Source organism: Anopheles nili, chromosome 2 (assembly GCF_943737925.1).
Source record: "Anopheles nili chromosome 2, idAnoNiliSN_F5_01, whole genome shotgun sequence".
Lineage (NCBI taxonomy): Eukaryota > Metazoa > Arthropoda > Insecta > Diptera > Culicidae > Anopheles > Anopheles nili.
In genome coordinates this window covers 39,947,937-40,019,162 of record NC_071291.1, presented here as the reverse complement: position 1 = coordinate 40,019,162, position 71,226 = coordinate 39,947,937, and the positions used below count along the sequence as shown (strand labels likewise).

At 46.3% G+C, this 71,226-nt stretch overlaps 4 protein-coding genes across 4 annotated transcripts; all 4 read right to left on the bottom strand.

Moving 5' to 3' along the window:
- Positions 1-3,039: 3,039 nt before the first annotated feature.
- Positions 3,040-9,258, bottom strand: LOC128731015 (probable G-protein coupled receptor No18). Its single transcript, XM_053824109.1, has 5 exons — positions 8,874-9,258; positions 7,365-7,467; positions 7,135-7,260; positions 4,828-5,005; positions 3,040-3,738 (listed from the first exon to the last, which is right to left on the bottom strand). The coding sequence occupies exons 1-5, from the start codon at positions 9,256-9,258 to the stop codon at positions 3,040-3,042; spliced, it is 1,491 nt and encodes a 496-aa protein (XP_053680084.1).
- A 16,711-nt stretch (positions 9,259-25,969) lies between these two features.
- On the bottom strand, positions 25,970-46,627 carry LOC128730940 (mucin-5AC). The gene is made up of 15 exons (XM_053824031.1): positions 46,571-46,627; positions 43,614-43,704; positions 41,418-41,480; positions 38,009-38,157; positions 35,354-35,503; positions 33,992-34,271; positions 31,833-31,908; positions 31,465-31,642; positions 31,270-31,385; positions 30,802-31,193; positions 30,447-30,674; positions 28,133-28,564; positions 26,671-26,895; positions 26,490-26,603; positions 25,970-26,406 (listed from the first exon to the last, which is right to left on the bottom strand). The coding sequence occupies exons 1-15, from the start codon at positions 46,625-46,627 to the stop codon at positions 25,970-25,972; spliced, it is 2,988 nt and encodes a 995-aa protein (XP_053680006.1).
- Positions 46,628-50,623: 3,996 nt separating this feature from the next.
- On the bottom strand, positions 50,624-53,463 carry LOC128731366 (retinol dehydrogenase 5). Its single transcript, XM_053824481.1, has 4 exons — positions 53,440-53,463; positions 51,955-52,158; positions 51,292-51,859; positions 50,624-51,216 (listed from the first exon to the last, which is right to left on the bottom strand). Exons 2-4 carry the CDS (start codon positions 52,126-52,128, stop codon positions 50,999-51,001), a joined length of 960 nt encoding a protein of 319 aa, XP_053680456.1. The 5' UTR covers positions 52,129-52,158; positions 53,440-53,463; the 3' UTR covers positions 50,624-50,998.
- A 3,071-nt stretch (positions 53,464-56,534) lies between these two features.
- Positions 56,535-57,911, bottom strand: LOC128731091 (probable galactose-1-phosphate uridylyltransferase). The gene is made up of 3 exons (XM_053824187.1): positions 57,683-57,911; positions 57,162-57,596; positions 56,535-57,077 (listed from the first exon to the last, which is right to left on the bottom strand). Exons 1-3 carry the CDS (start codon positions 57,866-57,868, stop codon positions 56,643-56,645), a joined length of 1,056 nt encoding a protein of 351 aa, XP_053680162.1. The 5' UTR covers positions 57,869-57,911; the 3' UTR covers positions 56,535-56,642.
- Positions 57,912-71,226: the final 13,315 nt, after the last annotated feature.

The following is a 71,226-nucleotide window of genomic DNA, read 5'->3' as shown; positions in this document are numbered from 1 at the left end:
TCATGAGTGAGTTTTTGCAGTTAACGTGTTTCGTACTTCTTGCGTTGTACATCCGCTAAGGTGTCCTTCTCGGATAAGGCCGTTCGGTAACTGAATGAAATGGAGCGGCTCATCACGTGGCAGTCGGTTTTTGTGCGCAACCACCTTCAACAACGATGCGGGCCAACGGTGCCTTGCCTGTAGTAATTGAAATGGATTTGTCTTTTGTTGCGTCGCGTTAAACTTAGCCAAAAGAAAGTAAATAAAAAACATCACTTTATGTGTTTACAACCGAAACAGCACGACACAAGGAGAACTGTGTTTTCAAAGATAGGTTTTTGTTTTCTTCGCAAAGGGAAATTAAAAGTTTTACACGATGCCACATCTGTGAAATTTGTGCCGTTATCTGCCGGGTATAATCAGCGTGTACAATCGGTGATGTTGGAACAAAACAAGTGTTGACAACATATGCACGCCTACAGTATTTTTCAGTTTAAATATTTTATTTGTTGATCATAAAAAGATCGTAAGTAATCGCTTGAAAAATTGTTACTAAACTGTTTAAGCTTTACTGATTTATTTTCAATATAATACTTTCAGAATGTAAAAAATGTATTTATGTTCTATTTAATAATTTTGAGATACAATTCTGTACACAACTGTGATAGATATATGGATTCCGTAGCATGGCAAAGAAAAAATAAGAATATTGCAATATGAACTCATCCTCTCAGAACCAATGGCGGCGCCCGAGGGTGAAATTACGAAACATTGTTACGTTTGCCAACCGTTTGCTGTTTCTCAGCAACATAGGGCAATCATTCGCTTTTTCCATATCCACTCCCATCGTCACCAGCTAATTGGTGGGTGGTGCGAGTAATTTCTCCGTATACTCGTGCCAGTTGAACTTTCCTTACCATTTAATTGCTTAGCTACCGCTACCAGCCAGGTAGGACCGGAACAATGGCCATGGGGAAATCGCCGATATCAACAGCGCACCGGAGCGCACCCGGATCGGGTGGAAGTTTTATGATGATTGATTATCATACGACGGGTTTTTCCTCGAACGTGTCCACCACTGCCTTCCTTCATTGGCCACACACTGCACTCCCAGCTACCCTATCGATTGTCCCCAGACGCGAATGGAATCGAAGGGGCAGCGAAGGACACGTTCGTACTTCTCTGCAGGAAAGTGCTGCTGCTGCTGCTGCGCCTGTTCAGGATGAAACGGGCTTTTACCGACGGCAAACAAACTAATGCAATAAAGTCATAATAGGATTAAAGTGGCGTCTTGCTTTTCATTCAAATCAAACGGACATACGTAATCTCGGTCCCCGATCGGGCAGGTACTTTAGAAGTGCGGAAAAGCACAGCACGGCCATGCATAACCTACCTGCCAGGAAACTCGGTCACCGGCGAGAAAACCAGCTGCTTGTCAAGCATCCGGGGAGTTTTACGGTCACTACATCCGCCGCTCGTGTCAACTTTAATGGAAATCTACGGAAAACGGGCCTGCCAGCGGGGTGCAAAAGCGTTAAAAGCGCTTAAAAACTCTTTCGTTTTGACTACACTCCGCGAAAAATGGAATTTAACTTGAGTATTGATTTATGCCTAATGCGCAGCTGTTTTAAAAAGTTGTATAATAGCAGTATTAATCATTAAACACTGAAATCAATTTGTTGGTACATAAGGTTGTTTTCACATTTTTTATGTATTATTTAGTGATGCTCTAGGAATTTCAATAGGTATAATAAAAAGAAGAGCTCACGTTGCATCTGATTGTTGTTGTGCAATAAAAAATGGCAGAATAATACAATCACTTGACTAAGGTAATTGAAAAAGTTTTAATGCTTGAATTAAACTTTCTTGTACTTTACCTTCAAATGGGGTAATTTGAAAAAGAATTTCTAGAACAACGTTACAAAAGAAGCACATGATTGAGATTATAAGATAAATAATAAGGGTTTGTTCCTTTTACACGCATTCTTATACTACATTATTTTAGGTGCTCAAAACAAATAGGCGCCTCCATTACATGGATGGATATGGAGGAATAACGACTAGGCGCCTCCATTGCTTAAGTGTATTTTCAATGAACAACGTGATTTTTTATTCAAATATCCTTTCTTGTATAAAAGCTTGAACGCAATTCAGCTCGAAAACGCATGATGTAGGTTCGATCAAGCGTCATAGCTGTCTTCGGCAAAAAAGCTCATTATTTACAAGCTTTCTTGCACGACCTGTGGCTTTAGTCGATTTATGTACTAAAAACGTAAATAATACATTTTGCACATCTTTGAGGAATTGAAAATGAAAGCTACAGAAATTTTAAATATAGAAAACTGTTAATTACCATTCAATATTTTTCTATTGAATTATTTGTTTTGTTCCAAACGTAGAGTATATACATCTAATATTGAATAAAATAATCATAATACAGTTGCGATTTGTACAAATACAATACAACTTTATTTTTACATTCTTTGATAGCTTTATTCCAAAAATTTTTGTTATCATCAATGGTCCACAAATCTAAACAATAACAATACAATCACAATTTATACAATTTACATTTTTACAAAGGTGCAGTAGTTTATTGCATCTAATGCGTTAATTCGGAGGAAAAGTACCAATATAACTTGTACCACCAAAAAAAACCAGTTGTGTTACCAGTTGTGTAAAGTACCAATATAACTTGTTACAATACTTTGTATTGTTGAAATGAAAAACTGTTCTGAAAAATCAATTAATTAACTATCTGGTTGCGACTTAAAATCATAGATTTAAATAAAGGCTCTATTTAAATAAAAATCAAGTGCATAAATCCAAAATATGTAGTAATAATGCCACAAATTGAGGCAACTGTGAGCATTATGCTAACAATACAGCATCTGAATATCAGAATGGAATGGAAGAATTCGGAAAATGTCAGAAATAAAACACTTCAATCGTAAAACATTAGCCTTAGGAGCATCCGGTCCATGCTACGCCATGCAACCGGAGCAGTCTCAGTATATTTGCGTATTTTTATGTTTTGCTATCCGTTTGACGTCTCAAAGTCTACGACTTGAAGAACGTGAGGTTGTGCCTGTTTTTGAAGAACTTTCGTAGCGTAAGTCGCCAGAACGCCACACGAAAGTCGACATTGTAGAACGCGTAGATGAACGGGTTGATCGCGCTGTTAATCCATCCAAGCCATGTCAGAAACTCCATCAGGTCGTCGCTCTTCGAGTCATCTGGCAGAAACGGCATCAGCAGGTAGTACACGAAAAACGGCAACCAGCAAGCGATAAACCCTCCGACGACCATGCTGAGTGTCTGGGCCGTTTTTGTCTCACGTTTCAAGGATGAAATGCGTATCGGGATGCGCTTCCCATGCAGCCGAACCTTGGTTGCGTTGGTCGTAACGTTCGAAGCGCAGGACTCCGATAGCGAGATCTGGCTCGCGCTGAACTGCACCGTGTTGATCGGTCGCAGCTCGAAGGTAGCGCCGGAAAACTTGGACATGGCGCTCGCTGTGCTTCCGTTGCGTGTGGTGTTTTGCGTGCCGCGTGATGCTGGATTTGGCGTGGTGCGACTCGAGCTGAGAAACTCGTACAGCGTCTGGTGCGAGATGGTGTTGCTGCTGCTACCATTTGTGTACTGGCCGGTGGTGAGAGTGTGACGGCCTCCATACGCACCACTGGCCATCTGCCGGGGACTCGTGTCGGCGTCTGATGTACAATTGTCCACCTCGATATCGCAGTTCTTCTCCGTTGCCTGCCATCCCATCCAATTGCCCAGCACAGTCGTCGTTTGTTGCGCATCCGAATCCATGAAAAAAAACGAACCGATCACAGAACAATCGAAGAGTTAGCGAGCAAGAGAAAAAAGAAACCTTCTTCTGCCTTCCAAAACATCCCCGGTAAGTAGAAACGATAATAAATGCGGTCCAAAAAGCCCGATTCACATCCGTCGGGCGATCCTAAGCTAACACGTTAAACAAGGGTAGCAAATACGTGCCGCGTCTGTTTCGGCTGCAAAATGGCTGCGAACGGGCCGGCTTGTCCCAACACCGCTAGCCCCAAGCGCTGATCGGTACCCTAGAAAGCGCCTGTCAACGTCAGTGGCTCTGCACAAAAAGCGAGCCCCATGTAATGAATTCAAACAACCGTAAAGCCGGCGGTGATTTGTGGGAAAACTGATTTCAGTATACCCACGGTATGGTCGTTTCGAGCGGTACCTTTTTCCATTTGGCACGTGACATTTATCGTGATTGGGCAGCAGCTAAAATGAGCTGCTCGATAATCGGCCTCGTTGTTTTCGGCTTTTGATGCTCCACCAATGCCAATTACGCGATTAATGAAACCGCAAAGAAAGCACCTACCAATATTCAAACATTCTTATGGGGAAGCTTAAAAGCCCCCTCCAAAGTGATTATTCAAGGCTGCTTGGCTAGACCGATAGGAACGAACACCGAGCTGGTCCTTTTATGGTATAATTAGGCGCATCCCTTTTTCCAACCGTTGAGTGGTGGGCTCGTTCGTCCCAAGCTTAAGCCAAAGCAAACGAACGTCCCCAAACACACGCCGAACAATTACATTCCCCGACAAGATGCTGACGATGGCGATTTCTGTCCGCAAATATCTGCGCGATTGCGAAAACAATCCGTCACCAGGCTCCCGGACGCCGCGGAATGGTCTCCGCCGGGGGCGACTCATTAGCATAACAAGTTCCAGCGAGAAATTAGACCCCAAAAACATCCTTGCCCTAGATCAAACCATCTTTTTGGCACGGCAAAAAAAAAAGAATCGGTGATACATCGCCTTGGAAGAGCGCCTTAAGCCACGCAGCCCAGGCCCAGCTTACCTCCGTTTTGGTCATCCGGTTCTGGCGCGACGTCAGGACGCAGCAGATCTTCGAGTAGACGTACAGCATGACCGTCATCGGGATGAAGAAGGAACCCATGGCTGAGAACACGACGTAGCCCTTGTTTTGATTGTAGTGGCACTCGTAATTCTGTAGTGTCCTCCGGTCCTGGTCGTACCTGTATCGCGGACGCGTAACCGATGCGCCAGTCCCACCCCAAATGCCAGCAGCAGTCGAACGAGAAAGAAATAGAGATGGTGTAAGAGCGTAAGATGGATGGAAGTGAGTGAGAAACGGCGTATCATGCGCATGGGGTAAGATATCGGTCCGAGCAAACGGCTATGAGTTAGCGAAACGCTCCCCAAACCGGGCAGCGTTAGGTTCATCTTTTCCGGCGGCAAGGAACCCAAGCGGCGAGGTAATTGATTTTGTTGAGATTAAATTTTTGGCGAATGAATACGGGTGCGTGTACGCCTGCTGTTGTGACAACAGACAGCGAGCTCGAGTAGCCAGGGAGCGGTGCGCTTTCGAGCTTCGGTTGCTAAACTTTTGCATAAACATTCGGAATTGAGTTTGTAAGCTACCAGCATCGCCGCTCGGGGAGAGAAAGATGCGTAAGGGGCTGGCGATGGCGAGGAATGGCACACCGGAACGGCGAACATAACATGAAACATAATGTCCGCTCCCTTGGGTTGCGAAGGTAAAAAAACCGAGAGTGATGCTGGAAAAGAACCTAAGATCATCACGCATGCATCAAAAACCCCCGGCAAGCGTCGTTCGGAACTCCCCGTGGACGTGCCGTAAGCGGGCAAGGGCATAAGTTTAAGGGTATCGTTTCTGGTGGATTCGACCCAGCGATACTTTGCAATTTAATGCGAAAACGAGCGCGCGCACACGAAAAAAAAACCTCCTCGAAACATCCTAAGCAAGCAATCGCACGCCGGTTACCATCACTTTGTTGCTGCTGGGCGTTCATGAAACCTTGCCCAAGCGAAACGAATGAGGCCAATTGGAAATGTGACTTTGCTCGTCACGCTTTGCCGGAAACAAACCTGCAAAACATGCTAGAACTATAGCTATTCATCCCAAGTAAACTTGCTTTGCCGTAGCTGATCGGGTCGGGCTAATTTCGGTAAAAGCTTACCCGCCGCAGCGAGCGCCTTTGTGCGCCTTTGTCCGAAAGGTTTCGTCCCGGGCTGATCGTGGCGTATTTACTCTTCACCGACGAAATGATAACACTTTCGTTTGAACGCACATATTAATCTGCCATTTGAAGTTTAACCTTTCGCGTGCGGAGGACAACGCAAGCTGGGGTTCGAGTTTGTGTGCATGGTTGAAAGGAAGCGAAAGAAAACAAAAATACAACCAACCGACTTTACCGAACGCATGACAAGCTTTGGCTCCTTTTTAGGATCACGGGTATGCGTTCCTAAAACTCGGGGTGGGGACATGGGCTTCCGAGAAGCGGAATGCCTTGCGATATTAGACAAAACGAAGAAATACGCCTCGCCTGAGCCGTTATAACAATAAAACGACAATGCGCCAGATAAAGCGCCACCACGTGTCCCAAAGCGCTGCCGGACGCACTGTTTGCCGTTTGTAAGGACGCAGGGCACACAAACAAAGTTGAAGGGTGCCGGCATCTTGCCGGAATCCATATTTGAAAATAGCATTCCTCGTACGCACGTGACGCATCGTACGGCGTCCTATACGCACCGAATAAAGCGGACACACGAGGGACCTGCAATATCCCGTGATACCATGCTCACAGCGTCGATGGCACTTTAAGGTCCCTTGTAGAAGGCGTCGCTGAGCCAGCTGCTCGAATTCCCACGATCTCCACTAATGGCGCGGTATGGTATGAAAATAGCACTCCACCCAAGCTTGGCGTGTTGCGTATAAAATGGCACAAAAAAAAGTTTTTTTCTAACGTTTTTATTTTCGCCTACTATGACACAAAAGCACCAACATTTTTAGACGCACGCGATTGAGCTGCTTCGCTATGGGCGGGAAACTGCGAAACGTTCGTGGAAAATGCATGGAAAATAGCCAAGCGCCAGCTTGACCGTTATTCAAATGTGCCCAGGTTTCCTGACCACCTGTGGCTGTGCAACGCATAACAGAACGCTTGGATTTTTTCTTTGCGCAGCTAAATTGGCGTGTGCCATCTTGACAATGGCCACGGATTGGACATCTAATTCAATCATCAAAACACCTTCGAACTTCATGTGCGTGTGTGCGTGTGTTGTGGTGTGTGAAAGGATGAGTGTTGTAGCACGTGCTGCTTGACTTCATATCAGCACTTACCAGCCCAAGATCGGAGGACAAGTGATGGCAAGTGCCACGAGCCATACGACGAGTATCATCAGAAGCGCCAGCCGCTTCGAGCGCCGTCGCTTGGAGTAGGTGAGCGGTTGCGTGACGGCCAGGTATCTGTGGTGAAAAAAGAGGGCAGAACAAAGGGAAAAAAAAGATGCATATTGAATTCACATACTCGGTGTTCTGCGGCCCCAAAGAGCCTCGGCACCATGCCATACCGATCGACGCTGATTGCACAAAGGCTCAGGATGGAGGCCGTACACAGCAGCACGTCGAGCGATATCCAAATGTCGCAAAGTATCCAACCGAGCTGCCACGATTCTGGGGAAGAAAAAAAAAAGGGTCATCCCAAGGGAACGGCATCCCGGGACGGAACGGCACGAAACGGAGAGGTCACATTAGGGGCGGAAAAATACACACATTTTGAGTGAACGAGGCGCCCGAACTGCGCCGAGTGGCGCAATATCTAGGGTTTGTTTATTCAAAGGATTACTTTCACTTTCGCGGCAAAGCTCGCGGGGGCTCGATGTCGTGCACGCAAACGGTGGCCTTTTTCTTTTGCTTTTTCTCTCTCTCTCTCTCTTATTCTCTTGTGCCAATTTGTGGCGCACACAAGCCGTCGAAAATCGTATTAATTTTATTTGCTCAACGTTCCGCCCGGTAATGAACTTGCGCTTGTACCGCCGTTTTATTTATTATTCCTCCCGGAATGCGCGCTGGGTGCGAATCGGGGCAAAGGACACCTCCCGTTTCAATGACGGTGATGGCACGATAAGCTAGCATTGTCTCACCGAGCGTGGGTTTTAAGAACATTTTCTTGCTGTCAAATGCCCGTGTGAAGCTCGGTTAGATTTCACCAACTTGCAACAGTGAGGTCGGAGTGTTTTATCGGCCACAAACCATCGGGCCCTTAGATCGGAAGAGAAAAAAAAGCGCTTCATCCGATCGTCACGCTGCTGGTGCCCATGAGATGCTTTTTTGCTAGCTTTTTCGCTACACCAACCCGACGCAGCTATGGATGTTTTTCTTTGCGTGTTTCTTCGTTTGCGTCATGAAATTGGAGCATGATTTGATGGAGCTCGAATGAAGTTCCGATTTGCAAATAATTCCCTTACGGACGCAGCTTCCGTGGGTTTTGCGATCTGGCAAGGTCCAACTGGTATTAGCACGGAGCGTGTGTACGTCAAGCACGGATAAACCAATATGTTGTGCTCGTATCATCTTTCGCTGGCAGCGGCGCAGAACGTACGCTTGCCGCATGAGAACCGAGTGACACTTATCTCGCACCGGAACGCTTTCTAAAGGATGCCCAGGTCACGGCGAGTAACAGCAGAATCGCGAAAATCGCCGCCTCGGCACCATTTCCACATTTTTCGTTTCAAGCTGCACTAAGCTGTGGGGTCGAAGTTGTCAATCAAAAAAAAAAATATGCCGTCATATTTATCCAGTCTGTGTGAATATGGCAGCTCCGCAATCCGCTCATATCTCGCGGCATATCCTTGGCACACTTGAGCCGTATACGGTAAGGCGCGCCTTGGCGTCGTGTTTGGTGCACAAAAGAGCCCCACCCGGCTGTACTAACATGTACGAGAACAATATCGATTTAAATTAGCGACAATTTTCTGCCCAACGAGCGAAAAAATTGTACCCATTTCAAGGGCAATCTGATGAAAATCAAAGCAAGGGTCAAGTGGAGTCACCATGCCACGTGCCCAGTAACTACGTACCAACAACGAACACGATGACTGCAGGGGGCATCACGAAGATGCCTACGAGCCAGTCAGCAACGGCCAGGCTCATCACGAAGCAGTTAGTGACGGTGCGCAATCGGCGCGTGGTCAGCACGGACAGGATGACGAGCGTGTTACCGACGACGGTGATCACTATCAGCAGGCAGAAGAGCGCGACCAGGACGAGCTTTTTCCACGACAGACACGCCCTGGTGCAGGCGATCGTTGCGTTTCCTCGGTGCCGTTCTTCCAGCACGTCGTCCATCTCATTGAGGTGCAGGTTGACGATCAACTCCTGGTAGCTGGTGCTGAGCACCGCCGTATAGTTGATGATGTACGAGGCACCACTTGCGGTCGCGGTGATAGAGACATTCGCGGACATGGTTGGCACACGGGTGAAAAGGACACTAGGCTTTGCTACGGAAAACAAGCACAACAACAAGCAACTGGTTGCTTCGGTTGCCCGTTTTGGCACACCTTTCTTTATGGTTGGTTACATTTCACATTCCATTCGCGTAGGTGCTGGTGTTTATTCACTTCGATGCATACTCTTCGCAAGGCTACGTTTCCGAATGTATCGCGTTACGTATCACGTATTTCTCTCTAACTTTAATTCAGTTGCTCACTTGAAATGTGCTTGAAACTAGCACAATCCACATCACTATCACGTTTGTACGATTTTCCGAGTCTTACGTCTTAGAGTCTTACGTTTGTTTCACACCACGAACAGCTTAAGATCACTAAAGCAACCAGGAAAGCTCGAACCATGAATGAAAGAGTTACCAACTGGTGCCCTGCTGGGCGATTCAAACGATATTTGCACGCGCTTCGATACTGCACCCTTCAAACTGTGGCTTTTAAGCGCCGGTTATTATTTGCTGCCAGCCGCAGTGACAAGCGCCGGTTAGCTGCGAATAGTTTCTGATGAAAGACCACCCCGTGGGTAGGGTTTGAACGTTGTGATGGACTTCCGTTTCCCCGTCGTAGACTGGTTACATCCGGGACCCGCGGGCAGCGTTTGGTCAGCCTGTCGATGATTGAAAGAGATATTGAAACGCCATTCGCGAGGAATAAGTTCGCTGTTTGATGTGGAGCATGACACATAATGCAATGAATAATGGACCGCGGATCGGTATCACAGGAAGTGCAGGATAGGTAAATTTGTTGGCCAAAATTAATTATGCAGCATAAACGATTAAATGTGTAAGGGCAATTTACAAAGCTAATCAAATTGGGGCCCTGATTGAGGTTCTCTTTGTTTTTCCTCATATTTATAATCTCATAACGGTAAGACTAACCACGTTTAGTACAATTACGCGCACATATTAGCTGCCTCGTAAAACAGCTGCACATAACTTCGTTTAAATAATTAGCATAAACATTAGCAAACAAGCTCCACACAGGCTTCACATACACACACATACACAAACATGTTATTTTCGTTGTGAATTTTATCTTTATCGTACATTTGTTGGATGATGTAATTTATAGCTGAATTTGAAAAATGAGTGTCTTTGGGTGATCAGAGAGATGAAAGCAATCAGCGCAAGTGTGGTACATGTAATCTCTCATCATAAGGTCAAATAGATGAATAATTTCTGATAACGATATTACACCGAGCCCAACAGCGCGCTTATTAATAGCCGTTCGTCCGAAACGTAGATTAATCATGTCGGAAAGAGATTGAACCGTTGTTTGGCGTACCTTAGCAGCGCGAACCCAACGCGTCTCGACGAAAGGAAAAGTGACATTCCGCCCTTAATTCCAACCCAAAGTACCCCGCATTTATCGCACCTTCGTAGCGAGTAAATCCCACGGCATGCCATTACGGGCGCAAATTGGGGACACTTTCGTTTTCTCCGCCGCATTTTCCCGGCTGCTTTTTATAAGTATGACACTTGGCCCATCCCGTGACACGACATTAGAACCGAGGCGTCTTCTGTCATTTCTGATGACCGTCTTGTTCTTATACCACAACAGCCGGCAGCGCCAACGAAGGGAGCTGTTTTCTCACGAGTGCGTCTTGTCGCGAGGCACTTGCTTCAAAAACCGCACCCAAGCTCAATTTACATATAGATGCTAAGAGACCACGGCAGGCACACAGGGGAGACTCAAATGAGCCTAGGAATGGGAAGTATTTTGCGCGAGTCTGCCGCCAGATTTGTAGGATTGGGACACACCAAATCTCGACGGACGTCCCGTGGCAGCAATCAGAGCAATTGTTAGATGGCTGCTAATGATGATAAGGATGGCCACTGGCTGAACTGGGTGTACCCTGGGGCTTCGATACACTGGGTCTGCCCTTGACACTTGGAAACAAATTATGGAAGGATCGTGTTTATTACATTTTCATGTGAGTAATGACTTTCTTAGCACCCCCCATAGGGATGGAAATAAGATTTATGTCTCAAATGCTCCAGCAAAGAACTATTTTGCTCGTACTGCTTTTGTAACGATCGAAACTAAATTATCAAATCACAACGAAATCACATGGGGATGACCCTAGGATCTATGGATACAAATCTTTCAAACCAATCTTTCAAAAACATATTCTAGTGTTTACGCTTTGAAAAATAAAATTATGAAAATTTTATCATCCTGATTTAAGTTGTATGTTTGTATTCTTTTGTGTATGCTTTATGACATTTAAAATTTTGACCAATGCATCCATTGAAGATTGGAGCTATAAGAGTTATTTTTCAAACAAATCTAAAAAATTAGTATAATCTTAAAAACATACATATTAAATATTACTTGGGAACTCGTGTTTATCAAATTTATTTACCACATTCAAAATATGGTAGTCAAATAAAAAATTGACTATATTTTAGCTACTAACATTTCACGAATGCATTAAATCAATATAAAAGTGTCAGATGACTTACGAACAATCAGCCTAGCTTATATTTGTGATACCCCAAGGAATGTGTACCATGACCCAAGCTGATATCGCATCGCATTACTAGCAACGGCTCAGTATTCCAGGAAATGTATATACATGTTATGGCATACAGTTTGTTGTTATTCTCATGAAATCCTTGTTCAAGAGACACTGCACTAATTATACTTGCCATATCATTGGATATAATGATGCTGTGAGTGGATATCTAAACGCTCTTTTAATGTTTATGACAAACCCTCGTACGTGATTGCGATTACGGTTTTCACTGATATTGTTGGTTGCCATAGCAAGCAGCTTGTCGTTAATCATGTACATCATGGACAAATCTTTTAGACAACGCATTGAAAATCTTGCGCGGTCGGCGAAGGGCCACATCATGGCTATACCTTTACAACATTTGCTCGTGCGTGCTGGCATACTAACAAACTGAGCAAAACGACATTAAAACGAGCTCGTTCCATTGAATGCGTTGTTCGTGTGGAATGATTCATTCAATTAATTACCACCTCTACGGCTGACAACGAGTCCTCGGAAGGGTTGTCAAGGCGTCGGCTGGGTCACGAGTAAGAAAGTTGTTTTCACACCGACCATTACTCAGGGCGTTACCTGTCCACCCAAGAGAGAGAGAGAAAAAAACCCATCGTTCTTCTACAGCACTCCCTTGCCAGTGGGCGATAGTGCTACCTTCGCTTATCGAAGTGCTCACATAAAAAAGGTGTGACATCGACGCTCTGTTTATAGAGCTAGGCGAAGCTTGGCCACGTTCAAGTGCGAACGAACACCATGAATAGATGCAAGGATACGTGCTAGTGCTACCGGGAGATGACGAACCGTTGGCCAGGAGCAGTTCACAAACTTTCCATTGGCTACCCACAGTGTTATCGCAGGCACTATGGTTCATCAATTAAGGATACCATCGCGTCGGGCTAACTTACTAAGCCTGTACGGGTACGTGCGTGTGAGTTTGTTTGTCGTTTTGTTTGCTTTTTGTTAGGCAGCAAAATTTCACCCACCACAGCCAGTAGCACGGCCGCCTCGGTTCTGAGAGGCACGGCAGAATGTCCTCGAGGCATCTGAATCGATTAGTGAAGGATATATGGACGTCGTTCCTTTTTTTCGTCTCCTTTTTTCGTTTTTGTAGTATCCTTTTTTTTCGCTCTATTTCGCGCTCTTTTACATCCCAAATACACGCTTGCTGTATAGGATGTACAGGGGTAATTTAATTGGCGCCATCGAAGGAAATTAGCGCTGATAATTAGGTCGATAACTGGCTCATAAATTTTGCTCTACCACTGTCGATTATCCATAACAGCACTTTTTTTTTTTCAACCAGCGGGGGCTTTGATTGTCATTTTTTTAATTATTTCAAATTGATTCCTGCTAAGGGTAGATAACATAGCTGATACCTTCCAACGAAGAGTGCAAAAGAGCGAACTGTAACCCTCATTAATCACGTACAAAGAAATTATGTTAAAGCCAACGTGATGCTACGGCTGGACCGCAAAAAATGACAGCACAAGCGTTGATGATTCGAGGGAGGTAGTGATAAGATTGAATCTCGGTATCTTTTTTGACACCTTGTGGATATTTTTTATATCTAAATGTATCATAATGATCTCATCGCGCGTAAGGAAATTGAGATAATTAATTTCGTCCTTCCGTGAACGTTTGCGGCAAAAACCATTGGAAAATGAAACGTTCTAGTTAACAGGGTGTTAAATACCGTCTAAATGGAGAAACGAGCACGTCAAATAAAAAGCATTTTATTTTAAACTTCACTTTTATTCAATATAACTTTTCTACAATTGGTTGGTATTTGTAAACGAAATGAGAGCTATGATCGAAAAGCTTTCAAATATCTAAACAAAATTCTATTTATGAGCTCTGCTTGCAGTGAAAAAAGGCTTACATTGCGATTTAGATGAACCATGCTGCCCTTTTGTAGGAATGCGAATAATAGAGAATATGAGCCAGGCCGATTTCTACAAAAAATTTCCTTCATCTTCGTCATCTGAGTATTTGCAATCCGTTCATTCGTCTGTGATTACCTTTTCCCTGAATTTCATGCACCATTTCCGTCAAAAAAGGGGTTTTTTCAAGAAACGCTCCTTCGCTCCTAATATGATGGATCAGGTACTTTACTTTCATATTATATTTTTATTTTGTTCATCGTAAAATACTGCTAAGCTTAAGCTGCTTATGTTTTACACTCAATTGGAATTACAGCAATATTAACATATCAGCATATCAGCGTTAGTTAGTTTGCTTGTTGTTCATGTTGGTTAGTGCTCATTACCCAAATTAAGAAAACCGATGGAGGCGCCCAGTAGGCCTTAAATTGAAACGCTAATTATGGAGACGACAAACAACATTCTACATCCAGTACAGCGTACTTCGTTTTAATGGCTCCATATGAAATGAAAGTGGAAGTAGACGTCAGTAGAGGTTTATTTTCATTTATAAAAGATTTAAATAATTATGTACAACGAAGCTGTATTAAGCTCAGCATAAAGTATTTGCAGCAAGTCATTGCAAACTATGCTATAGTGAGCAAAGACATTTAAACAAAACAAACTCATTTAGATTCCACCATTTTGTCCGAACTTTTCTTGAATGGAAAATACGTTTTACGGACGCATCGTGAAGTAGCAAAAAACTTGTTACTTCAAAAAATAAAAAAGAAACTTCTACTTGAAAACAATAGTGTGATAACTTACAGCGAAATAAAAGACTGTTTTCCAGTAGTCCAGGCTCTTGGCTTTGTCATAATGATCGTTTTTCTTGAGTTTTCAGGATCTGAATTGAGTTTTCTTTGAAATAAGAAACACTGAAAGTACTTTGCCTCACAAGGCCGAGGGTGATGGTTGACTGAGCAAATAGGGTGACGCAATTGTGGAAAAAAAGTCCCCGGGTACTGTTAGTACCATTCAAACGGGATGTCTGCGAAATGTTCTTGACCACTAGAAACGGAATAAAAAGGGTTTCACTTTGTTACGTTTCAAATGGCACAAAAGTACTGCGTAGCTTTCCACATAATAAGGAAATTTTATCCATTTGCCGATTCCATTCAATAGAGGGCAATCAAATCCGAGGTCGATCGAAATGGCTGAACATTAAGGAACGATGCCGATAGTTAGCAATAGGTGAGTGCAAACCATTCGACGTTACGGAGATAATTCAATCCTATGTAAGAGCTTCAATCCTATGCTCAAGCCTGTTAAAAGATCCTATAGCGGAAATAATCTCGCAAATCAACCCATCCGTAGGATTGGGTTGGATAGCGCAAATTTCTTCAAATAATCCAAATGCCTCCTTCTTCTGATAATGTTTCATTCGTACGAGGGGCGATCGAGTTGGATTTTTACTTGCAACAATCATTTTTTTACTACATTCACACCGAAAATATAGCCTTAAAAGTTTGACTACTATTCGTAATCTTTGCCTTGGCAACGTTGTGAAACCGTAGTAATGATCTTTAAAACGAATAATAATAGGGAACAATTCAGACAACGAATAATAATAGATTAAATTAGATAACTTTGATAATAATTTTAGATAATTAAATTAGATAATAGATTAAATTAGATCATCACACTTTTTCATGCTTTCAAACAGATGTTTTTACTGGGCAACACATATGCGTAGACACTGGTTACAAAATCCTTATAGGTATATATTTGAAATTGTGTTTATACGACACGGTACACCTTCATGATCGCTTCACGATGCCTTTTTGATAATAGTAATAAATGACTTATGTATACGGACAAGTGATGAATTGCGATTTGATAGCCATTTAAAATAAGAACTCTCGAACCTATCCACAAAGGTATGCCAAATTATTCACCCATAGTATTTTTAGATAGTATTGTATAGATATAAAAATACCACAAATGAATGTAAGCTTCAGGGATTGAAAGATGAAATAATATGTTTAGCAATCGATCAAAACTTTCACGGCACTGAGCCGATTATTTCTCTTCGAAATAAAAATCAAAAAAAAGGTAGGATTTTACAATGGAGCGTGTCTATTTATACACGTTAACGCTAATTGTGCAAAACATGAGAAATACGGACATCGTTAACCATAATGTGCCAATTTGTGTACATACTTTTTAACTACTAAGATCATATAGCTTACGATGTTTCAAATTTTAAGACTTCGAGGCTAACATTCTGCTAGTATTGCTTGGATCGATATGTAATCAAGAAATTTTTTATGTATGATATGTTTTTTGAATACGTATAAACGGATGATTTCTAATAAGCTTGCATGAATACGATATTCTAATCAGTTCTAGAGCTACGTGGTTGAAAATTTTGTGTCATTAACTCCCATAAAGCCCCATCAAAGCAGTAACTCTTTTCAATCAAGGTATCCTTGATTTGAACCTTTAATCGTTTTTCTTTGAAGTTCGGCATCTTGAACAAATATTGATGAATTTTGTCCTGATTAAAGTAATTAATAATTTTCCACGACAGCTTAAATTTAAATTGCTTATGATATGACGGCCAAATAGATTTTCATTTCACATTAGCGAAGACTTATGTTTGACAATGTAGACCAAACTTTATTTAGATTCAACTTATTCTGTGTTTGAAACGTGTTTAACAAATATATAAATTGGTTTCTGTTACATTTGTTGGCATATTTTGTTCATGCCTATTATTTCTAAAAAATGTTGTTATCAAAACGTCACTTCTGTCACTTTTATAATTACAAGCATATTGACTCTTTTATGTTTACGACGTTAACTGACGAGGGTATACGTTTTCAGCAAGCTTAAGGTTTCCTTTTAATTTTAAGGATTGATGGACGACAAATTCAAACAATAGGCTAGTGCAACTTTTAATACCCAAAGCAGAGGGCGTGAAAGTGGACGAAATGCACGATTGTGTGACTTTACGTAAATTTAATGGGAACCATTGTCGTTAATCAATGTTTTATTTGTGTTTGATTGTAAATTGCTTCAGAAGACGTGTTTTCTCGTTCAAATAATCCGGAAGATATAGGTAAGATGTTACTAAACGTCATGCCGCCTAAACTCAGGATTAGTGTCATCAATACAGCCCTGCTTGTAGTTCTGAAAATCTTTCGTATCGTACCAAAGCGGAATTGTTTGTAATGCGGACCTTTGTGGAAATGAAGGAAAGAGAAAAATACCTGTGGGATTTTCTTAAGACAAGAGAAAAAAGCTGACCACAAAAATCCAAAGATTTGTTATTGAAAGTAGACTCAAATATAATAAACATAAAAGAAAACCGAGCATTTCCGACATAGTTTTATGGAGATTGGTAGCGCTGCATTGGGCTTTCGATAAGTGGACTGGTTGAATACGATTCCTGCCATATTTTCATAACTATGGCCAAATGATGTTCCAAATAAATCAGTTAAATGATGCTTAGTGTGTTAATATAAGTTCCCTAATCTTGATAATTTGCATTTACAAAAATAATATAATTCCGAAACACATTGTTAATACATTTTAAATCACATCGTAAGCCGTTTATTATAATATATAATTGTTTAACATAAATCTGTTGCAATAAAAATAGTAAAATATCATAAATATCTAATCATAAGATACTCGAAAAATATATTAGGAATAATTGTATCCAACACTCATGCTTTCTCGAGCATGCATTCAATGCTTTCACCGGCTTGGGACTCCACTGGTTATGATAACTACGGTACAAACAATCATTACCACCTCTGCTCGGCACTTACCTCGAACTGCAGAGGCGTTTTATGTTATCCGGCTCGTGAAGGTGGTGCGAATAAGGGCAATTATACCTTAATGTGTTATCTTAATTCCAGCCGCTTGGATTTTCGTGTCTTTTTTCTGCCAGTATCGCACCTGCTCGATGCCGTTGGTCGATTGTAGCTGTGCCGTACCGTATATTATCGTCACCATTTGGCCGTTACGGTAACAGGTCTATCAAACTCTGGCGCTGCCGAAGCATCGTCATTAAGGGATTTGCGAAAATGATCCCACGAATCGCACGTTTCACCGACCACGGCAGTTTGGCCACGCATTTCCCTGGCTAACAATATCGCTCATTACTTGCCGCGTGCCCATCACAAATCCTGCCAGTTGCAACACTAACTCTGACCCGTCCTTGTTACGGTGCTCGTTAAAAGTCACGCCCGTTTGAACGTCCACACGGTTAGTGTTTGCCTTTTGGTGTACCCGGGTAGAACCCGAAACTCGATCAACGCACTGATGCTGCCCAATCGTGTACGACGCGCCTGAACGGGCCCATTTTATAGAGTTTACATTTCCCACCACCGTGTTCGCGGTTTATGCATTTTCTTTATTCTTTCCCACCCCACGGGCACCGAACGATGGTGGTCACTCTCCGAAACTCGTTGCAGTTCGATCATTCACCGACTAGTAACCACCACACGATGCTAACGTTCCAGAGGAATTTCCACGCATTTGGAACGTTTTCCACGTTCTCACTCACACTTACTAGCGCTCTCTCTCTCTCTCTCTTTCTCTCTCTCTCGACCTAGCCGACTGGGTACGAGCGCACGCGGTGAATGCACCACCGTTCGGCAACACGGACACAGTTCGACTGTACGGGTCCTCGGATGGAAAAGGCGATGGCGCGTGCTATCACCACAGTCGAGCAGTAGGGAAATTCGTGCTCGAATGCGAAACCGTTGTTCGGGCTCGGGCCAAACCATTCTTGCAAAGCTTGCGCAGTCTACGCTTTTGAAACGGTTCGCCCTCATAACCCAGCATCCCCGTATGCCTTCCATTCGAACCGCACGAGACACTCTTAACCGCCATTCATTCATTACCGAGCCTCGCTGCTGCTCAATGGAGGAAGCACGCCGATCGAATCACCACCCTCCGGCAAGGTATGATGACTTATTAGGATTGATAATGATTTTTGTGCCTACCCCACCATCGCACCAGGGCTGCCGTGCACGGCGGTATCGATGGTTTCCGAAATATTGCGTTATGGGGCGCTAAATCGTCATTAATTTAATTTCAATCAGCTTTCACTCCCACCCGAGCGTGGCCTGTGACCCTGTTTGTGGCGGTTGGTGCCCACGAGGGCTGGAGTGGGCGAATGTTTTAAAAGTTCTCGAAAGATTTACCCAGGGAAAAAGCCGGCTCTCGGGTTTTCCCGGCGCGGTTGGAAAATGCTAAACAGGCGGTAGCCTATTAATAATTGAGTGCCGAAAATTGATGAGAGCGAGATCAGCCGAGTGTGCGGTGTGGCGCGAAGACACGCAAACACGGCAAGACAGTGGTCGAAAGGTGAGCCTGTTGTGTTGTATTTTTAGCCATCAACCATGTGCGGGCACTTCAACCCACTTCCGAGGAACTGCTCCCGGCTCAGCGGGTGCTTTGGTTTTGCGTACTTTTTGTTGTTTTTTGTTTTTCTTCGGCCAGGCGAATGTTCCACCCCCGTGGAAACTACACCGGAACACCTGCCTTTTTTGGGGCGGGTGAAGCAAAAAAAACCCGGTGACGGTTGTGGATGTGATTAATATTTCAAACCCATTCTTCTTTCGCATAACAAATCGATGCCTTCAACGGTAGCGTTACGCGCACGCTGTTTAGAGTGTTTTCAGCACTTCCTTGCGGAATCATTGCGGCATCATTCGAGCGTCCCTTCGATAATGGAAACTCGCTGATATGATTTCCCGGTTCGTTTGCAACCGACCAGCGCTACGTGATCGTGATTTATGCCATCCTCCACCCTCACGAAAAGTCCAGCTGCGTATTGTCACACCACGGGGATGGAAGACGCAATGGGCGCTTGAACAATGCGCGAAATTATATAAACTTAGCAACTGGTACCCTAATGTTGCCATCACCGGCAGTACCGCAAGAATTACACACACCTTCTCGCCGGGTTTTTGGCCGGCCAGACTGTCCTACGCCTCCCACGCGCATTACGCGAGCAAAAACTTAATCAAGCCGATACGCTTCTTTCCACCACCAACCGCATTCAATTACGGGCGAAACTTTTCCATCCGAATCGAACTGGCCAGCTTTTTTTTTATGTTTTCTTTTTCCTCCATCACCTCACCCTGGGATTTCTTGCACCTCGGCTGGCGGCAAGTGTTGTGAATATTTCTTGCCGAAGAATAAAAGAACGCAGAGAGAGAGAGAGTGAGAGCGGACAAAAAAAAACGGCCTGGCAAAAGCATAAAAATCATCCTTACGCTGATACGGCAAGATGCGAACCCGGCATCAACAGTCAATCATCGTCGCGCGGCCATACACCGTGTGGGTGGGGAAAGTTAGTCCCATTAAACGTTCGAAGCCGTCTGATACGTAACGCGCTCCTTATCGGATGGATTTCGCCGGCCGAAAATTGGACGCCATAAAAGAACGACGGTGGTGGTGGTGGTGGGCGACGGTAGCAGAATCACCGTTTCAGCGTCTTTTTAGCGCGATCTAAGGATACCGTATTGCGTAAAGCCACGTTACGCCACACGCATACGCAACAGTACGCTTGAATAAAGCTCACTTGAGAGCGTAGCGAATTTGCATCGTAGAGTTTCCAACGGAAAAGCCACTTGTCTCAAGTGCACCCCTCGACGGTGGTGCGGTTTGATACGATTAATCGAAGCTGTTAACGTTTTAACGGCGTTAGCTGATGAGTTTGGTTTCGATTTCTGGAATTTTCTCTGCAGAGATCATGCAACATCTCTTCGTGATGTAATGAAGCGGTTTGCGAATGGCGTTCATTTTTCTCCCTCACAGGTCGATGGGCTCGATTTGCCGAATCGTCACAAAAGAAATATATCGTGCTTGCTTAGTGGGTACGTTACATGTTTCGGCTCTTCTCCAGCAACCATGAAACGAATCCGCTTGTATGGATTTTTTCCGAGCCCGCCCAGGCACACGAACGGGGTTCGCTTTTACCGCGGAACATTACGCTGATACGGCGTGAAACAAAGGCCTGGAGAAACCGCGCGAAAGGTGGCGTTTTTCCGACCGGTTGCTTCCAACAAACTGCTTTCCAGGGACACGTTCCACCAAACATGCAAACCTGTAAACTTCCCGAGAGCCACAACTTGTGGCTTCAGCAGTCGCGACAACGCTGCCGAGTTTCCCTTTTCGAGCAAAACCGTGCGAATAAAACCGGAACCATGGCCGATCGAGCCCGCGTTTGGGAGGCCATCGACAACGGTTTCACTGTTTCTTATCGCACTTTGAAGTGGTTCAATACATGCGGAAACCTGAAACATGATCGTTTATTCCACGCTGCTCCCAGAAACCGAACGGCTGCATTAAAGCATGCCGTTTTTTGTATTGTTTGCTTTTGTATGCTTTTCATTACATTGCGGTACACAATTGTGCTTGAGTATCGAGTGCCGTGGGCCGCACGCATTCCGAGATGTCGTCAGAAACGCGATTCTGTCCAATACCGATACGATTGCTCTTATCGAGCATCGAAAAATGGCGATTGGATTCTGGAACAAAAGTAGATTAAAGGATGTCAACTTTTTTTAACGTTCGAGCCTATGTTCAAATCAGACACCGCCTCACAAAGTGCGTGTGAGAGTAAAATGTATAACGAAAGCTCAAAAGAAGACAACAAACAGCCGAGTTGCGGCCAATATTCAAAGGCACCATCGCGTGGGCCATACCCCCAGAGAGCAGTCAAACCCACCACCAGCTTGGAAGGTCATGAATCTTTGCAATCGGATAATGTTGCCCACACTGCCACAATTCGTACGAAACGAGCGGAAAATTAGCCCTGGCTGGGCTGTGGGAGGATACCTCGACCATCGTTTACTCGTGAAAAACGTTTTCCCATAAGAAATGAACGGTAAGGATAATGTAAACCTGGTGCCGGTGCGGCGAGCTTTCGGATTTCGATTTCGGATCGCAAATTTCGCAGGTTTTCGTTTTCGTGTTCTTTTACCATCGCTCATAAATGGCCCATTTTTTCCTTTAATATTTTGTTATTGAATTTTAAAATCTAGACTTGACGCAATTCGTAACTCCAGTTCTGCTGCCAGTTCTTAGCTTCCCTCCCATTCCTAATGGATGATTCGTGTTATTCCCTCATCGCAACGATCCTGCTCGTAGCCTCTCGTCCGGTGTGTTGAAGTGTCTATCTTGTGGAATGTAAGTCTCGGTAATTATCGCACGAGACGCCCATCGCCCGGCGAGTGTGAACTGGGCTGTTGTTTTCGCTATGTGAGTGTGTGTGTATATGTGTGGGAGTGATTTTCCACTGCTGCGGGTTAAATTTTTCGGTTGGCGTTAAGCTTTCGGCTGCCTGTTGCAGGGTGTGCCTTTCCGGCTCGTTAGCGGGTGTTCATCTTCCTCGTTCAATCCCCGTAATTCATTTTTTTCTTCCTCGTGGAAACTATGTTTCCCCTGCTCGAGGCGATCGGCCCTGTCACAATGCTTGTCGTTCGTACCGACAGTCGGTCTGCCCTTTTTTCGGTTCGTTCACTCCACTTTATCATACTGGCTGCGCTACGATACATCGATACAGTCCCTGTCGTTGCACTAGCCACGGCCATGTCACTAATTCATCATTAAGCATTCGTAAAGAGAGTATTTGTGTTAATCAATAATGTGTTTTGTTTGTTACTTTTTTTTTGGGTTGGTTTCACTTCGTTTTCGTCTTTTCCATTCGTTACACGGCATAACTTGCAATACGCGCTCCCCTAAATCGGTAAACCATCGCCGAGACATATCTAAGCAATACAAAACAAAAATCCCCCCGATAACTTAAAACCGGGGTACAGTACCATATCACGCCCTCCCATATCCACCCCTGGATGGCATGCCCGCACAAGCAGTGATGGATGGCACTCGCACACCAATCAGACTCATCAACGTAACCCATCGCTAAAAAATGACTTCCGATTATAAAATTTCGTATAACCTCCTTCCGCCCAGCATCAAATCACATTCGTACTTATCGTTCCTAACGTTTCTTTTCGTGTGCCTGTCTGGGCTGTGTGTTGGTGTGCTGGTGTGTGTATGTGTGTGAGTGTACGTGTACATGTGTAGCTTTCTCAATCGGTTTGCCAAGCTCTCGAAGAAAATCGCTTCCCGGTTGATAAGTGTGTGCCATCCTTCGATGCCGGGAGACTTTTGGCAGTGTCTCGTGCAAGCTTCCGGCTTCCGGCTTTCGGCTTCCGGTTCCGTCCCGCGTAAGCATGACCACCCCAGCTTGTACGGTAACGGAGCACCCTTTTTTTTCTCCTTCCTCCCCCCCCCCTTCCTCCTCCTCCTAACGATCACGGGTTTAACAAAGCTTTTTTTTGCGCAATCTAACACGATAACCTTCCAAGCTCAAGCAACACAAGTGACGGTAATCGTACAACAGAGTCGCCCGCAAATCGATCAATGCGCGAACGAAACGAAACACACAATTAGGCAACGCAGCAACAACGGGATAAATAGAGCTTACATATATAGTGCAGCTTGCGTTTACAATTCAGTAGGTTTTCCTTTTGTTAATGCTTCAAGTATTACTAATTGATCGTCTCCCATGTCTCCCGCGGCCGTTGCTGGCCTGTCTAACAAATGTGGAGTTCTGTGCGGAGTTGTCCCCGCTCGTCAGCACAAAGTTTACGTCCGGTTCTATCGCTTCTTCTGCCCTCCGATCAAAAGCTCTGCTCGGTTGGTGAGCGAATGACAAACTGCCAAAGTGGTGTTGGTGCATTTTCACAGCGGTAGACATGAAAAAAAAATAGTTCCGTTTCCGGCTCGTGCCCAGCACAGAGCTCATCGAATGAATGATCATCTCATCAAACGTGGAGTTCGGTGACGTGTTCGGTATGGGAAATTGTGTACAGTTTTTGCGACAAGGATTCGGAGTGGTTCTGCCGTTCTGCTGTTCTGCTTATGTTCGATACGTTGTGTTTCTTTTTTTTTTTTTTTGCACGACGACAATACGCCGAAAGAATTTTAACTAGTTTTGAGTTATGCAAATCTTCTCCCACACTGCTCCAGTAGTAATCGAATACGTGAGTAATGACGATGCTCTCTCGATGGTTCGCCAAGCGTGGTTATACGAGGTCCCCCCTTCTTCGAGATTCGCATACAAATCTATCGCCACCTCTGTACGTGCTTGAGTTTAGTATAAATATTTTTCTATTGCGATTTAGTAATAATGCTCGAAAGAGAACCGTCTCATGAACCACCTATCAGCTGCGTCTATCGCGAAAATGTATCCCGAAAAATAAAGATGGCACGGCATGCGTTCGTCATGTAGTAGCGCGCACTAGTATTGCGTTTCCTTGGTGCGGATCAGAGTCGTCTTTCGTAGTCGCTAGGCAACCGGCGCAAGGATCTCGCCGAGCGTTCCTTTCGCCCGTGCTGCCAAAAAATGTGTCATCCAAAACGTCATCCAGCCTGCCACCGGGGTCGGTTGTAATTGCATCCAAAACCTAAAATCTGGACGGGCCCTTTCCGTCGACTGCTACTGCCTGTACTGGGGCTTGCCTGCGAAGCGAAATTCCCTCACAACATGTGTGTGTGTGTCCTTCCCGCTACAGTTGTCTAGCGTGTGTCTAGTATACATGAGTTAAGACCACGCCGCTGGCAGCCGTTAGGCCAACGACGCAATCGCGCTACTCTACGCATCAAACATCAAGCGAAAATTTGCTACCCGAATCTAAACCTGGCGAAAAATTGCGCGACAAAAGCGGTGGCACAAAAATATAACCCACACCTCGCCGAGATGGCTTCCCCTATGCGCTCGACGCTCGTAAACTGCAGACGGATGATGATTTGTTGATCGGACTGTCACTAGCTCGCCCCTAGCTAATGGTGTTTTGTTATTTTGCTGTGGTGTGCCGGTTATTGTTTCACGAATGAGTCACTAGCTGACTCCCATTTGCGCCGCGTTTCTAAGCGCTCTTTACTTTCGGCCTCCATGTGCGGCCTGTCTATGGGTGCGAATGGGTGTGAGTGTGTATGTATGTGTGTGCATTTGCGTGTATCGAATGCACTAAGCGGTCGGGTGCTGTTTACCGTTCGATGCAATTAAATGCGCCCGAAGGGTTTCACTTATTTATTGATGCAGACTAATCCGCGTACTTCACGGGCTCGCCTTTCGTGCTCTTGCTTCCGCGTGCGGGAACCTGTTTACTTAAGCTTCCGCTGGTGCATTCCCGCTCGACTGCTAATCCCATCGCGTGGGTGCATGTCGCTGGTACTATTTTCCACCCACCCCACTGTACGTGCTTTTCCGGTTATGAACGGGAATCGATAAGCACACACAATACGGTCCCCGTTGTGGTGAAGTTTTTCCTGGGCTTTTTTTTTCCCCAGTTGATAAAACCGATTTGCCCGTTGCGGCACCGGTGCTGGTTTTGAATGCATTTAATGAGGCGCTTGTTTTTTTCGTTACCACCCCTTGCAGGTTCTTTGCTTGCACCCGTGAACGGGAATCAGCGGGCCGATCGTACGAGAAACCTCCTGAACACGCTGCATACACGTACTCTTACGGCTTCCCTGAGAGAGTGTCTGTGAACGGTTTGCTTATCAATGCTAGATGTACCAATGCTAGATGGAGCCCACGGGGTAAGGGTTGGCTGGGAGTGTTGATGCAATGTGCGATACCGGTAGCTCCTTGAATTTGTTATACGATCAGTAATGGGAGTACAAAGCAATAAACAAGCTACCATACCGTGCGCGAATACCGACGGTGAACTGAGAATACGGCGCCCGGAACGAGGAACGTACCGTTAGCGCTACGTTTTACGGATCGCGTCCCACTTACTACCCTAAACATTAAATAACAATACTTCTATGTTGTCTTCCCTCGAGCGGGAGCTCGTTCGCTTCCCTGCATCCAGAAAGCTGGATCAAACGCGACACTAAACACGCTGAATTGTCAGCAGCAAAAGGGCACGCCCTCGACGGGCATCGGCTCGAAAAAGCACATAAACACACCGAAATAGTCCACGGGAATGCAGAGAAGAACGTGATAAGTGTGGCGCTCCTTGTTGCTTCTGCCGCTCCAATTATGTTATGTACGTTTTCACTAATGTAATGGCTACCCTGTCACGGTTATTTGTGCCGCAAGCACCCTTCTGCCGTGTGTCGCCTTTGCCATGGGCAGTTTCATCGCTACCACAAAAGGGCCACTGGGCCAATCTGTGAGAGCGAGTGAGAGAGAGAAAGAGATACTATGCGGCTGCTAGCAAGCGAAAGAAATATGGTGGCTCGTTCAAACGGCCACCTTAAGACTCCTCCGGTTTGTCGTTCGGGTTACCCCAGAACCGGTCGAACCGATCGCGAGCCTTATCGAGTACCTCCGTGGCCACGTTGCGGTTCGCTAGCGGAGAGTTAATGTCCGACTCGAATGCCGGATCGTCCAGGCAGCGCAGTGTTGAGCCGGCTACCGGCTTATCGTAGCGGACCGGTTCCGGCGCCGGAACGGGTGCTACGGTAGCGGCCACCGGTGACTGGGCGTCTCCACCGGAAGAACCGGCAAGCTGCGTGGCAAATGGCTGCGATGGTGGTAGTGTTGGTGCTGGTGCCGGTTGCGATACGGTCGTCGGTTCCGAGATGGCCGTCGAGATCGGATTGACCGATGAAGCAACGGACGATTTCGAACGGGGCAAATCATCGTCTTCATCCTCCGACTCCTTGATCGAGCTCGGTTCGAGTTTGGTGCCTGAAAGGGTGCGTGGAAAATGACCGTTACCGTTGGCATTAGCAAAACATCCACCGGGAGTGGACATGAAAAAAATGACTTACTGGGCATCTTCGATTGCTCAGAAAGCTCGGGTGGTGCCGATTGTGGCGGTGGTGGTGGCTGTTCCACCGGTGTTGATGCCTTGATCTCGCTGTGCGGACGAATCATAGGATCACCTGCATCGGAGAAGAGAACGCACACATTAACCTCGATCGATGGTAAGCTCATCTCCAGCACACTGACCTTCACGCACGTTCTGCGTCACGGTAAAAGTTTTGCCCGTGTCCAAAGGCACGGTCCAGTTAACTGGATCAGGCGAGCGCATGATGATCTGTTCCGGTGACTTGACGCGCGTCGGTTCCGGGGGTGACTTAATGATTTGCTCCAGTATTTCCGGTGGTGGTACCACAGTAGGAGTGCCGGTCATTCCTGCGGCTTGGGTGCTCTCCTTGTCGGTGTCCTCAACATCTAGATCAACACACGCACGCGCACAAACGGTACGATGGCACAGAGAAGGCACAGAGAAGAAAGAACACGGTAGTGACAGACGCCCGAAGGACATTAGTAACGATCACTGGCCACGGTGCGTACTACAGCTACACGCACAACCACAATCTCTAACTGAAGAAACGAAAACGCAAAAGAACGCAAGACGTCGTGATCACCGAAACGAAGGACGGCACGTGAACGAAGGCGTACAAACACAGGAAAACTGAACGTACAAAGCGCGTCACACAACCACACGGCTACTAGGGCAGGTACGGTCGCTAGACAGCTAGCACAGTAGGCACAGAACGAGCCGCTAGGCTCTCTACGTAACCATGGGAACCTAAGGAACGGTGAACCGACTAGAACTAAACATTAGCTACACACAACGGGAAAGAAACTAAGGTACACACATATGAACACATCTAGGAGAGGAGCGAAAGAGAGAATGAAAGAGCGTTAGATGAGATGCAGTTAGCCATCCTTAGGGGATTTACATCGCTAGAAATCAATAACAAGGATGGACGAAATCATACGGTACGGGTTAAAGGTGAATCGAGAAAGATATTTACAACAACGATAGAAAAACACACAAATATGGCAAAAAGGAGAACAAATGCACACGCACGACCACACGAACAAAATATACACACACACACACGCACAGCACACAAACAACTACACGCTAGGGCGAGTTATGTGGGATGTTCGTTTCGCAACGCTACCGCACGATCACACGCCAGCTCGCGTGTCCACAGAAGGAAGGAAATGATAGAGATTGGTAGGTACGTTCGAGCTGGCTCGGTTAGTTGTGGATCTAACGAAAATCGCTCAGTTACGATCTATTTCGAGTGAGTGTGTTTTTGTGTGTGAGAAAACGAACGGGTCAACGAAAGCGTCTGGTTGAGAGCAGTTTAGTTTTTTTTTTGTATAGGAGTCATTTTGTATAGGAGTGGAGTAAAGTCATTCGTAAGGGCGGGTGTTTGTTGGCGCCGTCCTAACGAGTGTGGCGTACAAAATTTGTAAACTGTCATTTCGAAATAGATAGAGCGAGAGCAAACGGGATGAAGAGAGCGAATAGAGAAAGAGAGAGAGAGAGAGAAAGAGAGAGAGCGAGCGCGAGAGAGAGAGAGAGAGAGCACGCGGAAAGGTTCGTGACAAAAGTGACAAAATAGGCATTTATTGCATGGCACGATCATTCCACCGTGAGGCTACTTACTTCCGGCGAGTAATTTTTTATCCGATTCAACCGATCTGGCGCTGGCGCTGCCCCGACCACCGGCACCACTGCCACCGCCCTCGGCCACCCTCTGCTTCTTCCTCAGCGTGCTAGACGCCGACGAGGGAGCAGACGAGTCGCTGGCCAAACTGGTGGGCGGTCTGGCCGTCCGGGTTGCGGACGGATGCCGCTTCGCACCCGTCGCCAGCGTCAGCTTGGCGCGGGCGGCGGCGGTGGCATTGGTGGCGGGGGTGCTGGTGTTGGTGGCGATCATGGACGCGGCCATTGGGGCGGCGGATGATGATGGTGATGCATTGGGAAGATGATTGTTGTTGGTGAGGTTCGTGAGGTTACTGGAATGCGGAGGATGGTGACGGCTCGTGGGCAGAGTGCTGCTCTTCGAGCGGGAGTGATTGGTGGTGGAAAGGGACGCTGAGGGATATCAAAGAGAAAAATACAAAGATAGAGAGAGAGAGAGAGAGATAGATGGAAAGAAAAAAAAAGAAAGAGAGAGAGAGAGACAGAGAATGAGAGGCCGTCAATGAAAATGAAGAGCAAACCGAAGCCACAATCAAGTGTCAACGGGATTGGAAGTTCCCCCAGCAGCAGAGTTGCGAGAAAAGTCATTCATGACGATGAGGTGAGTGGGAGTGAGGGACACGAGTGCATTAACACAAAGCACGGTGTGGAAGAGAAAGAAAAGAATGGCATCGAAAGATTAATGAGTACAGTTTTCGTTCCGAGCGGGCTCATGTGTTGCTTGTTGTTTGCGAGTGATTGGACGAAGGAAAAACTCTTGGGCTCATGACGCTAGTCGAGTACTGTGAACGGACTAGCAACAAGAAGGAAACGTCGGGAACGAACAGTAAGCAGGACCGAGGGCAATGAGGATGATGATCCACTGACTGATGAACTGAGATTAATCTAAAATTGGGATACGGGCCTAATTTTGTGGCTCCAATTTAGCTCGTGTCGGCCCAAAGTACGATGAATACTTCAACTAAATTAACGGGAATTTTTTTTTCATCCAAATCAACTATCCCGAGAGGTCTTCGATACACCGATGGAGGCGCCTGGTACTTCATGAATATCTGAATTTTTATCAACGCATTAAACATATCCACCAGCTTAACACGTTTATGACATATCATCATGAAAACAAGGATTGTTCCTTTTCTGAGGCTGTTTTATGTTCCTTGCTTTCTATGATGACATCCTACAGAAATTTCAAGTTATTCGAACGGCTAGGAGGAACATATTTTTTGTTAACATATCTCAATAAAAAAATGTCTGCTATTCTAATGGGAGCTAGCATACAGTTTTCTACTACGTTACATTTAGAACAACACTAAAACCATCGACAGAGAGAAAAAGAGCGAGCATGTTCTAGTACCATCTACTATTCCTCTGGTCTAGTGCTAATTGAAGTACCCGAAGCGAACCCTTTGCCACTCAAGAACACTTACAACGCTGTACATGCATCACAATGTTTTTGTTAAATTTTTTTTTCGAAAGTTCAAATTAGTGTCGAGTGTACATTAAGAGTGGCGTAAAAAAGAAATGCCATTTTGATGGCCCTTTTGATACTCATGGCTAGAAATGAAGCCGCATTTCATGAGCAGCCCCATGAGGGTTTTGATTCGGGTACTTATCATTCTGCCGGCTGGCGTTAAAAGCTCTCGGTTTCACATTTCTTTCATCTGCTTTTGAATTCTATTCTAGGAGCCTAATCACCATCAACGGGATGTATGCATGGAAGTGAAGGTCTAACGATAAACGAAACTACGAAACATATTCAAGATACTCAAAATTCTCCGCTAAAGATGCTTTCATTCAGCGAAGATTTTTTTTTTTAAACTACTCTCTTCAAGTTTGTAACTCATAGGGTAGGTAATTTTTCCCCGTTTTGAGTGAATCACTGCTCTGATTTCCAAATAGACCTAATTATTTGCAAAAACACTTTTGAGTACATGAACTGTAATGAGCTAGCGAATCTAGCTTTTAGACGGTAAACTTCAGCGTGCCCGGTTCGAAACAAAACAGAGCACAACGTACGGCACAGTAAGATAGAGGGAAACAAGTACAAGAAACTCCAACGGAGAACAGCAAAGGAGAACGGGAAGAAAAGAGGCGCACGGGGGCATCCTAAGTGGGTGGGTGAGGGCATCTAGTACCAAAATCCGACTGAACGAGTAGCAAACGGAAAGGAACGTAGCTAGCAGAAGTAAAAGGTAACTGAATAACGAAAACCGAAAAACCTAGCACAACATTCCGGTCGTTCGTTTCGGGCCGAACTTCCGCTACCGGTACTCACTCGGCCGGGGTCTTCGTTCCGGTTGCTGCTGCAACGGTTGCTGGGTTTGCGCGATGGCCGGTGCCGTGGCCGAGGTCGGCGTCTTCTTGTGCGTTTTCGCCGCTGAGGAAGCAGTCGAGGCCGCGACCGTGCTGCCAGAGCGGAGCTGCCGTTTCGGGGATCCTCCTGCCACCGGCACTCCGGCACCGCCCTCACTGACAACGGCCGGTCCGACAGATTGCGAGCGTCCTGAAATGGGGATCATATCGTGTTGCGTAAAATTTGCCGCTTCGCTCACTCGAACCATACAGAGCTAGCATGGACGTGCGCGAACTCTCGAACATTATTCCGGTGTTCAACTCCAACGTCTACTCACCCTTGCTAGACATCTTCTTGGGGCTGCTCTTCTGTGGGCTGCCCTTTTGAGGGCTGCCGTGACGCGACAAGCCCGTCTTTTGAGGGCTGCCTCGTTGCGGGCTGTCGGCCTTCGAGCGTGGAATCGCCGGCATGAGTTTTTCGCGTGTCGGTGAAGGTAGCAGTGCTCCTTCCTCGACGTCCGGTCCGGTCGTGCGCTCCAGATGGTGCCGGATGGCATCCTTGCGGCTGCGAGCAGCCGCCGACGCGGACAAGTTCAACCCATCCGGAATCGGCTTGTTGCTTTCCACAGGACGAGCACCACCGGGGGCGCGAGCACCACCACGCGTGAGCGCCTTGGTTGGGGAGCTTTTCTTGTTGTTTTCCTTCTCCTTTTCCTCCTTGGTAATTGGCCTACGGTGAGAGAAAATGGGTGAAATGTCAGCAGCTCCGTACGAGCAGCGCCGTATGATCGACATCATCAACCTACCGAACGCTTGATGCCAACGAAAGCGCACTCAGCGAGCTGCGGCGAGACACTTGGTCCCACAGCTCGACCTGCTTGTTGAAGAGGTCCGGATTCATCTCCACTCCCCAGCCACGGTTCTGCAACAAAAAAATGCACATAACAACCGGTAAGGTGTGGGTTGAAACAGCGCAGACATACCACCATCGCGATACGTACCCTGTACTCGCCGGCCTTCTTCCTTAGCTCCAGCACCTCCTTGTACCAGGCGTTATCGATGCCGGAGTTCGTCTGCGCACGCGGCCCATCGCCCGCCTCCGGTTCGAAGCCAAACTTTTCCTTCTCCACGCGCAACGCCTTTATCTTCTGCTCGACAACCCGTGCCATCTCGCCGCGCCTGCTGGAACGGAATCAGGAAGGAAGGACAAAATGCAGATTAAATTCAGCTCACGGTGTCGCCGCATTGTTGGACGCTTTCGTTTGGTATGCGAAGTGGCGGCCAGAATGCGAACGAAAGAAGCAAGAAAATGATAATAATCATAACGGATAGTCAGATAGTTTCGATCGGGTTTTCCCGAAGGCATTACTTCTCATGCGGCTGCTGCGACTTCTCCATCGATGTCTCGCAATCGTTGACCAGTGGTTCGAGCTCCGTGGCCGTGGCTGCATTTCGCCCACGCATGGCATGAAACGGAAATTCATTGAGACGGACACAGTAAGAAAGGAGGAAAAGCATACCGGGAAGAAAAAACGTGGAAAAAAAAGAAAGAGAAAAAAAAGAGGAACACAATAGAACATCATTTTACTGCAGGAATGCTCTCCATCGGAATTGAGCTTATTGTTCGTGAGCGTTTTTTTCTTCGTCTTCTTCTTCTTCTTCTTTCTACTGCCGATGGATCTAACACTTTTCCTCTGTTATTATACTGCTGAAGGGGGCTGTTTGGGTGGGATGTCGGGGAGCTTAGCAAAGGAACGAACGGAAGGCATGTACCGGTTCAATGTGCTAATAATATGATTGGTTTATTTCACACGAGGAACACGCCGGGTTGGAGTAGCGCGTTATGCATGAGATGATGAGTTACTTTTTCAGAGCAAGATGGGAAAATAATAGCACAAAACTGCCATGTTACATGGAATGGGAATAATTCACCAGCAAGTAAAAATAGCAAATGTGTTGTTCTCGAATAGTACGATCCGCGTGAGCGCTGCAACTACTTCAACTAGATAGGATCCTTCTCACAGTAATGATATGATGCGGGATGCTTTCGAGAGTTCCCTCTTCAAAAACGGTCGAGATAAAAGAACGATTCAAAGCACGTTGTTAGACGAAAGTGTAGCCTAACAATTTTATTACATTCGAGCACTGGAAATGGAACAACTGCTCATATCTGCTATTCGTAAACGCTTTCATCATTATCCCATTCCATGGAACGAAAGGTGCTGGCTCATGGGGAAATTTGTATTTACGTATACACGCTTATGATGCACAACGAAGCATCAGTGTAGCTTATCAGAACATTTCAAATGTAAGTCATTAAACAGGTGATGAATGGACACGAATTATGTGCAATCAAGGAATTGAAACCAAACAAAAGTGTGAATGCTGTGAGGTGCCGGGATTATATTCGAGGACGTGGAAATTGGGGTTTGTTAAATTTGTTTGTTTATCTTCAATTTATTTCGAAAAAAATCCGTTTTAAATTAAACAAACGATTGAGAAGATACGAGCGTCCAACGGGGTTATGGTACGAATGGTTTGACAATAAACTCAAGGTATACGAAAATCAATCAATCAAACAGCTAGAACAACAGAAGGTAAAACAATGCATTTAATCTAACCGAAAAATCTAATGGGGGATTGGCCTACGTTTTGTCGCACGAAATGATGTTTCTCCTATGACGGCGACTTGGTAAATATTCGACGAAACAAACATGGAACGGGGGAGGGTTTTGTTTTGTTCATCTTTTTGCCAATTCAACTATCTACTGCAACTAAATTAACCTCGCAAGCCAAGAAACGGACACCAACAGTGTTAATGGTACGTAGCTAAAACACCAACAAAAATGTGTCATAAACACGACGTGGGAAAATTTTCGCGATGAAAACGCCTAGAGCATGCATTTGCATTAATCCACACTCAAGCTTGAATCGACCGCGGAGAATGTAAACTCCAGCTGGCATACGAAATGTTTCTTATTCTAGCAGCTTTGTGGGAGAATGGGAAACCTGTTCAACCACATTTGTACATCAAAGCAACTCAAAGACGCCGTTTTGGCAAATGGCAAATGAAAGAAAAGTGCCGTAGGGAGTGGCACGAACACGGAAGGAATTAAAAGAAAGAAGCTGAAAAAGGATTCAGTAAACAACTAGCATGCTCGCGATAGCGACCGTAAGCAACGCTATTCTGAGGAAGAACCGGTCCAGAAGCTACAGAAACGAAGCCGAACGGTCTAACCGTCCGGAGTGTCAGATCTACGCTCAATGCACGGTGATAGGACACAACGAGAGAGAAGTAAAAAAAAACAGGAGCGAGCAAGAGATGGAAAGAAAGTGAGGACTAGACGAGCATAAAGCTTCGGTTGGTCAGAACAGGCAGGGCCGTGGAGCTGGAAAAAAGGGAGCAAGAGCGAACTAGCGGCTACGGAACGAAACGGAACGGAAAGCACCAAAGAAAGAGCGAAACGGAAAGAACGCTGGTGGTAAAAGGATCGGAATGGTAAAAAGCGCGCGCCCACGCGATCGCACCTTCTCGCTCGTTAGTCGTTCGTTTTTTGTGTACGGAAGCGATGGGGCCGCCACCGGCGGCTCCGATCTGGGCCGCCTTCAGCGCACCCATGGAGAGGGACTTGCGCGGGGGTGCATCGATAGTGTCCGCACCGCCACCGTCGCCGGCGCCGGGTGCACCTGCCGCGGGGCCGCCCTTGATCGCGCGCCGCACGTGTGGCCACACGAACTGGAGCCGGTACTCCGTGCTCAGTTTGGTAATGGTTTTTTTGAATAGTCCACTAGTAGATGACTCACCCGCCTGAAACGAGAAGGACACCCGAATTTGGTGGATGATGCGCAGGTGGAAGGAGCAGATGAGAAGAGAGAAAAGAGAGAAAAGAGAGAAGAGAAACGAAACTGACGTTAGCATGGGCGGCTCCATTTTTCCACGCGTCGGTGAGCTTTAAAGTAGAAATTTGAAAATTCAAACTGAAAATGTCCTGCAATCGAAAATAATCATGAAACCGAACAAAAGCTGTCGAAAACAGGCGTAAATGTAAAGAAACGACGAAATGAAGAGAAAGGGAAGGAGAAGATAACAGAACTCTTGAGTTGTGCTTCGTTGCAAGGATGATCCTCTAGTTACGCTACGCATTTGTAATATCGAATGATTCGCCGGTGTTGATGGGTTCTGTTTTTTTCTGATTTTCTTTCGTTTATGATAGGTTTAATGGATGTGATTCAGGCATATTTACACTCGTACCACGTACAATTGATGCAAGTGCAGAACTAAACAACAGTGAACGATTAAACAAATGAAACATAAAATGCCTTTAAACGGTTGTTTGGTGATGGTCGTTACTTCTAAACCCCGTAAAATGTAAATACGAAAAGTTTATGTCTATTCTCTGCTGATGGGAAAAGTTTTCTAGTGATTTTAGCTCTTCTGATTACAGAAATCACAACATATTTACAAACATGTACTGATAAAAGTGCTGAGCACGTTTAGTACATTGATAAAATATCACTGAATAGAAAACTTAAACTGAATAGAAGAATCACTGTAGTCTGAAAATCCTTTTTCCATCACTCGAGAACATCCATTTCTATAGCGAGTGCACATTTAAAGCAAAACCTTAAAAAGAGTAACATTCGTTTTTTTTTTTAAATTAGAGATTTAAATAAAAAGGTAATATGTAACAAATGTCACTTCTCAAATATGACCTGAGTACCACAAACACTCACACATGCCCACAAGCACACGTTTACAAGATGAATGGATCGAAATACACACTCGTTCACACTTTAAAGCGCAAGAAAAAGAAAGCAAACCAAAATCAAAGGAAAATGCTGATGAAACAAAGAAACAAAGCCACACGCACGATGAAAGCGCCACGTTACCTGTTCCAGTGCCCTGCCAGCGATCGAGACCGGTGGCGGCTCGATGGTGCCGTTCGCGTATCCGGTCCCGGATGGAAGCCTTCCGTTGGCGACACCAGCCGGCGGTCCCTCCGATTTGCTGCGACGCGAAGGAGTTCCACGCTCTTCAGACTGTAATTAAAATGAATACATTGTTTCTCGTGCTTGGGCCATCGTATGGTATGGGCAAAAATAAACGGCTTTTGCAATGGGTATAGGGTTGGGGTGTATCGTCTTTTAAATATCTTTCATTGCACATGAAGGAGCGAGGAAATGCTTGCATTCTGCTTCTCCTGCGCACCAATGGAACCTAAATCGTACGACAGAGAGATCGTTAAGCTTTACATTGATTTGTGCCTGGTTTATAAAAACAAACTAGATTTAAAGCACAATTTCCATCTGATTTCATTTAGTATGGTTCAACAATGGCAATGGTATCATCTATATACGATACAAACTGGTATGCCAGTGCAAATTGAAAACTTGGTACAATTTTTGCACTAATGCAGATTATAATAGATACGCGAAGAACATAAGAAATAGCATTATAAGTAAGCTTTGTTTGAGAGAGACAAAATTTTACCTAAGTACTGCATTCATATATATTTGCACAAAATTTCATTTCAAGCGTTTATGTCGATTATCACTCTACGTAGTGCATTACAAATCCGTTTTACATCGGCTAGTGTTTGATTTACTCGTTTGCAAAGTAATGCGACCTCATGTCATTGGATCCGGGCGCAGATGTGACAGTTGTTCTGTCAGTAATAATGGTACATTGTTGTTTTATTTATTTTTTGCAAAGCAGCAATTGCTATGAAAATAAACTAGTCAATAAAACAGGGACTAAAACCAATCTAAAGGATGTACCTCAATGACGTAAAAACATAGCAAGGAATTGCAGCACATGCAATACTTTGCATTTGCCGAGTCGCTAAAATTGAAAGGGATTTAAATAACACTACAATGCGTCAACACTAATACCGACCAAACAGGCTATTCCTACTTTTCAATTAAAAGAGTATCAAGTAATCGCGCTGTTCCATTTTATCAATTGCAAAGCAAGTTAATCGTTCGAACGTATGTCATTCATCTACAGTTGTGTGTAGATCATATCGTACGTCTCCTGCGCAGGACTAATAATGTTAGCTTCTCCCATCACGTGTCATCATCAATCAACGTAACGTATTCATTTTAATTAAAATCTTCAACAGATCGATTGTTTCGCGAGCGCTTTTCTAAAGGACTATGTCTAATCCATCTGCATCCTACAGGCACACTTACTCTAGAAAGCACTAGTCTAGTAAGGCTGTGCGGCAGCAACCTGCAACTACTGGAATGCGCAAGGTACAAGATACTAGTAGATACGTCAGTCACACACAAACACACGCGATAAAAATAAATTACTCCTAAGCAAATCGATAGCAAAGCCAAACGGAAAGGAAAACGAGAAGCAATCGATACCAACACCACCGTTTTACGAATCATGGGATAAAGCAGTTTGTGAGAAAGAGAACTGTGTGCCAGTGTTTGTCATGTGCTATTTTCCAGATACGGATCAATGTGCTTTGAAGCAAGTGCTGGCAATCAAGTTGTTTCAATAATTGGTGTCAGTCAAATGTTTAAAATAATTTGATAGTATTAAAAAAAATAGTGTGAAATTGCTTCCAATTTTTTTATAAACTTAACAGTTGTAAAATGATTGTTTTTATTTAGTTTCTGTAGGCCTTATTTTATGGAGTTGAGTTTTTTGTTCAATGGAGACGCCTAGTATTTTGTACTTGATGGAGGCGCCTGGTTGCTTATAGTACAACAAATGTTACTTTCTTATGGTTCATTTCTGTATTTGAAAACTGAACAAAACGCGTCGCTATATTACACAAATGTCTGCATTGAATGACCGTAGCAATAATATATGCGATACCAGCGTGGTAAATGGCCGAATCCTTATCTTACCTCGTTTACAAATGAGCACCTTTGGCTACTGAAATAAACCGTGCTCGGAGTTGTTTACTTATCTCTGTAGGCACGCCTGCTTTAGTGGGTTTCTATAATGTACCATGGAGCGATCGATAGAGAGGATACACCCAACAAAAAGCCCTGACGTCATTTCAAACAACAAGCGCAGGAGTGCAGTTTTGTTTCACATCGAAGGAATCGGTCGCTATGAAACGATCCAGCACAGCTCATTACAGCGTTGGCTTCTGCATTAGCCTCGATAATGTTTGGCACGTTTCATAACAGATTTGCAACGCTGATGCTTTGCCAATATCAGTCCTTTGCAAAGCTAATTTCAGTCTTCATGTATACATTTAAAACCATCAAACATATGGAACTAGATCTGGGAAGATATTTTCTAAGTTTCTTTGTTGTCCTTCATCAAACAAAATAGGCAACAATGACTGATTTTTATTTTATGACATGGAAATGAACCTAATAAAAATAGTATCAACAAAAATACTTCAAAGAAATTCAACACAACTCAATGACAAATACAGCAAATGTCCGAAATAACAAATAAAAAGAGAAAGAAATGAAAGCAAACTCGTGAAAGACATCTTCTGTCGCACTGCCTCGACTAGGAAGCAGCTCTTCCTAAATTTGCCACTCACCCACATCGCCATCTTATATACTTACCCTTGCTCTAGTGTGAGTCGTTGTTCCCGCATCGGGACGATCATGGCCAGCGGCGTCATTTTTGCCCCGTGCCGCCAGAAATTCGTTCGTCCGATACGCTAACTCGGGGCACTTTTTCCTTCTCGGCAAGGGCGGCTCGTTGATCGAAGCTAAATTCATGGTGGTTATTTGCAGAGGAGAAAGTATAAAGGAAAAAAAAACAATACATCCGATTAGACGGGTGACCGAAAACAAAGCAAAACATTCATCATCACATCGTAACGCTGAACGTACGTAGATGGTAAGCTAATAAATTGTTGAAAATTTTGCACTACAACATCCGATTCGCTAGCCTGCCAATATCGGCGAATGTTCATGCATACGCTACTAACAACTCGTACGATGGTTGACTGTTTTCAGGAGAAAAATCCTGCACAAGCTCGTGAAAAAAAACCTTCTCGAGAAAACAATAAACACAGCAACAAGAATCTTTTCTACTTGTCATCTTCAATAACACTAAAGTAAAGCTCGCTCTCTCTCTCTCTCTCTCTCTCTCTCTCTCGTCCCTCGCTCACACGCTTGTTTTATCGCACATTCAGTATAGAAAGGGCCTGTTTTAGCAACCCGCTTCTTTGTCCCTTTTTGAAAGCCTAATTCAATTTTGATCCATCACAAGCCATTTGCGCCATGGCCGATGCAAATAGGGTACGAGACCATCCTGAGCAGTCAATGTCAAATTTGGGAATAATTTACGATGACATCACGTTGTGCGGTTGATAACATGGTCGCGTGGAAGCACCGTACGAGAGGAGCCGAGCTTTTTCCCAACCGACGGATGCGGGTTTTTTCGAGCTAGCAACGGAATGCGTTTTTGATTAAACATTTGTCACTGCCTAGTCGGCTGTGACAATTGTTGGAATATGTCAGAGTTCAGTTGTCTAAACACTACCGGTGCGCTAAAATGATAACTATCGAGCCAAAAAGCATTACGAACGCGTTGGAATCGTATGCCACGCCAATGAAATGTCAAGGGCGAAACTCGACGCGAGCTGGTGATCGAATTTTGGAGGCATCCAAATTATCTTTACGCATGGATTGGCGTGGATACTATCGAAGCGGAAAGCTCGCTTCTGTTCCGCGTCATCTCGTAAAGCTTTTGGCTCTTGTTCTCAGCCGTGCTAGGGGATGCTGAGTTATGATTATGAGACGTTAAGCGATGAAGATGACAATGACGATGACGCCGGTGCTATTTGCCATGCATTAACCGGTTGTTTTCGAGTAAGATGAGATGCCGAAACGGAATATAGCGAATGTTTATCGGCGCGCACGCTATCAATTAATGTTTGTACAACCGAGCCCACGCAGCATCGATTCTCCTGGAAACCATTCTCTTTCAGTCGTTCGTTCATGTGTACTTATGCTTCGCCAGTTTGACCCGCCAAGGGTAAATAAATAACGAAGTTTGTTCGTTCGTTTGACGTCGTTCCAAATATGTATTAATTAAGCCTAGACAGGCAAGCTGCTTATTAAGCAGAATATGATTACATATTTTCGTTACCGAAATTTTATGTGCTTAATATTAACATCAAACGAGCGGAAAAAAGATTTAACTTTACACAAAAAAACGGCAAAGCGCACAAATGCCTTCAAAAATTAAAACCAAATTTCGCCTTTCAAACACAGGGAGTTTTTGACAGAAAAAATAGGTTTTTCCTGCAGGCATTCAGCATCCCTCTCATGGGAGAAAATCTCATAAATGCTTTGCATATTTTAACCCGTTTCTTTCCCTAATAAGAAAATAAAATGCGAATAGGAAACCGAAAAACATCGAGGAGAAATTCTGCCGAAAAACCTAATCCGTTCAATCGATCGGCAGCTCAATCAATCGTCGGGTACGGGTTCTTTTCGGCACTCGAGACCGATACGGCAGATTGGCATCTCGTCTCGAGTTACGTCATTCAGTTCGGTTTGGATCATTGGACGGGTTGGACACAAAACAAAAACACGAAAAGTTAAGGAATTTTCTTACATTCATGAATAAAAAGCATGAATTGAAAACAAAACTGAGTACAAACAGTCAAAATTTCTAAAACATCACTCTAGAAATCAATTAGTTCAAATACACATCAAGCAATACAGTCGCTCTATTTGCTTTTCAGATTAATAACTAATTTTATGGCTAAAATCTGCAACAATCCCTTTGCTTGCTCTTCAAAAATAACAATAAATTCAATAATACTGTAAAAAACAGATGAGATCGCAACGAAGCATTCTGGATGAAACCAAATGAAAAGAAACGCAAGCAGAAAAAATCGAAACAATTACGCATGCATGTTTTATGATCAATCGACCGACGACGCTCCATTCGAACATTACAGACACAATGGCCTGATTTGCCTCGATGTGTATGGGTGCTTCTCCACACGAACGCTCACGGGTTGCGTGAGCCGCGTGCATGGAAAATCAGACACCAGAAAAGTACACACGCGAAAGCGAAAGTATTGCGCTGCGGCACTGTGAAGGAGCAGGGCACATCGATCGAAAAAACAAATGCCGACCACGCCAACATTCCCAGTTGGTCCGGAACCATTAATTTTAATCGGAGGAACCACCGCATAATTGATGAAACCCTACAGTGATATGAAGCTTTTTCGCAAACTTAACAAGCTTACGTGTTTATTTTTGCGTTGCTTTTCCAGCCATAAGGGGCTTGGCTCACGGTGAATAAATAAAAAAAAACCTTCAGCCAAGTATCGAGGTCAGCACATATTGCTGTTGGTCAAAGCAGGATCAAGCTATGCTGGTGGCATCGAAAAATATTTTTTTGATTGCTACGCTATCAACCCCACATGGGACTGCATTTGCGCTTACCGTGCAGATTATCAGTGCACGTTTGTGAAGCGTTTTAGGCTCGATCGAGCCTTAAGATAATTGCGAAATGTATCGTTCGCACTCACATGGCCGCGTTTCCATTGGCCACTGGCCAAAGTTCTGGCCTTACTCGCTGCAATGAGCCTCGACCCGGCTGGCAACTTCTCGCAAAATCGACTCCCTACAACGACAAAACCATTAATTACGGTATTCTTCTAAGCCTTGAAAGCGGTCAGCAACTGCACACGTGAACGAACGCGACTGTTGAGCGATGGTTTCTGGGTCTGGCGATCTGGTGGCTATAATTTGCCTAATCTTGTATGGGAACCGTTTTATTTTTTTTTTTTGCGATCTAACAGCGGAAGCAGGTTAGGCAGAAGGTAGGCAATAAACAACAAACAAAAAAGAAAACTAGGATAAGGAGCGACTTCTTTAGCAGCCCCATTGGCACGAAATACGAAATATCGGGCAGCGCATGCCAACAATCGAGCCACCAGCCAGAGCTGGCCAGCCATTTTAAGTGATACTGAGCTGTGACATAGGGCGGAAGCGGAATCACCTTCGATAAACTTTTCATCCTCCGTTGATTTCGAGAAAAAGTGATCCGCCTTCGAGCTGGCTGCTTGGAAAATAGACATACACACATATAGACACAACTTTAAAAGATGAAGAGTGACGGAGAGGTTCTAGTGGTACGTTGGAGGTTTAGGCGCGGATCGATCGGACAGCCGGAGCCGTGCTCCGTACTTAGCGGTTACGATACGATTAACTGTCAAAAGGAACGGCTACAATACCGTACTGGTAATTTTTTTTCCCACGCCGTGTTACATCGCTAAACGGATTAAGCAAACCAAACCGGGGTAGTGAACCATTACCCAGCTGTCGCGAGTGCCATATTTCAGCAGGCTCCTTTTGAAGTGAAGCAAAGCTTCTTTCGTGTTTGAAGCTCGTTCAAATTAATTACTTTAGCGGGTTTTGTTTTGGTTGGCTGGCAAATTTATCGCCCCCTGAGACACGGACGTTTCGCCGGGCGGCTATTATCTTCGCGTTACAAGCACACTTAAACGCATACACATTTCAAAAGGAACCCTTTAAACGAATAAACACACACACACACATGCAAAACAGCAGCAGCTTGCCTGGAAATGTATCATAAAAGGTGACCTTGAGTGCCCTCGTTTAAATCACCACAAGTGGGTGCGATCGTAGAACGATGAATCTTTTCCGTAAGCTTCCACGGGTTAAATAAGAGCAAAGGTAAAGGTCCTTCAGGAAACTTTCCGTGTTGCAGTGCGCGTTCGGAAAAGTTCACATGTAATTTCTGATTGAATTTTCACACATAGCCAACAATCGTCCAAAAAACAGTGTGTTCGTGAAGGCACATCAGCTAAAGGCAGTTGACAGCTGAATCGATGAGGGGCATAAAAAAAATCAATGATTTCTTTTGCTCATTCCGCTCGCAATCTCTGTCGCGGGATGCACGCGACAACTGGCGTGACATGCAAACGAAATACACCAACGAAAGGACCCAACAGGCTCACCAAAACAAGTTCGAAGTGAAAATGAGATCCGACGCGGCTGACAGCGCAATGGCGTCCCATGGGTTTGGAAGTGGAAGCAATCTGAATCGAAACATGCAACGAGCGTGTTGGAATGACCGCATGGGCATTCACAGCAAAAATGTCCTTAAGCCTCGAAAAATGACCGATCGATCGATATTTTCTCCCTCGGAAAGGGGCAGAAGCAAACAAATCTGGCCCCGATAGAATATACTCTCAGCTCGTTGCCGTGTTCGTTAGCACAAACAGCTGGAAGTGCTGTAGTAAACCCAAACTAATTATAAGAAAAAATGCGCCATGCTGAGCGTGCAAAAGATATGGAAAAATTATCGTTTGAAAACGGTTTTGTTGCAATCTTTGCTGGAAGTTTTAGTACACGCCTCCATTTGCCAGAGATCCTTATACTTGATCCATCCCGAGCAGTTTGTGAGGAAAAATGGAGTTTGTTAAATCGTTCATTATCAGTAGCGTTAGCGAGGGCACGCTTGTTTTCGTATGGGTTTGCATACAGCTAGTTCTTTGCCAACTTTCTTTAGAAAAACTTTCCCATTAAACTTTTCCATCGCAAACTCTCGTTCATGCCGGCTGTTTCGTGAGTATGTGCGTGTTTATTTGTTTGATTATGCATTATGCGTGTGTATGTTGGCCGGGACTAGCTCGACCGATTTAATCTCACTCTAGATCTTATTCTTATCGGGTTACGCAACGTGACGCTTTTCAACAGTAAAAGTAAGAGAAAATGAGAAATCTCAAACAAGAAGAGTAGTTTAATTTTAAAGCTTTTCCGCCAGAATGTGGACAGATATATATATATATATATATATATATATATATATATATATATATATATATATATATATATATATATATATATATATATATATATATATATATATATATATATATATATATATATATATATATATATATATATATATATATATATCTATATATATAGCGGTGGGTGGGTGTGGGTTTGTGTGATGTATGGTTGAGTTTATTGCGGTCTATTATGTTTTGTTTTACTCTTCTATTTGGCTACTTCAACTGACGTTCAAGTGAAAAAGGTTGCATGAAATTAAATCCATCTATTCTGTGACCGATTCTTGGTGGGGAAATGAAACCAAACACACACATAGGTGAAGAAAGTGGGATAAGCTAAGAGTGTCGTGGTTTGTAATGCTAGCCATAATTACCGAATTGGTTTGGCACAGGTGGTTTTCTTACGACATCGGGTCCTCCGGTGTACTCGTGCCATCGATAGGTACTTCTATATTCCGAATGGAGCTGCAACGAAACGCGATGGTAGAGCGGTTAGTACATTTTCACCTACAGCCATAATATTCCCCCCTGTAAAACACGAATCTATAATTAGTACGCCGGCATTTAAGCGGGGCATAACGATCAACGTGGATTGGGATTTCTAGCGCAACCAATCAGTGCTGCAACGGGCAAGTTCGATCGGGAATTGATAAACTTTTTCCAATCGGAAGTTTCCCAACCTGCTGATAGATGGCGGAAATTGTGGAAAAGCTCGCAAGCGGCCATAATGGAAAACGCGGGGAAAGCTAAACGAACTTTATCGATTCTTTTGCTTCTTATGCACATCGTATTAACGCAAAGCAATAAGGAAAAATCGAAAATTGTTTTGTCCTTTCGTTGAAATTGCAGAAACATAATCTCGTGATTATGTGTGTTTCACCTTTGCGGTAAAATCAAATAAACTTAGTTCATTAAATGAACTCGCTATCTGAATGTGTTCTCCGTATCACACCCAACTTAGGCATATCACAGATTTAATACTCTGTTGACCTCATTCGCATTGCTTCGGAAAACCAAAAATGTAAAAAAATAAACGATATTTAAACTTTATGAACCTAACGGTGCCCAACTAAATGAAGATATCTGGAGCACGCAAACTAACCGAACGCAGCCCACTCGATGTCCTCCTTTGGGGACAAGAAAAAAAACCCATAAAAAGGAGCATAATTTTGATCACTTCCATCCTGACATTCACTCGCATAGCTGGCGACTCTCGTTTCCGTCGGTCACACACCCGGCCATAAAGCGTGCGCGCGGAAACACCGGGAGAATATGTCAGGCGGTCGTGCCCGTTTCGTAAGCCACCTCATTTTCCTCGCACAAATGCCAGCATGCTAACAGACCGTTAGCCTCGTTCTACGACACCATCTGCGTATGCACCTGTAAGGGCACCAGACGGGCGCGCCATATGAGCCATCGTGGAAATCCTCCCCGTTCAGTTCGCCCGAGCAAACACCCTCGTAAAGCACGAACACGACCCCACACGGCAGCCAGCTCAATGCGGACATTTTGCGTCGGCACACGAGCGGCCCGCTTTCACCGGCCGTATGACTCAATACCGACCGGTGGCATCGAATTGCAGCCCAACGGCGGGTTTTATGCCACCGCACTGCTGCATACTAGCACTCCCGGTGCGGTTCCTGTCTTCTCAAAAGGAAGCGTGCAACTATTTTATGCAATGGAGGCAGGTGGAGCTTTTCTTCGCTTTTCCAGCGCCGATCTTCAACGCTACACACACACACGCATCCACACGTGGCCACGTAACGCCGGAGGTGGTCTAGTGCCAAACCGCCGCACTCACACAAGCACCCAAGCACCCAAGCTTGCGAGGAAGGATATTGTTGGAATTTATGTTTCCTCCTTAACAGATGTTTGCGCGAACGTAATTGCTTTATTGGGGGGAAGGAAACCGACCCTTTTGACCCGTGCTTTCTGTAACTGCGCGGACACGAACCCCACGAAATCGATAGTACGTGAAGCGGACACGCCACCCGAACCGAACCGGGAATAGAATGCCCTGCGGTGTTGGCTTTGGCAGCCCGGCAATCTCGTGTTTCGACTGCCCCAGGGCTTCACAAAAAGCTGGGGTTGGGAATCGTTCTGGTTTTAGCCGCTAACATGGTCCTATGGCTTACGGTTTATGTAGCCGCTAGACCCAGCCAGCCAGCCAGCCGGCTCGAGTTCAACATGTGCCGGATAGAATCGGTGTCTCGTGGGACCACGCCGACCCGATTCGGCAACGGTACACTCACACGGTTGGTAAGTGTCATATTTTCACCGCCCGCTTCCGTGATTGGGCGCCGTGCGATAGTCGCTACGCCCGTAAATGTCACCGCAAGGACACTCGCTCGAGCGTGCCGGTGGTCGTTCGGTGAAGGAATTCTCCGTGCGCATGAATAATCATCGCGCCCATCATCTTTAATCAACAACGCAGCCAACCGTCGCACGGTAGGTACCAGTGCAAACGAGATTTGTGTTCGTTTCTGCACTCGCCCTAATGGCTTGTCGTCGGGGCGTGTTTTATTTGGGGCATATACGATCGATCGATACTTCGGTGTAAACCTCCCGGAACAGACGCCAAGCTGGGGAAAGTTTGTAGACGAAGCTCGTTTTTCCCGCAGACAAGCCGGCTGGGTATTTCGGGAACCTTTCCGCCGGAGCCCGCTGGCTGGTGGTATAGGAAGCAAAAAGGGCTTCTTAGAAGCTTCAGCTTGGGCTGTAGGATGTACTTTGGCCTACGAGCTTAACTGCACGCTCAGTATCCCGTCGGGGAAGATACCGGGCGAGAGCAGGAAACTGATCGATGACATAAGGAAACCGTCCTGGACGTTGATTGATGAACGCTCTAGTGAAGCGGATAGAGTACCCGTATTTATAGTCTGCCGGTGGCTTATCGGACTTAACTTTAAACTATTACCGCAACAAGGGATAGCATATCCGGCACGGGTTCTAGTCGATTTTCCTCAGTTCGAAAGCCCAGACGATAAAAAGACGGTAAAAGAAAAGCGATACGAATTATATCGCGGAAGCATTTTCAATGCCGACTAGATGTTGTGGAGCCAAAGATTAAGAATACAATCGAATGCTACGCTGCATAAGAACGTCTATGACTCCGGTTTCAAGTTTATGTATGAATTTGTTATATAATAAACCCATTATTGAAAATCTACCATGCTGCAAGAAATAACCCGTTGCTCCATAAAAACGTTTATCACGTTCTTTAAGTTGAGTTTTTTTTAAGTTTAGCTGCTTAACGAGCGATTTTACCATGCTTTTGTATCGTGAAATCCCACCCATCGCTTTCCCGCAGGCAAAAAATCGTTTTTCCTACCTTATCTACAGGCATTGAAGGGCACGCTCTACAAAGGTTCCAAAATGATCCGATCATGAAGCCGGGTTTTTGCTGGATGACCGCAGACACACTGAAGAAGTATTAAAACTGTCGCAAAAAGAAAGAGAGAAAGAACGAGATAGAGAGAGAGAGTACATGTGTGAGAGAGAGAGAGAGAGAGAGAGACGCCCTGTGTGACTTCATCCGGCTCGGAAAAGGAGCTGGACGGTGCAAAGCGCCTAGCTTTGAAGGAATGTAACTTACGGAGCGTCGGGTCGGGTGACCGAACGGCTAGCACGTAGCGCGATAACGGTAAACAAACGAATCGAGGAAAAGCCGGAAAATGGATTGCCGGTGCGCAGCAGGTAGGCACGAAGGCAGCGAGGGGGCGTGCGCCCACGCAACACCGCTCGTCTCCGCCTGTCGTTCGCCTGTTCTCGCGTGGTTCGTCCCAGGCGCTTAATTTACTTTGCCCGCTGCTCGGAAACGTTCGACGGGTGAAGGGTCGAGACCGCGGCACGAGACCACCGGGGAAAAGCCTGCTAGCGGCGTTTGCTCGCTTCCTCGGTCAGCAATTCACCTTTGTACTTTGGCCGCGTTCGGCCAACGGATCGGCTAATGGGACACACGGGGATTCACACGGTTCGGTTGCGTATCGATTTTCCTGACGGTTCTCGGGCCGACTCGGACTTCGGACGGGTCGGAGCTGGACGATCGGTACGACCGTTTGTGGTTGTGGACGTGGTCCTCAATCAGACACCGATCAGGATACCAACCGGGGCAGGATGCAGTAGGCCGCTCATTTTATGTTTTATCCCGAAGACGGCGGTTCCTGATTCGCTCGGCTTCGGAACAGCTGGCGGATGTCCTTGGGAGAGAGCGGTCCAGCAGGACAAACAGTGGGAGCCCCTTGCCAAAACACGCACAAACACACACTCGCACACGCGGGGAACACACACACACACACCCGACGGGTCAGAGCACCGAAACCGGTGGTGAAATCACGCACTCACGCGAAGGCGGAGACCAACTGTGGAAAGGCAAAGCAAACGTTTCCATTAGATTAATTACCCCACCGGTCCACCGTCGATGATAACGCCCCCATGGTGGGGCATTTTCCTGCCTTTTAACGTATGAGCACACACATACACACACAAGCACACTGTCACCTAATAGAAAGAGCAACCTAAATCGGACAAAAAAGGATTTTTGGTCCTCGCACGAAAGTGAAATCTTGCCAACAGATGATGACGAGCAGATGCACTGAGAGCGTAACGGTATCAGAATCAGGAGCAGGTGAGAGCGAGGAAAAGCGAGAGCCATTTTGGGCTCTCTCTCTCTCTCTCTCGCTCTCTCCCTCGCACACACACACACTTTGTGGCTCTCATTTGTGTGCCAGTCTCTTGCGATTTTTTCCGGAACCGAACCACCAACCATCAGGCACAGGAGGTGACGGAGCCTGATAATGTGAAGCAGAAAAAGAACTCATTGCAAAGAAAGTGTGAAAAATCACGACCACTGCAGATAATGGCGGCGCAGGGACGTGACGGTGGTTGGGTGTCCCGTTGAAAGGGCCTCGCCGAGGGTTGGCTCGTGCACATCGTAAATCAATAATCCTGGCCGGGCGTTTGGTTGGGTTTCTTCTGCAGTTTTCCCATCGTCCTGTCCCATTTTCCACTTCACTAGCTCAAGTGGCTAGCTACACACACACACACGCACACGCACGCACGTCATACGTAAGGGCATAGGTCACACACGCGCGGAATAATGGTAGGGCCGTCGTCGTAGGGAAGCAGCAAAAAAAATTAGGTAAGAGGGTTTTCTTTCTCCCGCAACACTGCACGCCTTTCGTCTAGACCCGCCCGACACCTGAGGCCGCAGATGTAAACCCGGGTGGTCCTAGACGACCCAGAAGTACGTGGTTTTCTTGTTCTGTGCCACTCGCAAGGGCAACGGCAATAAAAAGCGGGCCCAATATGCTGCAACGAAACTCACTTTTTGCACCAGCACACGGCAAACACCCTTTTTCTTTGTGAACCTGTTACAAGGAGGGGAGAACTTAAAGTGTACGGCTAGTGCTCGACTGCGCTGCGGACTGTAGCTGCACACCGAGAGTAATGACGAAGGAAAATTTTCCGAGTGTCCTGCCTGCTGCGGCGTATCCTCGGAAAAATGACGTTTCGCGTCACGTTCTCGAATTTTTCTCTCCCTCGCTCTCGCTCCATGGCGAGCAATGCGCAAACACACGGAGGAGAAATCGATTACCTGACAGAGAGAGAGAGAGAGAGAGAGAGAGCGAGAGCAGGATATCGCGAGCGAGGTGAAAAACGAGAATGAGAGAAGGAGAGAGAGAGAGAGCGTTACCATTGATGAGAGTTGTTGAATCTCGTCCATGGTTTTTGTGTGGGTGCGTCATGGGTGCTGTCAGAACCGACGGCGCCGGTTGACAGGATACGGCCGAAAAGGGATTTCCCTACGCTGGCATTTTCGCCGACGGGTGCTGCTGTGTGTTCCCTTGCGCAAGGGGAGCGAAATGTCGCTGAGCCGACCCTAACCGTTTTCGTTGCGGTTTCATAACTGTCGTAAATAGGGGTTGCGAAACGGCGTGCATCACATGCATCTGCTAAAAAGAGACACAGGCGCTTTTCAATTACACGTTCGTGCAATTTGGAGTGCTGATAATATTCGAAAAAGTGGTTGTTCGGGTTTGGGGTGAATTTCCAAAGCAAGAATAAATCATTCCTTGTACACCACTAAAAGATGGAATTTTTGATAATATGCTTGTAACGAAATGCATTTGCTGACTATGACGTGCATGAAGACAATTAGAATTTGAATTCACGATGAAGAATCAATTTATTATAGAAAATGTAAGCTTACAGTAAAGTATAACGAAGAGTTCTTAAATAGCTCAGCAGGAGTTTTTCGATAACTCGACAAATTGACTAAATCAAAATGTGGTCGCATTTATCCGTACAGAAGTATATCGCCATTTGCTTGTGATAAATAATAACGCATACCATGCTAACTTCGCAGTTCGTGTAAATCGAGCAGTTTGATAATCGAGCAGAAAAGCAAACAAAATGGAGAACACTGTTTTCTGTCTTCTCTTTTTCTCTCTCTCTCTCCCTCTCTCTCTCTCTCTTTCTCTCTCTCTCTCTCTGTCTCTCTCTCTCTTTCGTAGAAAATATTCATGATTCTAAATACATGAAGCTATCGAACTATTTTGAAATTAAAACAAAAAATACAATCTGCATTTTCAAAGAATTCAATTAAAACTATTTTATAATACACTTTACCTTGATGAAAAATGTCGTTAAATTGTATCTTTTCTCCTAATTTAAATGGCTACTTAGCTGTTGTATTCAGTAACCGTTGTTGCTCAGTCGATATTTGAACAAGGAGCCTTTTGTGTGTTTATGCTATAACGCTCCTCAAATCGAATTCCTTTTGTAAAACATACAGGTTTTTATACTTCTATTATATTGCGCAGCAATGTCAATGCGTACTCAAATTTAATAAATTTTAAAATTATAATTGTTTAAACTATGTCGTTAGTTAGCATGTGCAATTCCCACTGTGCATGGACGCGCGTCCTCAATGCATTACTGAAACGCGCCTGCATGTATACTATTGTTTTAAATACATGAACAGGAACGTATAAATGACAAATAGTAAATTACGTATGACATAGACAATACTGTTTTGTAAAAGGAAATCATAATCATAAATTTGATTTTTTGGTCTAAAACATGTTTTGTTCAAATAGCAAAGCCTTTTGATTGGTTGAAATAACGGCTGTACGAAACTGAACCTAAACGCCACTACTGTTATACACAGTATAACTCCAGGCATTTCGTTAGAGTAGAGGTGTAAAAAAAGCCCGAAATCCATGACAAAATTAATAACAATCATGTTGACTAAGAGCGTAAAAATAAAACTCTGAAGTTTAGAATTCAATACGTTCAAATAATTTGCATTTAAATTCATTTCGCCACCTTGCATTTTCTCACTGAATTCTTTAACAAAACCACTCGACGCCAATTTTCATTGAACGAAATAAAGTACACCATTTATTTCGGTAGTTTATTTAACACTAAAACAATCATATCATTTGCTTAAAATAAACAAACTTTACACAGGGAGCAGGAAAAGGGAATAATTATATTCGTCCGCGCTTCTCGAAGCAGGAGCTGGGGCAACGACGCGAGTCGACCAGTGAGCAAACCAGCAAGTTCATCGCCCACCGTGCCGCTATACAGGAGACCTACTGCAAGTGTGAAACGGCGACAGCAACCAGCGGTTAAGTGCATAGACGACACGCTGGCACTACCAATCTCGGGGGAAACGGAAACAGGCACAAAGAAGTTCTGAAATCTGTCGTCCTACGGCTACCGAGGGCGCAAAGAAACGACCGCGGCCGCGCATTCAGACACTCTGTATGGGTTTCGAGTCCGCGCGGCTGGCGGAAATCTTCAACGATGACCGGCAGGGCAGTCTCATCTGGAACTTGCTGTTTGGCACCGACAGGCAGTAGGTCTCACTGGGGCTAGTATCGTACAGGGCACGCTCAATCACCCCAAGCGCGGAACTGGTGAGCACATCAGCGCTGTACTGCGTAGGGACGCCTTCCTCGTCGGAGATGGCTGCAAAAAAGAACGAAAAAAAAAATTCAGCATTCAGTCGTTCAGCTCAATCAATTATCACCTCCCGTTACTTACTGTACGGAACCGGAGCCTTGAAGAGAGCCTCCGCCGGAACGCCTCGCGAGTCCAACGTCACAACACTGACGCCGTACGGTTTAAGCTCCTTGCGTAACGCATCGGCACATCCTTGCACGGCATTTCGGGTGGCCATAAACACCGTCAACCCATCGTCATCATTGCCAGAGCCGAGCAAAATCAATCGACCACGGGTCGGCCGCAGCAACCCAATGAAAGCCCGTGCCGTACGTAAGCAACCCATCACGTTGTTCTTGAACATGTTCTCCCACTGCAGCGAGTCCTGCGAGTCAATGCGACCACGGTACACCGAGCCAGCGGTGTTGACCACAGCCAGAATGCCTCGTTCGCCCGCGTTTAGGTGAGCTCCCATCGATTCGGCCGCCTCACGCAACACGTCCTCTCGCGTAACGTCGATCTTCATTGGCACAACTGAGCCGCTTACTGGCGTGTCCGAGTTTTCGCGCATTTTCATCCACCCACGTAGCAGCTTGGCGGGAAGCGACTCCACCGGGTCCTTCATACCCGCAAACACCCGGTGTCCTTTGCTGGCGAAGAAGGTACAAATCTGCAAAGGGAAACGCATATTCTTAGTCCTTTCGTCCTTTCGATTTCAGACACTATTTCGTCTCATGTCCTTGAGCAAAGAATGGCATAACTTACCTGTAGCCCGAGGGCGGTATCCGCACAGGTGACGAGAATAGATCCTTTCTGCGTTCCGGTTGGGTCATCGCGCGTTCCACGCACCTTACATAGCAGATACAGCAGCAGTGCTCCCGCTATCGAAAACAGTGCTATCAGCTGAATCGTCAGCACCAGCGCCGTCTGGACCTCCATTGTGGGTTGGCGTTTTTGCGGATGTTTGGCCTAAGCGAATAAAACAACCAAAACAACACATGATACATAAGACGATGAACTCATTTTGTGGATGCGTTAATTGTTAAGCTTTCAGGCGGAAAAATGCCCACGACGCGGGGAATGATTTCATAACCAAATCAAGCACCTTTCGACCGTTCCATCAGCCGGATGGTTTTTCGGGGAAGACCATTTTATTCGACCGTTTGGTCTCGTTGCAACCGGCCCGATATATTTATCGCCGGTCTGAATTGATTTCCATTTTTCGCGTTTTCCCTCGATCGCCTCCTCACGTGTCGATGCGCCGGGACCGTACAGCAAGCGAGAGTGATAATAAAAAAAGCGAAAGTTTGCGCATACGCGAGCGAGCGATAGCCATAATTAGGCGCGAAACGTAACGGATTAAAGCAAATAGGAAAAATAAAAACCCACCTCGCGCGAGAGATGGCGCGTGGAATGAAGCCAGAGTGCGCGTTTGTGTAATATCAATTTGCAAGATTTTGCTTCTATTTTTATCGCCGAAAGAAGGCATCCAATGAAAAAGACGGCGGGCACAAGCAGATGATGAATACACGATTCGATTCGTGAGGCGGCATTACATTACCGATAATTGATCCTTGTCGCAATCCCGCCGTGATTGGAGAAATGCACAATTGGTTGTGAACTGCTGCTGCGTCTTGCCGACAACTCAGGTGAGCCGTGTTTAAACTTTTACGATAACCAATTACTATTTTACTCTTTGTGCAGCGCGAGCTACGAGCCTGGAGAGTTATGGAGCCATCACTTTCTCGCCCATCGTGATAGCGGTTGATATTCCTTTTCGGCTTATATTACGCAACACGAGATTCGCGTTCGGTTTCCGCAAAAAAAAAACTATTCCTTTTTTTTTGTACGATGTGCGATAATAATAAAAGCTCGATTTTTTTTACAGAAAAAAAACGAAACCAAACCGGTAAAAGCAACATGGCGGCAGTATATGTCATAACGGTTTTCCATCGCATTGAATGATGCATGAAGCCATATGATGCGTGATTTGAACGAGTCAAATGAATTATTTAAGCGATACAGCGACGGCGAGTATCCCCTTTGCATTGACGCAGCGCTTTCCGTTTTCCCTCACAGGAGTGAATAACACCTTTACAAAACAACGCATGAAGCACACGCGGCGGAATAAGAAACTTCAATGCCCGCTAAGGCGCGAACCGCAGTTCTCAGGCGCAGTTTCCTGCCGCCTGGAGTGAACTCAAATCGATTAGTAAAACATGACACAATACCCTCTCTAACTGAGCTCACCCGAAACGAATCGAACCGCGCTAAATCCCGCACGCGCTAGAACGCTCCGTCGATACAATGGATCGTTTGCTTTTCCGCTCTCAGCAAAACGACGCTAAATGGCAGCTTTGGCAAAGTCGCTTTGGATGCCTTTACGAGCCAACCTTCCCCTTCTGGTGGACCCCTCCCAAGCACCAGAACACCCACCCCCCCCTCCCCCTTCCACAGTCCCCAAACGAAGGTTGTGTCAAGCCAAACCGATGCTCATTTCGAATTCCTCGCTTCCTCGTTCGATCGTTTTCTCAAGCCGCTAAACATTTGAGCGCGATATGAAATCATCCGTCCACTGCCAAGGTCACGAACGAATGCGGATCGCGAATGAGGTGTGGCTCCACGTGCCTCCGACCTTCCAACCACCCGTACCACCCTTCGAACATTCGAACGCCAAGATTGAATGTGGCCATTGTGTTTGCGACCACAAGGGCCGGAAGATGGCCGTGTTCGCGCGCGCAACCGATGAGAGCATTTGATGGAGCTTCGAATGCTGTCGAGAATCGCGGAATAGCAGCTGTGTCGGGACGTCTGCTCGAGCGCCATTATTCGACGTTCGAGATAAAGCGCACCGCCGGGGGCGGACATGCAAACGAGCGCATCGATTTGTCAAATATGCAGCCACGAATGTGCACCAGGCGTCTACGGCATTGTGGTAGGTTTCCCATCGTTAATCGCGTTCAAATCCGTTCATGCCATAAATGCTTACAAGTGGTACAAAGCCATTGACTTACGGAGCGGGTGGAACAGATTTAATTAGAAGTGTTGTTTTATTTCAATTGCAGCCGTTTAATAGACACCCAATCCAGAAACCCGGGGCGTTTCCCTTTCTTTTGAAGAGACGAGCATTTATCCCATGCTATTCACTAACACCTGCAATCGAAGATCCTCTAGCGGAGGCTACCGTAGTTGTTTTCCATGGTGCATGCGTTTTCCCAACCGAATGGCTGCAGCAAGGCATCGTGCTGTATTTTCCGCATGCATGCATGCGCACGTCTGCATTCCTCGGGCCTACGGTTGTCACACTTAACCCGCGTCGACGTCTGTGGAAAAAGGGCAATGATTTGCGAGCGATGGAAAATCGGTGTCCCTCTACTGCATTTTGTGCAGCAATCCGGGACAGCATTTACTGCTGATGTAGGAGGACAATCGGTCGCGCAAATGTGATTCAATTGTCCACCCAAACCGTGTCTAAGCTGGTTGAATTGTTGGAGTACAATGAATACGACGCTCGAGGAGCTCTAGAGTCGCACCTGATGTCTCTGTCATCGAAGAGTTTTTTGTTTAGACACTCATTAACAAATTCCTAGCATCAGGAAATGCGAAAAGGTCTAGCCGTGAAAAGACCAAGAACGGGTGCCGTAAGAAAATGCACGTACATTCCGACGAAGCTTAGGGACCAGTGAAGCTAACTATCATATTCACCACATGCTTTATACATGCTACATAAACCCACTGATAGGGCGACGGTCCGGTATGTCGGCTCATTCACGCATAAGCTCGCCGATGTTTACTATAACCATCACGCAGCCGACCGAAGGTTGTTTCATTGTGGCTGCCCTCTAGCTCGGTTCCTAACGCATGTACCTTGTAAAAAGGCCAGCAACGTACAAAGTTCATTGAGATACATGCACGCGACGTAACCAGATGACCAGCTTGCCTTCAAACCTTCTCGATAACGAAGCTCCCGCGAAGCATTACCAGGCAATATATTCCACGTACTTCAGCGGCAATAACACAGGCTTTTCGCGAATTTATACAGCCATTAGAAAACCTCCCTGTTGTCGTCTTCCGAAAGCCAACAAGCGTGAATTGATAATAGGTTAGTATTCGGTGAGCAGTTTAACGGTCCATCACAAATTGCTCCTCTGGCTGGTTCAAACTAGCGCTACCGAATACCTCTCAGGGTCGGTTAAACGAATTGTCCAGTAGACAAACACAACACCCTCTGTAGCCCTTCACTAGTCAGAGACCTAACTTGGCCTATAAACGCGACTCGCAGGAGGATCGTACCCTACGGTCGTAGATCGCGCCCTTTTGCTGACGCTTCCAATATGCGCTCGTGTGTGCGCAACCCCAAGGGTGTGGCCGACCGGAGTTTTTGCTGAAGCAACAACAAGTGAGCCACCCATAACATTCAACACCAACACCCGTCCCGTCAGCAAATACGACCGAGCAGCGTGTACGCGATGGCCTGCGAACATCCGTCGATCAACAAACCTTGCCGGGTTTGGTGGCTTTGGCTCTTTAACGCTGGAATGCTGTAAATTGCTGCCCGCGATGACGCCAATCCGGGTGGATGGCGAAGCGTACATTGAAGCACGCCATAGTGAAGGGATCCGCACTTTGCAACTTCATTGGAGGATCGTGAGCGAGAGCGCAAACACGCCCGAAAGCTCAATAAAAGCACATCCACGAAACCGTGGTTTATTGGGTGGCTCATACATTTAAACATAACACCCATCTGTGTGGCTGCAACATTTCGTTGGGGTTTGTTTTCAACCACGTCAAGATTAAGAATTCAGCCACCCACCTCCCGTAAAAATTGACGCCGACCCACCAAACCCTTGCCCAATTCACGGTTATTGATTTTGAAAATAACTCGTCAACACTTTACGATCACTCACGCGCCAATTCTCGTCAGCGCGTCGACAGCGAAGCTACTCAGCTGGAGCCGGCCGTCGGAGATACGCTTCCATGGAGCGTTCCCTTTCAAGGTTTTTGCTGACTTTTAGGGGGCATTTCTTTGGTGTGCAACCCCTCGGGATCGCACGGTCGAGCTGTGTCCTTGGAACGCATCCACTTAATGGGTGATGGCGCTTTGGAGCACAGCTTCTGTCGTAAAAAAAAAACGTACCAAACCCAACAATTGCCCAACACGCCCCAATCGATAGTTACTCGCTTCATGCTCGTGTGACGTTCCGTGCACACGCACGCCAAGGCAAACAGATAGGATAACTAAAACGAAACCGGGTAAAATAATTAACACGTCGAGTGCCAGAGAACACAGCAATCGAATAACCATTATTGAGCGGCTTATGCTCGCGAGATAATGACGTTCAGCACGGTTAAAACATCGAACCCACCGTGGGGGTAGTACTTTATTAGCGTTCGTGTATGTTTACGGTGTCGGAGCCCTTTCGTACGATTAGATAGCGCGCTGGCTGCGCTGATTACAACTGCACGCTGTAGTGCCGCTTTCCACAGAGCCCACGCAGCCTGTCAGCGGCTTGTTCGGCGGTAAGATCACGTTGCGACTGGCACAACAGCTCGAAGCCCACCATAAACTTGCGCACCGTCGCCGACCGAAGCAACGGTGGATAGTAGATGGCATGCAACGTCCAGTGCTGATCACTCGAAACACCCTCAGCCAGATCCGCCGTCGGTGCACCGTGCCAGCCCATGCTGTACGGGAACGAGCACTTGAAGAGATTGTCGTACTTCGTGGTGAGCTCCTTGATCACGATCGCCAGGTTGTTAATCTGCGACACGGTCAGGTCCGAGATGCGCTTGTTTCTGTTGCGCGAGATCAGCATCGTTTCAAAGGGCCAAACGGCCCAGAACGGGACCACTACGAGCCAGTCTGGATTGTCGATCACGATGCGTTCCTGAAAAAGGGCCATTTTTCGAGGACGAAAGGCATCAAGGATGTCGGGATACGGAACGCCGATCAGGGACCACTAAAGCTTTACCCGTTTGGTGAGCTCCTGGCGCACGTAATCATCCAACAGAGCCGTGCCATGGCGGGCGAAGTATTCACGCAGCTTGCCGTCCTTGATCTGCGGTTCGTTGGGCAGAAACGAGCACGCCCAAATCTGACAGTGTGGATGCGGATTCGAGCACCCCATCGTGGCGCCCTTATTCTCGAAAATCTGCACCCAGCTGTAGCGCTTCGCGAGACTCCGAAATTCGGCGATCCACGCGTCAATCACGTTCCGGATCTCCTTGGGCGTCATCAGTGGCAGCGTCCTGTTGGATTTTGGGTGAAAGCACATCACCCGGCAGGTTCCACGAGCCGGTGCCACCTGAAACAGTGGATCATCGCTGGCCGGTGGTTCCGGCACTTGCTCCAGCAGGGCCGGAAAATCGTTCGTAAACACAAACGTCGAGTCGTAGATGGGATTTTTCTTGCACAACAAAGCAAACACACAACCGTCAGTGGCGTACGCAAAACCAACGTCAATGTCACCTTTGGCAATGGGGGCACACTTACGGTTCCGTTCGAGCGGGTCACCCCTGGGCAGAGTGGATTCGTCGGATCGAACTCGGGAAGGTCATCCGATTGGGGTGTTTCCTCCTGCCCGGACCAGGGCCGTTTCATACGGTGCGGGCTCACTAGCACCCACTGGCCGGTGAGCGGATTGTACCGTCGGTGCTGGTGATCCGTTGGGTCGAACATTGCACTGCAAAACGAGGTGATGAACTAAAGCAGCCCGAGATTGTGCCACTGATTTGCACCGATACCGAGCTTCACCATCGGCAATACGCAGTTTCAGGCCGGCAGAGCAGCTGTGCTGCAGCAGATAAGCGGTGACACTTTGATAAGCCGCTCGCCCATGTAAACAAGCGCACCCGGCAGTGTTGCCAGCGATCGGGAGTATCCCGAAGTTTGATTAAGCACCGTTTACACCACCAGAAGCGTTTTAAGGACCGTTTGAAGGGCGGTACATTTTCAAATTTAAAACAAATTGTGCCGAATTAACGACGCTTCCCCTCTGAAACCACGTTCTACTGTTACGCCATTATTTTTAAAACCATTAGAATGCAGTGCTAACAAATTACCGATTACCGCCACATGGTAAGCTTTCTGCCACATCTGACCCGACCATTAGCCTTCCATCGTGCGCCCGTTAAAAGCTCCCCAAAACCTGAACCCGCGAGCTAATCGCTTTTTCACCCTCACGGGGTACCGGTTCCGTTACGGCGATGGAGGAAACAGTTCGCAACACCGCTCGATACCGTTAGCGCTGGTTTACGCATTCGTTAGCCGTGTCGGAGGAACCTTTCGGGAGGAGTCACTCACTGGCTGGCTGACCATCGCACATCCGCAATCGAGGACCGACCTTATGGGGCTAAGTTGCGAGAGATAAAAACCCCTCTTTCCAGCACACGCATGACAGGGCAAATGAAGGAAAAACCACACACACACACACACGTACACATTCGAGCGGCTGGAGATGAAACGCACGGTTGGCGGAAATTAAGCAACCGAGCGGCTGTATGATGTAATAAATTTCTTCCATCCCAACCGTGACTGGGACAGCTATATCGGTATCGTTCCGAGGGTGGGTCAGCTACTCGCGTTGGGGGCATTTTGTCTGATGGAAGCATGCTCCCGCGCAAAGTCAACGACATTGTGTGGGAAACCGGGAAAATTCCCGGTGGCCACACAACCCGCTAATGAGAGCCAGCCGAATGGTTGTTGATAATCGATTTTGTGGAGCGAATGAGTCTCCCAAAATTAATGCCTCGTAAAAGCCGCTTCAGAACAAGATTCTTCCGAAAGCAAACCAGCAAACGATGGGGAAAGTGATGCAGAAGGAAATAATTAGTGAAAATCATGCCCATTTTTATTCCATACTTAAAGGTGGGTTTTCTTTTGTGGCACCGTGTTCGTGCGTCTCGGTCGGTATGTGCACATAATTATGTACCACTTTGGCATGAGGGCTGCCTTCACGCTCCCCAAGCGAGGGACAGATGCCAAACAAAACAACCACACAACCAAAGTCCGACAACGCACGGTTACGCCATCACCGGAGGGAGCTACAATTCGCCACAACAAAGCGGTAAAACACACAATCGTACCAACCGGAGTGCAATAGCATGCCCATGCCCAATGGGTGATCGCGATCATTCGCGTACAGCGCACTGGAATGCACCACGGTGCAGTGCAATTACAAATGGCGGAGACCACGACGAGTCACCAAGTTGGCCAGCCTTTTAGGTACCGAGGGGAAAGCTTTCATTTTCTTTTTTTTATATATTTCTCCCCCACCGACAGGGGTCCATGTACGGTTAACCCGAATCGAACACGTGCCCAACGGATCGATGGATCGATGCATAGTGTTATCGCACGATTGGGGCCATTTTTTGTGTGCAATTTTCGACAACCTCCCCCGACTCGATGATAACAACTCCCTCCCCAGTGGAAAAATGGTGGAAAACGCTCCCCCAAGAACCCCAAGAGCCGCCCCATGAACGCGGTTGATGGTTGATGTTTTCGATGCCGTAAGCACCCGGTAAAGGAGGAAAATTCGATCACACCTAGCAAAAAGCCACCCCACAAAAAAGCGCGCACGTATGTGTGTGTGTTACATGCACACGCGATCACCATGCACGGTTGTGCAATAAACGCCTCGAAACTGGACGCGTGAAAGCGTCAAGCGGCGAAACAATGCACGCTCGTTTGTGGCTCGTTCGACCCACCGAAGGATGTCGCCGCGAAGGTGTTCGATCGATACCCCATACACCGCCATATGGGCTTGCCAGAGCACTGGGACCTTCCATCACCGTGGCGTGGCCGGGAGGATGTACATTTTTAATGCTTTGCGCCACAAGATACGCCGCTTACTAAATCTGCCACCGGTGCGCAAAGGTGCACAAACAAAACAGAAAACGCTAACGCGCCGGGTCTCGAGCGCGTGCGATCGAATGGAACATTATGCGGGCCCGCGCGGACGTATGACGCGATTTCTCTTTCCGGCGACCGGTTATGGCCCGACCGTGCTCACGGTGAAGGTTGCGGCCGGCGGACGAATGAATTTAATTAGTGTTATTAAATTCAGTGAAACTGTGTGATATTTGCGCACAAGTCCGCATCCGTCCGGAAGCCGCCATCGCGAGATGCATCGAATCCGACCGACCGACCGACCGACCGAGCGGCCAAGGATCTTCTCTTCATCATCCAATGTTTTACTGCTTTCGCGTCCACAACTCTTCGAGCGTGTAGTGTGTTGTGGAGGTTTGTTTGTTTTTTCTTTTTGCTCTCCCAAAGCACCCATCGGAGCCACCATGTCCGGGGTGGCTTTCCACGGGCCAGCTTAGGGTAGTTGCGAGAGCCAAGCGATCGATCGCCAACCCTACGGCCAACCATCACCAACGGCGGTGTAATTACACCGCACCATCACCCGATCGAGCCTTCCGGTTACGTAAAGATGATCATTTTCTTTTCAAACATCCACCCCACCGGTAAGTCGGCGTATGTTTATTACCCCATCGGGTTCCCCATTTTTCCGATCGGATTTCGATTTTCTTTCCCCGCCATCTGAAGGGTGGCGCGTGTGTTTTGGGGTGTTTCGTTGGTTTCGCTCGTTGCCCGCCCCGATCGGAAACGGAAACCGGTGGAAAAGTGAAAGGTTCACCCAAACCGGGCGAACAATAGGGCAATCAAATTTGGATCTTTTTGCGCGCCGTATTGTGGTTGAGTTCGTATGGACGTATTGGGAAGCCACCAACAGATCGCGGCGCTAGTGATCGTCTTCTAACGTTCGTGGTGGTCGTTGTACTTCTTAAAAACCACATTCCGATGGGAGAACCTGTTTCCTCGTTGGTGGTCATCAGCACGCTAGGCGTCATTATCGAGTGCTGGAAATCTCGTTCCACAGGTTCTTCACTTCCAGAGCTCATGTGGCTCATGATAATGGCTTCTTATCACGCAAAACCCGTCCGACCTGTTTGGTTCTCGATCGCGACATGATCAAACGATCGAGTGGTACGTCCTTCCGGCAAGGACACTCCGGTAAAGGCCAAAGTACGCCACGCTCCCCAAAAACTAGCGTCTCAGACACTGAAGTACTACCGCCGAGAGAAGTGGCAGTCAACATTCTTGACACGTTTTAGCGAAGGCCGTCCGAATGCGTGCGGCCTTTCGCGGTGCGAGTTCCTTCTTCGGCAACCGCGAAGTGAACGTGAGCCATTCCCCGAAACGGGCCTCTAAACGACGACAACTGGGCGGTAATGCGGCCATAAGCGAAAGCGTGATTCCTCACGGAATCGAATGTTCTTGGGGCGGGTTTTCAGGGTGGTGCAGGAGTTGATGATACGGAAAGAGAAAACCTTTGATTCGACAGTGACATTGAAAGTTTTACAGCCATTTTGTATCTGATTTCCTGTACACCCCACCGCTTTGAAAGTTGATGTTTTTTTTTTCAACCGATTCTCAATGCAATCGTACTGGAGACCGTTTCCGAAAAATACACCATCTTAGCATGACCCTCGGCACAAATTGTTCAAACATTTGCCATCATGGTGATGGCATCAATTATCGTGTCTACAAAATGGCCAGAGTCGCATATCGTCAAGCTAAAACCGCGCCTGTAGCACACAGGTACAGGTGATGTAATGCCCGCACGTCAGGTGCTCGTTTAGGTGACACATACTGATTGCAGTTTAATGATGTTCGTTAAAAGGGTTAAGGTTTGCGAAGCGATTTTAAAACTCATAAAATGACACATTTCATATGAGCAAAGTGCAATGAGGCACGAATAAATGCACATAAATATCGAGATAGAAAATAATTTCAATACATTGCAACACCAGCGGCCATTGCACAAGGTAGAACAGCATTACACAACCAACACTTCAGACGTGCCTCCTACAGATCACCTTGTTCCGGGCGGCTCGCAAGATGCTAGTACCGGAATTAGGTCTACGATCGAATCGACCGAGAACACCTCGAACTTGAGTGATCGTCGGACAGCACATCCACTTGCTATTCAGACTGTGAACGCCGCTAATGCGCTAACGAAGCACCAAACACCTTGCGATTCCTTCGACCTCAGCTAGTTTCGAACCTCTCGGCATCACACTAACGGAGCATGTTGTGCTGTAAAGCAATTAGAGGGACCGAACGTGTGTACCTTTAGCCGTGTTCAAGGCACACCGCCATTATAACCATTCGAAAACGCGTTTTAACAGCTCCCTAATCCGAAGATCACGAACTGGACCAGTTTCGAGTTGGCACGTTCTGTAGTCTTGCCCTCCGGGGGTACTCGTGGATCAACTGGAGGACCCGCATCGACGTATTATGTAACGATCGTGAGGATCGATGATCAAGGAGATTGGTAGTAGATCATGTGACGCGCTTGGGGATCGTTGGAATAATGGTTTAATTTACGGTGTGTTGTTTGTTCAGTTCAAAATTAGATCGGCAAGCTCGTGCATAAGGGTTTGAAGTCGCCATCGTCTCACCATTCATGTGGTTCGTGTTTGTTTAACCATGGGCATAAAGGTGAGTTTTGAATCGATAGAAACCTTCTGTTATCCAAATATCAAAGCAGTTTTTTATTGTTCATTATCTATACATATATATCTAGCAGAAGGCATTTTATGCAGTCATTGCTATACTTTCATCAACCTTTTTTAAAACGATAGTCGCTGAAAGGCACGTCAGTTTTACAAAAAATAAAGATGGATTACATAAATCAACCAGAATAATTGCACCCAGTCTAGCAGCTCCTTAGAAAAATGTACTTCCTTAATCACGCTTAGATCACAAGATTGAGCGCGTATAACAAATGGACCCATAAAACCGCAAATGGACAATCTCTCGGAATAGCTGCTACTGTTGCCTCGACACAAAGCACCTCGGCTATAAGGAACTACTGAGTTTCCCGCAACGGTACCCACCATCATTAGGATGCACCCATTCGATGTCTATCTCGACGATCGTGGCAGGAAAAATATGGCTCAAAAGCGGTCGGCGTTGCATCGACTTCCATCCTAGACGGTTGCCTTGCAGCTCGGTTCGGTCGTTAGCTGGGGGTGAGAAATGTTTATGCACAAAACCGACCGAGCCAGCAAAAACGGACGCCAGCAGTGCACAAAAAGCACCCTACCAAGCTGGACCTAAAACCACTTGAGAGATCTTGGTGATCTCAATGCAACCCAACCGCACACAGGAACATGCTCCAGTTTTCCGCTTCAATAGAGCTCGACTTTCCGCGCGGGCTGGAAAGCTTGCCCACCGTTTGCGAGGGCCCTAGCTGCGCGCCCTGGAAGGGCACTGCTGTTCCGATCACACGAACCACAGCACAATTAGTGTATGACCAAAAGCCCAACCCGGGCCGTCTTCGTGCGTGCATGGAAAAAGAACGGCACGAGATGATTTATGGTTATGATTTTGCCCCTGTTCGATGCCCGAGGGGTAGCGAAACCGAGGCCGAACCGGGAAGGGATTAATGATCATTTTTCAATCACGCGTAAGAACACGCGCGGAAGTAGGGCGACCGACTTTACGCAGCTTCTCCACGCGTTCCGCAAAGACACCCCACTGGGGGAGGAAAAACTGGAGCGTTAATGTGAATACGATCCAATTAGCAAATCGGCCTCGAAGTCGAGACAAGAAGAAACAAAGCCAACATCATCGAACATTAATTATTCCGATCGGCGTGCGATCGTTGCCTAATTTTTGCCCGCGTCTTTCCAATCGGGCTGCGGTTGTTTTTTTGTGTTTTTTTTTTCTACGGCCCATCCATTTATGCGGTTGTAAATATATTTGAAAAACCCGTACATCCCTTTCTCCTGCGCCAGCGAAAGTCCGTTCGTGTCCGGAGGAGGGTCTAAGGCTGATAGGCACGGGCGTTGGAATCATCATATTCGTGGTCGCGACCATCCGTTGTTACTGTTCCCAACGAGGCGAGTGAAAACGCCCACCTTAATGTGCGGCCAAACCCACGCGACGCCATGAAGCGGCTTGAGGAAAAAGTAAGAAAGTGCCGCCACGATAATCGCCGATCGGCCGTTTTTCGTCGTCCGACGTTGACGAATGCATCGATCGCGGTTCCGCTTTGTTGTGGCGTCTGCAGCACAATGCTCGTGTGTGTGTGTTACTAATTAGCGCCGCAATAGCACCGGAACAGCTCGATCGGATCGCCACGGTTGATCTTATCGGATGGTGCATATCTGAGGATGCGGATTTTGTGGCTCGCTGCTGCCCTTCTTTTTGCACGATGCTTAACGAATGAGCTTCAATTATTCAACGATTGTCACGGGAAGCTGAACGATGCACGCCTCATATCCTCGACATGGGTCATTAAGAAATCGAATGGATAGCTCATTTCGTTTTAGTCTCGTGATAGTGGGGAGTATGATAATAGTTTGAAATCAAATGAAAGCAAACAACTTCTTCGATGATAGTTGTTTCATATATTTTCTCTAAAAAATATTAATGAGAAGCCTCTTTTGAATTTTGATTTTTAACATGAGACAGTTGTTAATTTTATTAGAATTCCAATCATAAAAAAATCACAAAAATATATTACTTACATAATTCTATTTGGCATACACATAAAACTAATATGTTTTTGAACATCATTATGGGCAAGTCATCAAAACATTGCTTAATGACTGGTAAATGAAGAGACCTTAAGCTAACAAACACAAAAAAAAATCTGACCACATTTTTGGACCAACCCCAAATAAATTATACAAACAAAAATGCGGAAAAAAAAGTCACCCCATTTCATCCGCTAGCGGCAAAAGTGGCTCAAAACTGGTGAAGATCTTTAAGCTAGCACCTCACGATCGCACCGTAGATCACGTCATCCTCTCCAGCACGGTGGGCCGGAGTGAAATTCGGCCTGCAAACACATGTTTACCGTTGGTTTCGATCACTTTTTTGTTCGGTACAAGAAAACAGAACCCACCCTCGATTCGACCATCAGCAAACAGCTCACGTGTAGCGGTACACACGGACACGGCCCAACGTCCTCAATGTGCTCAGGATCGCGTCTTATTTGTTTACACTGGCAACCCGCACCTTTCCACTGCGCACTCCCCACGACAGCGCAAGGTTCATTGTCCAGTCCATTCACATCTTCGCCCTCTCGATTGCGGCCATTCCACCGAAGCCATCGAGTGGCGGCGCGCCAAGGGACCAGCTCAAAGCTCAACCCCCCCCCAAACACACACCGACACGAAAGTGAACCCCCCTTGCAACTGCGGCCCACAGAACAGGTTCGCGCGAAACGAGGCCACCAAAGGCGGCATTCGACCGACTCGCGATCGGACACCTTCGACAACTTTCACAATGTAACCAAAAACCCTCCCAATGCATGGTCAGGACCAGCCACCGACACCACTTAGGCTTTGTGGCGATAGCGTGGAGGCTTACGAGTGAGAGGCAATTTTGTTTGTTTCTTTTTTTTCACTTCGTTTTTCGTTTCATTTCAAACCAACGGTGAGGTCCTTATGCAGGTCGCATGCTACACGGTGACCTTGCCGCTTTATAGTGGTGCCGACAGGTGCCGAATAGCGCTACAACCAGCTGTTGAACGGTGGCGTTCTGCAGAATGGGTAATTTCGGACGCTTCAATTATGCACCGCGAATGGAACGCCTCCACGCTGCTGAACTTTGGTGGCGTGTGAATCTCGTCGCAGCGCATAAAAAATTTAACACCACAATTTGAATTGTTCCACTGGAAAATTCTTTCAAACCCCCCCCCCCCGGGTAGGGTGGTTGGAAACAGAACACGGCGCCGCTTTTGGAAGGAAATAGAAATCGTCGGTGGGGATGCGTTTGGAAGGTGTTTAATTACACCTCGCGTGTGTGTGTGTCTCAATTTGGTCCAATCAAACCCAATCCACCCCCAATCCGTCCACTAGACTCACCTGCAGCGAACGGTGCAATTAATGCCCGCACGTTGTCCGGTACGGTGGTCTAATAAAATAGCTTAAACCTGCCAGTGAGCGAGAGAGAAAGAGAACACCACTGTGAGAAGAAAATATACAACCACCGGAGACCGCAGAGGAACAGTTACAGCTTAGGAGTTAGAAGATTGCCGCGTTGTAAGGGGGTGCGGATTCGCTTCGCTGGATTTTGACCTTTTTCCACTCCCTAGATGATGTCACGGTGGCCATTCGTGTGGGAAAGCGGATCCGAGGGACGGTTGGGTCAGTTTGGCAACACACAATGTGACACAATTGTGCAAGGGGGCCTCTCTGAGGTGGTCACCGCGAATCGATGTGACGGGTCAGCGTAGCCACGTCGGATGGCAACCAATCCACGGGTAAACTGAGGATCAATTGAAGCGATCGTCTCGCTGGTGGGTTCGTTGAGCATGGTCGGTGGGTGGCGAGGGTTTGGGAGCGGATCAATCGGAGCGATTATTGAAGCCTTTTAAGCCGAGAGTTGATGGGATTTCGAAAAACGATGGACAATCGTATCCGCTCTATTTATGGGAAGCCTAGTTTTGTGGGCTACAATAAGAAGCTACCGATGCTGGGTATGATCGATTGATCTTCATGTTGAATTAATAAAAAAAAACTCTACTTAAACTCTTCTTAAAACGAATACGTAGGTGTTTGTGATTGGAACAATTAAATCAATGAAATAATATGTATATTGACGGTGGAGGTAGTAATTTTAGCAACTCTTTCTCACTCTCACAGTCGGCAAACTTTCTTGCTAACATAATGCAAACGATCCCGAAAAAATATATCAAATAAGTGGTATATCATGTAGGCTAATAAGCGCTTATTACATATCAAATAAAACGGCTTTGTTTGCATAAAGTTGACCAACTGTGTGCGTTTAATTTGCTTAAATTAATGCTCCTATTTCTGATCATTAAATGTAAGCCACAACGTTATGGGGAGTGATTTAAATCCCACCGAGGAGGGTTCCCTGCTGGCACGCGCCTTCGGCACGCATTAAGCCACGGCAGCAAAGAAAACAGCAATAACAACAACAATAACGCCAAACAAAACCCTGTGACTAAACAAACCCCACCGCCAGTGACTTCCTTAAGCTATGATCCACGCATACCCCCGGAAGCAGCTCAAAAAAAAACCCACCCCTATTAGCTGGCCATACATCCGCGACGCGATCCAAAGCGATTCCAACCCCTTCGGAGCAACGCTGCTGGTGAAACGCAAAAAATATGCACCCAAAACCACGCGAACGCGCGCGCGCCCAATGAAACTGTCTGAGGCATGGCTTGGCAAAAGCTACGCGGGCACCCTTTCCTTCGCACTTCCGTCTGGGTGCCGCTGGAAGCACAAATTACTGCCCGTTTTGCTTGCGCTTTCGTTCCAAACGCAACAACGACGTTTGCGCAGCGCGTGTGTGCGAAAGCGAAAACGCTTTTCCCTGCGCGAAGTTGCACCGGGAGCGCTAATAGTGCGCCTGGTTTTGGCGGTTCGTCCATCCATCGATTGTTTATTGGCTGGCATGGTTCGGTTTTCGCGTGTGCCGAAGAGTTTTCCTTGCGCTAATGGGCGGGAAAAGTGCCAACCGTTTCACCGGAAGTTTGGTTGTTTGTTTTTTTTTTGCTGTCGGTAATGTTTTTGCCCGCACCCGCATCAATAAGCGTTGGGCTGGGGAATCTCTGGCATCGTGAAAAACGAATCCTGCCACAGAGCGCGAAGAAACGCAAAACTCCCAAGAAGCAAACGCACTTCGATGGAAATGCCTTGTTCGATTACATCTCAACCCTCCCATTAGTCACCGTCGATGGTTTATCTTCACCGTGGGGGGGGGGGGGGTTGAGGTTTTTCCAGTCCCCAACCGTCAAGGAAGCCAATTTGAATGGGCCACCCTTCGGAATGGAGATCAACTCGGGCGTGTCCAATGCCGCCACCGGAGGCGATCTGGCCGGGAGCGTTCCCATCGCAAGCAAATGGCCGGAATGGCACCGTGGATCCGCAGATCCGCCATTACGCGTGACGAGTGCCCTTGGCGTCACAGCCGCATGGGCACTAATTCGCGCCATTCGCCGCCATCGCGATCTGGCTTCCTGGGGGGTGCGCCCTGCCAAAGACGCTTGATTTGCTGCGTCGCGATCTCCCGTATCGGTGGATCCGTGAACAGGGGCAGCAGGGAGTTTCAATTGTCACCGCAATTTCACGCACGCTGCTTGCGTGAGTTGCGAAAATGACGACGCATTAGCTGGGTGGGGAGCGAGAGAGAGAGAGAAAAAGACGGGTAGACGAAAGAATGAAGGGAGAAAAACGAAGGAAAACGAATCTGTTTACATCGTTTCGGGTAATTGTCTTTCATTTAGCTTCTGCTGGAAGAGAATTGTCGAGGTTGTTGGCAGGTTCTTAATCTTATTGGAATCTAATGTTGTTTATATAAACATTTTAAGTTTGGGAAAATTCATTTGATGAAATAAATTTTAATGCAACATAAATAATGCAACCGAGTCATTGATTTTAGTCTCGGTGATGGCAAGATTGTAGTTTGCATATATTTCCTACATTTTTTGTTGAATTAACTAATAATACACATTGCTATAGCTCAATACAATAATGACAACTCCAATCATGATCATCCTAATAACGATCACTCTATTTAACACCTTGAATGCCGCGTCACCATAACTTTTCCATAACGCCATAAATTTTCCATAACGCCATCTTTCCCATTTTTGGGTTACGGCAAAAACGTTAAATATTTAATATGCATGTTTTGAATATTTAAAACAGCTAATATTACCAAACAGAAATACGAATGAACGTAAAGAAAGCCAAAATTTCATCACAAACGTAGAACGTGAAGAATTAGATCCGGTGCAATCGTGGCTCTGACATATGAGCAAGAAACATTCTTAAGAATTACCTAAAAAACGCTTAGCACTCAAGCTGTTAAAGATCGAAAACCTCCTTTTCGAACGGAGAATCGATTTTGCATGATGCATCTTTCCACTGGCTAATAGGATAACTAATTTGGAGCCAATTTTGCCAAGCAACATCAACCTCCACGCGCGTGTGTTTGTGCGGAGTGAGTGTCACGCTAATTAGAGCATTTACTGTGCCACCCGGCAACCACTTCCACACGCTCATTGGAAATTATCGAATTACTACGATTTGCCACCCCCTATCGGTGGCTTTCTCATCTCCCCCGACACCTCGTCATCTTCGAACGTGGCTTCAGCTTCTCGGATAGTGCATCCCTTCACGTCCACCTGCGCCATGTATGCGCTTTTCGTTTCGACGCTCTTTCACTTGCTCACCGGTGCATTCAGGCGTGCCATTTTCAGAGAAACCCCCATTTGCCAGCCAACCCCGCCCGGGAACGGCACAATTCACCACCGGAAGATGCGTTCGATCGCGATCGGACACGCTGATTCGGAAGATCGCCGATAAAACCCTCCGGTTTCTCGGAAGTGTGGAAGCGAATAAAAAAAAACATAAAACACGGCGACATTGGTGCATTTTGTATCGTTACTTTACGGCACCGGGCTAACAAACAAAAAAATAAAGAGAAAAAAAATTAAGCAAACCCGGCTTTCCCTTCGACCAGTACCGATTTGTGCGGTTTTACGATCACGAAGTGGTTATCGAAACGGTAACATGCTTCAATCACCGGGATCGGATTGCGGGGTTGGCACTGTTTGGATGTTGAAATTAGAAAACAAGCGTTCCACCCCAGTGGCACCGTGCAGATGGGCCCCACTTATTCGGCGTGTGTATGTGTGCTTGTGCACCACAGGTCCCCTTCGCTCAACCGGTGTGCAATGAGACGTCGATTGCGACCTTGCAAAGAGATGGAAATAAAGGTTCCAAGCTTTCATGACTCGTTACCGTATGCTCAATCCTCTGCTTCTGGACGAGTTGGACAAAGCGCAGAAATAAAAATCTACACACCCCAGATCACACCCGCCTAAAGCAGCTCAAAAGCTGCTGCTGATGCCCGGCATTAGGAGCTCGGTTCGCGCGTCCGCACGTAGTTTAACCGTTTATGGGACTTTACGAGGCAACCCGGCCCACAAATGGCTATTGGCCAACGCTTTGTGACTTTGTGGTCGCATGCAAATTTGCTTCTTTCGCTCGAATGGTGTCAAATTTACTCATTTAGCATCACCGGCGCTCGTATATTTTTTGTTCATTGTTTTTTTTTTGTGTCGTTGGCTAACCCCGCTTGGCGATTTTGTCACTCGAAAAACGACCCAACCGAAGCTCGGGTGTAACCACAAAGCCACGATTAGACGCGATCGTGCCAGTGGAGATCAGTGTGAGAAGGGACCGACGCTTATGCTAGTAGGCTATGCTGCGCGCGCGCGCGCTCATTGTTTATCGCTTCATATTTATGCTAATTGCATCGCACCGGGGTATTAGCGGGCCATTTGCGGCGCTCTAGGTTGCTAAGGGAATGGGCCAAGCTCACGATCTTGCTCATGCCACAGCCCGTGAGCCTCTGGCACTAGCCGAACTGGCTAGAATGGCTTTGTGAGCGCACGTTTCTCTGGCGCACGTTCTGCTGCTAAATAATGCCTTCGTCGGCGCATCCACTGATGGAGCGTGATGGTGCATCGTAACCCTGCAAGAAAAGGGCCCCGGTGCGCCACACCGGAAAAAGGAAATGAGAAGCACCGCTCGGTGGTAGAATAAATTCTACGCTTCATTAACCGGGTAATTGTCGAACGGGCGAGCGATGACCTTTCGATCGTGAAGAAATATCGGCTATTGGGCGGTGCTCAAGGTAGGAAAGTAAAGCGCTTGAATCATTTAGTTACTTACACAAAAAAAGCCATTTTTAAGAGTCTTCACCAAGCGCTTCACGGTTACTTTTCGTTAAGCATGCCGCAAACCGTATACGAATTGAATTTAATGCATAATCATGTTTCAACTTTCATCATGCTTAGCTCATTTGCGCCATGAAATATTGGCTTGTTGTTTTCCTCTCGTTGTTAATCTCTTCTGCTTTGATCCGTGCAGTGTGAATTTCAAATTGCGGAAAAAATTAACTTTCGAAGCATCTAACCGTATGACGTGGAGCCTTTTCTACGAGAAATTGTTGTTTACAAAATTTTGATA

What these genes read in the sequence shown, in the direction of transcription:
- LOC128731366 (XM_053824481.1), bottom strand. Translation starts at nt 52,128, where the DNA reads ATGGAGGTCCAGACGGCGCTGGTGCTGACGATTCAGCTGATAGCACTG. An exon ending in ATACCGCCCTCGGGCTACAG is followed by an intron (nt 51,860 to 51,954) that starts GTAAGTTATGCC and finishes TTCCCTTTGCAG; the next exon opens with ATTTGTACCTTCTTCGCCAG. An exon ending in CAAGGCTCCGGTTCCGTACA is followed by an intron (nt 51,217 to 51,291) that starts GTAAGTAACGGG and finishes TCTTTTTTGCAG; the next exon opens with CCATCTCCGACGAGGAAGGC.
- LOC128731015 (XM_053824109.1), bottom strand. Translation starts at nt 9,258, where the DNA reads ATGTCCGCGAATGTCTCTATCACCGCGACCGCAAGTGGTGCCTCGTAC. An exon ending in TGTCCTCCGATCTTGGGCTG is followed by an intron (nt 5,006 to 7,134) that starts GTAAGTGCTGAT and finishes TCCGCGATACAG; the next exon opens with GTACGACCAGGACCGGAGGA. An exon ending in ACCGGATGACCAAAACGGAG is followed by an intron (nt 3,739 to 4,827) that starts GTAAGCTGGGCC and finishes ATGGGATGGCAG; the next exon opens with GCAACGGAGAAGAACTGCGA.
- LOC128731091 (XM_053824187.1), bottom strand. Translation starts at nt 57,868, where the DNA reads ATGTTCGACCCAACGGATCACCAGCACCGACGGTACAATCCGCTCACC. An exon ending in TGACCCGCTCGAACGGAACC is followed by an intron (nt 57,597 to 57,682) that starts GTAAGTGTGCCC and finishes TTGTTGTGCAAG; the next exon opens with AAAAATCCCATCTACGACTC. An exon ending in GCCAGGAGCTCACCAAACGG is followed by an intron (nt 57,078 to 57,161) that starts GTAAAGCTTTAG and finishes GCCCTTTTTCAG; the next exon opens with GAACGCATCGTGATCGACAA.
- LOC128730940 (XM_053824031.1), bottom strand. Translation starts at nt 46,627, where the DNA reads ATGATCGGATCATTTTGGAACCTTTGTAGAGCGTGCCCTTCAATGCCT. An exon ending in CGACTCACACTAGAGCAAGG is followed by an intron (nt 35,504 to 38,008) that starts GTAAGTATATAA and finishes TTTTAATTACAG; the next exon opens with TCTGAAGAGCGTGGAACTCC. An exon ending in CTGGCAGGGCACTGGAACAG is followed by an intron (nt 34,272 to 35,353) that starts GTAACGTGGCGC and finishes TTCTCGTTTCAG; the next exon opens with GCGGGTGAGTCATCTACTAG.